This window comes from Coregonus lavaretus (genome assembly GCF_964263955.1).
Source record: "Coregonus lavaretus genome assembly, chromosome: 5".
In the NCBI taxonomy this organism is placed as follows: domain Eukaryota; kingdom Metazoa; phylum Chordata; class Actinopteri; order Salmoniformes; family Salmonidae; genus Coregonus; species Coregonus lavaretus.
The window spans coordinates 26373480-26434427 of NC_139992.1; the positions used below are offsets into that span (position 1 = coordinate 26373480).

General features: G+C 43.5%; 3 protein-coding genes across 3 annotated transcripts; 2 read left to right on the plus strand and 1 right to left on the minus strand.

The window, feature by feature from the left end:
* Window positions 1-6024: 6024 nt before the first annotated feature.
* On the plus strand, window positions 6025-10840 carry LOC311129170 (B- and T-lymphocyte attenuator-like). Its single transcript, XM_084161483.1, has 6 exons — window positions 6025-6184; window positions 8080-8406; window positions 8509-8550; window positions 8659-8790; window positions 9141-9178; window positions 9337-10840. The coding sequence occupies exons 1-6, from the start codon at window positions 6106-6108 to the stop codon at window positions 9652-9654; spliced, it is 936 nt and encodes a 311-aa protein (XP_084017609.1). The 5' UTR covers window positions 6025-6105; the 3' UTR covers window positions 9655-10840.
* A 22538-nt stretch (window positions 10841-33378) lies between these two features.
* On the plus strand, window positions 33379-38229 carry LOC311129415 (uncharacterized protein). Its single transcript, XM_084161699.1, has 6 exons — window positions 33379-33555; window positions 35451-35777; window positions 35880-35921; window positions 36030-36161; window positions 36512-36549; window positions 36708-38229. The coding sequence occupies exons 1-6, from the start codon at window positions 33477-33479 to the stop codon at window positions 37020-37022; spliced, it is 933 nt and encodes a 310-aa protein (XP_084017825.1). The 5' UTR covers window positions 33379-33476; the 3' UTR covers window positions 37023-38229.
* A 9775-nt stretch (window positions 38230-48004) lies between these two features.
* Window positions 48005-60627, minus strand: LOC311129209 (OX-2 membrane glycoprotein-like; the record flags this gene model as incomplete). The annotated part of the gene is made up of 6 exons (XM_084161513.1): window positions 48005-48060; window positions 48402-48506; window positions 51528-51812; window positions 55562-55891; window positions 60042-60362; window positions 60555-60627. The coding sequence occupies 6 exons, from the start codon at window positions 60625-60627 to the stop codon at window positions 48005-48007; spliced, it is 1170 nt and encodes a 389-aa protein (XP_084017639.1).
* Window positions 60628-60948: the final 321 nt, after the last annotated feature.

Sequence of the window (60948 nt, forward strand, 5' to 3'; positions counted from 1 at the left end):
GACAGAGCTTGAGAGGATCTACAGAGAAGAATGGGAGAAACTCCCCAAATACAGGTGTGCCAAGCTTGTTGCGTCATACCCAAGATGACTTGAGGCTTTAATCGCTGCCAAAGGTGCTTCAACAAAGTACTGAGTAAAGGGTCTGAATACTTATGTAAATGTTATATTTCCGTTTCTTATTTTTAATAAATTAGCTACAATTTCTAAAAACCTGTTTTGCTTTGTCATTATGGGATATTGTGTGTAGATTGATGAGGGAATGAAAAACAATTGAATCCATTTTAGAATAAGGCTGTAACCTAACAAAATTTGGAAAACTTTCCGAAGGCACTGTATATTATCACATGTAGCCTAAGAAACAAGATTCATGAAATTAATAACTTGCTAGTAACAGATGACATTCATATTTTGACTATCTCTGAAACCTCAATCCAATAAAAAATCTGTGGGCTGAGTTGAAGAGGGCAGTTGATAAGCGCAAACCCAAGAATGTGAAGGATCTTGAAAGGATCTGCATAGAGGAATGGTCAAAAATCCCTCCAAATGTGTTCCTTAACCTTGTCAAACATTACAGGAAAAGACTCCATGCTGTTATCCTTGCCAGAGGTGGTTGCACTAAGTACTAAATGAGGAGTGCCAATAATGATGAAACCTTGATTTTGATGACATTTATTTTGTATTCAATAATTGTATGATTTTGGTTGGTTCCATTGAAACATTAATAAAGTACAGTATTTCTCACATGTTGGTATTTTGAGTTTATCTCTATAATTATATTGTTTCTATTTTTTTAAGTATTGTTTGTGCATTGCCAGTCAGGGGTGCCAGTAATTTTGTAGCCCACTGTACGTCAGCTACTACAGAGAGTGACATTTCTGTAACACTTAACAAAGAGCTGCAGTCAGAATGAGTGGCAAGAAATAAGTTAGTCCTAAATATTTCAAAAACTAAAAGCATTGTATTTGGGACAAATCATTCACTAAAACCTCAACTAAATCTTGTAATGAATAATGTAGAAATTGAGCAAGTTGAGGTGACTAAACTGCTTGGAGTAACCCTGGATTGTAAACTATCATGGTCAAAACATATTGATTCAACAGTAACTAAGATTGGGAGAAGTCTGTCCATACTAAAGTGCTGCTATGCCTTCTTAACATCACTATCAACAAAGCAGGTCCTACAGGCCCTAGTTTTGTCGCACCTGGACTACTGCCAATCGTGTGGTCAGGTGCCACAAAGAGGGACTTAGGAAAATTACAATTGGCTCATAACAGTCAGCACAGCTAGCCCTTAAATGTACACATGTCAATCTCTCATGGATTAAAGTAGCGGAGAGTCACGCCCTGACATAGAGATGGTTTAGTCAGGGTGTGAATATCTATGTGTGGGAATTTCTATGTGGACATTCTATGTCATTGTATTTCTATGTTGGCCGGGTGTGGTTCCCAATCAGAGGCAGCTGTCGATCGTTGTCTCTGATTGGGGATCATACTTAGGCATCCATGATGCCTACCTTAGTTGTGGGATCTTGTTTGTGTTCCTGTTAGGCTTGTTGTGTGTATAGCCCATAGGACTTCACGTTTTCGTTGTTTTGGTATTTTGTCAAGTGTTTATTCGTCTTAATAAATATGTACGCATATCACGCTGCACCTTGGTCTGACCCGTCTCTCAACAACCGTGACAGAAGATCCCAACAAAGGACCAAGCAGCGTGCCCAGGAGGAGCAGAAATCATGGACTTGGGAGGAGATATTAAATGGTAAGGGATCATGGACATGGGAAGAGATCCAGGCGGGGATGGGTCGCCTTCCTTGGGAGCAGACAGAGGCAGCAAGGGAGGAGAAACAGTGACTTAAAAGGACTCGGCCACGAAGAACGCCCAAGAAGCAGCCCCAATACAATATTTTTTTTTGGGGGGGGGCACACAGGTGGACGACGTGGCAGCAGGAGGCCGTAAAAGGGCTGACTGTAGAGGAGGAGGCCGCTATTTTAGAGGTCCTCCAAGACCTGCAGATCTGCAGTTTAAGAGAGGAGGCCACCACATTACGGGGGCTGATAGCGAGAATAGAGCAGGAGAGCTCCATTCAAGAGGAGGCGCTGCGGGAGGCCCGTAGGGAGAAGGAAGTAGTGGATGCACGGAGAGAGGAGCTGGTCAGGCAACAAAAGGAGCGTGTGTTCATTGAGGAACCAAGGTATGCGGAGATACGCACTGTCGCCAGTGCTCATTCACAGCCCAGTGCGTCCTGTGCCAGCGCCCCGCACGTGCCGTGCGGAAGTGGGCATCCAGCCAGGACGGGTTGTGCCAGCTGTACACTCCAGACCTCCAGTACGCTTCCACGGTCCAGTATATCCTGCTCCGGTTCTACGCACTGTGTCACCAGTACACCTCCCCAGCCTGGTACGCCCCGTGCCTGCTCCTCGCACCAAACCAGTGGTGCCTGTCGCCAGCCCGGTACGCCCCGTACCTGCTCCCCGCACCAAACCAGTGGTGTGTGTATCCAGTCCAGTACGGCCCGTACCTGCTCCCCGCACCAAACCAGTGGTGCGTGTCTCCAGTCCGGCACGACCCGTGCCTGCTCCTCGCACCAGACCAGTGGTGCGTGTTCCCAGTCCAGCTCCGGTCAGCGGCTCCACTCCGGAGCCAGGGTAGTCCGCTCCACCGGTGCCTAGTCCAGCTCCGGTCAGCAGATCCACTCCGGAGCCAGAACAGTCCGCTCCACCGGTGCCTAGTCCAGCTCCGGTCAGCGGCTCCACTCCGGAGCCAGAGCAGTCCACTCCACCGGGGTCCAGTTCAGCTCCGGTCAGCGGCTCCACTCCAGGCCCAGACGTCAGCCCCTCTACAGGGTCGGGGCCTCCCACACCAGGGTCCAGACAGGGCTTGGTGCATCGCGGGAGGATTGCCGATCCAGGCCTAGACGTCAGCCCCTCTCCAGGTTCGTGGCCTCCCACACCAGGGTCCAGACAGGGCTTGGTGCATCGTGGGAGGAAGGAGAGGGGAAGCATCGCGCCGAGGTCCAGACCAAACCAGGGGTGCAACGGGGAGGCAGAGAAGGAGAGGTCGTCACGCCCGGAGCCGGAGCCGCCTCCGAGGCTGAATGCCCACCCGGAACCTCCCCTAATGTGTCAGGTTGGTGCGGCCGGAGTACGCACCTTTTTTTGGGGGGGGTACTGTCACACCCTGACATAGAGTTGGCTAGTTGGTTTAGTCAGGGTATGAATATCTATGTGTAGGAATTTCTATGTGGACATTCTATGTCATTGTATTTCTATGTTGGCCGGGTGTGGTTCCCAATCAGAGGCAGCTGTCGATCGTTGTCTCTGATTGGGGATCATACTTAGGCAGCCTGGTTGCCTACCTTAGTTGTGGGATCTTGTTTGTGTTCCTGTTAGGCTTGTTGTGTGTATAGCCCATAGGACTTCACATTTTCGTTGTTTTGTTATTTTGTCAAGTGTTTATTCATCTTAATAAATATGTACGCATATCACGCTGCACCTTGGTCTGACCCATCTCTCAACGACCGTGACACGGAGAGATTGACTTCATCACTACTTGTATTGACATGCTGAATGCATCGAGCTGTCTGTTTAAACTACTAGCACACAGCTCAGACAGCCATGCATACCCCATAAGACATGCCACCAGAGGTCTCTTCACAATCCCCAAGTCCAGAACAGACAATGGGAGTTGCACAGTACTACATAGAGCCATGGCTACATGGAACTCTATTCAACATCAGGTAACTGACGCAAGCAGTAGAATCAGATTTAAAAACCAGATAAAAATACACTTTATGGAACAGTTGGGATAAGTCTCTTTGGGTATGTCTCTATAAGCTTGGCACATCTAGCCAATGGGATTTTTGCCCATTCTTCAAGGCAAAACTGCTCCAGCTCCTTCAAGTTGGATGGGTTCTGCTGGTGTACAGCAATCTTTAAGTCATACCACAGATTCTCAATTGGATTGAGGTCTGGGCTTTGACTAGGCCATTCCAATACATTTAAATGTTTCCCCTTAAACCACTCAAGTGTTGCTTTAGCAGTATGCTTAGGGTCATTGTCCTGCTGGAAGGTGAACCTCCGTCCCTGTCTCAAATCTCTGGAAGACTGAAACAGGTTTCCCTCAAGAATTTTCCTGTATTTAGCACCATCAATCATTCCTTCAATTCTGACCAGTTTCCCAGTCCCTGCCGATGAAAAACATCCCCACAGCATGATGCTGCCACCACCATGCTTCACTGTGGGGATGGTGTTCTCGATGTGACGAGAGGTGTTGGGTTTGCGCCAGACATAACGTTTTCCTTGATGGCCAAAAAGCTCAATTGTAGTCTCATCTGACCAGAGTACCTTCTTCCATATGTTTGGGGAGTCTCCCACATGGCTTTTGGCGAACACCAAACGTGTTTGCTTATTTTTTTCTTAAGCAATGGCTTTTTTCTGGCCACTCTTCTGTAAAACCCAGCTCTGTGGAGTGTACGGCTTAAAGTGGTCCTATGGACAGATACTCCAATCTCCGCTGTGGAGCTTTGTAGCTCCTTCAGGGTTATCTTTGATCTCTTTGTTGCCTCTCTGATTAATGCCGTCCTTGCCTGGTCCGTGAATTTTGGTGGGTGGCCCTCTGTTGACAGTTTGGTTGTGGTGCCATATTCTTTCCATTTTTTAATAATGGATTTAATGGTGGTCCGTGGGATGTTCAAAGTTTCTGATATTTTTATAACCCAACCCTGATCTGTACTTCTCCACAACTTTGTCCCTGACCTGTTTGGAGAGCTCCTTGGTCTTCATGGTGCCGCTTGCTTGGTGGTGCCCCTTGCTTAGTGGTGTTGCAGACTCTGGGGCCTTTCAGAACAGGTGTATATATACTGAGATCATGTGACACTTAGATTGCACACAGGTGGACTTTATTTAACTAATGATTTGACTTCTGAAGGTAATTGGTTGCACCAGATCTTATTTAGGGGCTTCATAGCAAAGGGGATAAATACATATGCACCGACCACTTTTCCGTTATTTATTTTTTTGAATTATTTGAAACAAGTAATATTTTTAATTTCACTTCACAAATGTGGACTATTTTGTGTATGTCCATTACATGAAATCCAAATAAAAATTCATTTAAATGACAGGTTGTAATGCAACAAAATAGGAAACACGCCAAGGGGTATGAATACTTTTGCAAGGCACTGTACAACTCGGTTACTTCTGTAAATAAATACAGTCAAGAACAGAGAACTGCTTCAGTATTTATTTACCAGAAGATGGCGCCATTGTGACGCGCTGTAAGTATCTGACGAAAACGGTTGCAACTGTTAATGAACTCTGATAGTGACATAATGGAAAGCAGTAGTCATCAGGTGAATGTTTCTTACCACAGGTGGTGTAGGTGCTATACTAAGTTTGCTATACTAAGTTTGACCCAGTCCATTTCATTTTAAAGACATCCTCCAGAGATTTTTGAACTTTTCCTGTTAAAAAGTGATATTCCAAGTATCAATATAGTAAAGTACACACACCCAAGGGTAAAAAAGTTCTGAGCAAAATAGTGTTTTTTAGACACAACTGCAAACTTCAAGAATTACGGCATTCAAGGAGTTGGTCTGATGGTCAGCTTCCCCCTTGCTTGACGCACAGTAGAGGAGCAATAGAGAACCCAAGAGGAAAGCACGTGTGAGGGAGAGGAAACAGCTCAAAAGTAGAAGCAACAGACAAGAGAGCTATGGTAGGTAGGCTTATATGTAGGAGGGCAGGAAGTGGAAAAACCCTATAGATAGAGAGAGAGAGAGAGAGAGAGAGAGAGAGAGAGAGAGAGAGAGAGAGAGAGAGAGAGAGAGAGAGAGAGAGAGAGAGAGAGAGAGAGAGAGAGAGAGAGAGAGAGAGAGAGAGAGAGAGAGAGAGAGAGAGAGAGAGAGAGAGAGAGAGAGAGAGAGAGAGAGAGAGAGAGAGAGAGAGAGAGAGAGAGAGAGAGAGAGAGAGAGAGAGAGAGAGAGAGAGAACATATTGTCAATGTCACCACTCAACTCACATGTGTATACACAGACGGTTTGCTCTAACTGACTGACATGGGCATGACCTGTCTTGAGAGCTCATTAAACGTTGCATCTTTGCCCTGATGGACCCACCTTGTTCTGACCACATCCTCCTGGTCCTCTGTCTCCTCTTCCTGGTCTGCATCCATGGCAATGCTCAAGGTAAGATGTTTCACATCTTGTCACACATTAGTTTTGTGTTACATTTGAAAGGGATTGATATTTTTTAATTTTGGCAATTTACTTAAACTTTCCTTGAACAATATGCTACGTACAGTGCATTCGGAAAGTATTCAGACTGCTTGACTTTTTCCACATTTTGTTACATTACAGCCTTATTCTAAAATGGATTAAATAACAAATGTTTCTCATCAATACCCCATCATGACAAAGCGAAAACAGGTTTTTAGAATTTTTTGCAAATGTATTAAAAATAAAAAACATAAATAACTTATTTACATAAGTATTCAGACCCTTTGCTCTGAGACTCGAAATTGAGCACAGGTGCATCCTGTTTCCATTGATCATCCTTGAGATGTTTCTACAACTTGATTGGAGTCCACCTGTGGTAAATTCAATTTATTGAACATAATTTGGAAAAGCACACACCTGTCTATATAAGGTCCCACAGTTGACAGTGAATGTCAGAGCAAAAACCAAGACATGTAGTCGAAGGAATTGTCCGTCGAGCTCTGAAACAGGATTGTGTCGAGGCACAGATCTACGGAAGGGTACCAAAACCTGTCTGCAGCATTGAAGGTCCCCAAGAACACAGTGGCCTCCATCATTCTTAAATGGAAGAAGTTTGGAACCACCAAGACTCTTCCTTGAGCTGGCCGCCCGACCAAACTGAGCAATCGGGGGAGAAGGGCCTTGGTCAGGGAGTTGACCAAGAACCCAATGGTCACTCTGACAGAGCTCCATAGTTCCTCTGTGGAGATGAGAGAACCTTCCTGTAGGACAACCGTCTTTGCAGCACTCCACCAATCAGGCCTTTATGGTAGAGTGGCCAGACGGAAGCCACTCCTCAGCAAAAGGCACATGACAGCCCGCTTAGAGTTAGCCAAAAGGCACCTGAAGAACTCTCAGACCATGAGAAACAAGATTCTCTGGTTTGATGAAACCAAGATTGAACTCTTTGGCCTGAATGCCAAGTGTCACGTCTGGAAGAAACCTGGCACCATCCCTACGGTGAAGCATGGTGGTGGCAGCATCATGCTGTGGGGATGTTTTTCAGCGGAAGGACTGGGAGACTAGTCAGGATCGAGGGAAAGATGAACGGAGCAAATTACAGAGAGATCCTTGATGAAAACCTGCTCCAGAGCGCTCAGGACCTCAGACTGGGGCGAAGGTTCACCTTCCAACAGGACAACGACCCTAAGCACACAGCCAAGACAACGCAGGAGTGGCTTCGGGACAAGTCTCTGAATGTCCTTGAGTGGCCCAGCCAGAGCCCGGACTTGAACCTGATCGAACATCTCTGGAGAGACCTGAAAATAGCTGTGCAGCGATGCTCCCCATCCAACCTGACAGACCTTGAGAGGATCTGCAGAGAAGAATGGGAGGAACTCGCCAAATACAGATGTGCCAAGCTTGTAGCGTCTACCCAATTAGACACAAGGCTGTAATCACTGCCAAAGGTGCTTCAACAAAGTACTGAGTAAAGGGTCTGAATAATTATGTAAATGTGATATTTTAGTTTTTTATATTTTATAAATATGCAAACATTTCTAAAAAATAGTTTTTGCTTAGTCATTATGGGGTATTATGTGTAGATTAATGAGGGGAAAAAAACAATTTAATCAATTTTAGAATAAGGCTGTAACGTAACAAAATGTGGAGAAATTCAAGGGGTCTGAATACTTTCCGAACGCACTGTATATGATCAACAAAAGTCAGTCAGAGAGGGGTGATGGACAGTGTCAAAGTGTAACTTCTCAACCGCAATTTGAATATGACAGGTCTTCACGTTTTCATTTATGTTTTACCAGTGACCAGTATGATCCCTATCAGTAGTAATTTTGTAAATTGATTCCATGATCTTTTCTCACACCAAGGCCCATGTGAAATTGAGGTGCAAATCAAAAGAAACACTGTTTGGAATGCTGTCCCTCAGAAACGGCTGACAATCAACTGCCCTGTGAAACATTGTGGTGAAACCTTACGTGTCACCTGGTGTAAATTTGAGGACGCCAACTGCAAACAAATACATGAGACAGAGCAAGTCAAAATTGGATGGAAACCATTTGATAGATGGTCAGAAGATCGTATTGCATTTTTGGATTTTAAGAATATATCTATCAATGACAATGGTTCGTACAGATGTGGAATGGCTGGCAATAAATCATCAATTATTAGCCATGCTATCAATGTCTCTGTCTCAGGTAACCAAGCAAAGCTTATTTTTGTTCTCAATTAATTGTTTTAAAATGAATAAAATAGATACTCAGTTGAGTCATTGTTGTTTGACACACTTATTTCTATAGATAGCAACCTGAAAATGACAAGCACAACAGACCACAACACAAGTAGGACAATGTTTTATGAAATTACAGACATTCAATCACATTACATCAGCTAGTAGGCCTATATGACAACTGTGTATGGTGTAAAGACCTCTGTTTCTACTCTAACAGACGACTCACCAAATGCAAAGCTTGATGAGAAATATCTGAGCTGGAAACCGTATGTTTACATCTGTGTGGGAATAGTACTGCTGGTGGTCATGGTGACAGCAATCTCCTTCCTCTGTCTTTATGGATGTAAAGGTGAGTAATGCTGTTACCCATTTAAAACTGTAGAAACAAAGAGAGTCGCACACTCCATATGTATATTGGGTAAAAAAACCACCAACGTTTCGGCATCACTGTGTTTTTTTTACCCAATAAATGACTGGGAGGTTATAGATATGGAGTGTGCAACTCTCTTTGTTTTTATAGCTTATAGTTTATTCACCGTTAGTCAGCACCTCTACAGTACACTAAATCATTTTCTATGGATGTGCGTCAGCTCATGTTTTTTATTAGACCCATTTAATACTGAAAACTTTTATTTTGTACAAGGTTGAAATACAGCAAACATGTCACTTTAACTTTCTACAACATACACATTTTTTCAGGATCTACAAGGTCAACAAATAACAGGATAATGGAGCAGGTAAGGAAATCTTATAGCATCTTACTATTAACCAATGGGTAATTTGCTACCATGACAAAACTGGTCCTCAATACACTAAACTTGTACAAAATAGAAGCCTTGTTGTCCTGACTTTGTCGAACTGGTTTTCTCTGTGTTTAATGGAAATGTCCACACAGGCAGAACCATGTCCAGACCTCTCCTCCTGCTCTAAGGGAACCTTTCCATCATCACCTTCCACACCAAACCCTGCCCAATCCAACAATTTCTACAACAATGGTCCCTATGGCAAAAGCTTAAACAGGGAATCGCCACACAGCCTCCTGGTGACAAACGGAGCTTTGCCTTCCTCTGACCTCACAGCTGGAGGTCAAGGGTCAAACTACCTTGTGTACGCTGCCCTGAACCACCAGACCCCTAGAGGGTCCCCGAAACCCCCCCATATCCCAACCCCCCAGGATGAATGCTCAGAGTACGCAGCCATCCGGGTCTACTGAGCCGACAGGTTCTGAAAGAGACCTCAACCAGACCATAACGGCACAGTGCTGCTAACTGTTTTACTGTTTAAGTTGTCTTCTTTGATGGCTCTTCTTACTGAAAAAGAGGAAAGCTGAACATATTTTGTGGATGAAAATGTTACTCCTTGGGGGGGATTCATGTTTTTTATTTTATTTAACTCACACACACTCTATGACACACTCTTCCTGGTGTCATGGAAACGGTGAGCAGTGTGTTAACCGCAGTACAGCAGTGTTCCAGAGAATAAAATGTGATTTAAAGATGGGGGTGGTAGGGGGATAGGGGTGAGACATGTGAGCAAGGGTTAGAGCTAGAGAATATGTGCTTCTGAGTGTGAACCCTCCTTCACATCAGACCTCAGAGTTAGAATAGCAAAATAACGTCCGCTAGCAGTGTGAATCACAAAGGTGACAATAACTCTGTTTTCAAATGATCTCACACATAATGATGGTAAAGCATAATTTGTTATTGACTATCAAAATATATATGCTAATGAAGAAACCACTGAACCACTTTGGTGATTATTAGTGATGATTTTGGGATATAACAGGGAAAAATATCTCATACCGAACATTGAATGTCCCTGTGTGTGATTAAGTGTGTGTGCCTGTGTCTATATGTCTGCATATGACTCACTCAGTATGTATATGCACAAATGCACGTGTTTGTACGCATGCTGGCTACAGGTTGGGGGCTTTCCATGGTTTATGTAAAATGTTGAGCCCACCATATAGCCGAAACTGTGAGTCTCTGTAAATAGATGTTCTCCCTCTTGAGAGAGTATGGAAGTTCCATTTAAATGTAACATGAATGTAATGTGAAAGTGCATATGACTGTCTCTAAGTTTATATGAAGATAGAGGTAATAGTTTGCATAACTGCAAAATGATGTTGGTGTGGCATGATTGTAATAGTGACACATACAGTGACAAATTCCAGTCTCAGTTACTGTCAATTAATTTCAAACATGTTCGTTTGAAACCTCAAAATAAAAAATTCTGCACGTTTTTTACAATACAATTACAATACAGTATCCTTCACCAGAGAATAGTGCCAGAGAAATGTCCCTCATTTTATCAAGAAATTGCGACATAGACTATTATTACCATTTGAAGCAAGAGTGGCTAGTTTTTTAAAATGTGAAATAAAGCTTGGGTCTAATGTCTTTGGTTCCTACACTGCTTCTGCATGTGTTCTGGTAAAACCCTAAGCGAGTGGTTACTGTAAAGTACTGGGGTGTTCTTTCTGCCCCAGATACAGACCCTAACCTGCACAGGACTGGGTGTTTCTGGTTCAAAACACAGTGCACAGGAAGTGCAAGGAACAGACCACCACCACACCAAGATGGTAACTCACTACTCAGAGAAATGGTGTAGCTTACTTTCATGGAGCTGCCACATCTATTAGCCTAATCTCAGAATAGGTCCAATACAATACTTATCAGTGTAACGGCTTAAACAGTTTATTCATCTATAATATAATCATTTTTTGAGAGCAGACAACTGACTGATAGGTTTTACTGTAAGCCCTTGCCTGCCACCATGTGGACATATTGGTTATTACAGCATAAGGCTCCACAATCATAATTTAGTTAGATAAAAACAAGGACATTAGGACATGCTGAGACATGAGGACATACATTATACAATAAGGGGGTTTCTATTATAGTTTATCAAAAAGGCCATGATCAAAGGGTTAATGACTCTCCCTTTGGATTGGGCTAAATGGAATTTATCCTCCCACTGTGGGCGTATGTCAGTCACTGCCCAATGACCTTTGTCTTTGTAACACACGCACACATAAAATTGGCCCATGCTCTCATATCTGCCTGTTGGTCTTATCTGCAGGCCTGGACACACTAGTGGCTGTGTGTGTTTTATTTAGTGGACAAAGCCCTCGTTCAGCAACCAGAGGGATGGAGAGAGCGCGCCATCGGAGGGATGGAGGGAGGGGTGGTAGATGGGGGTGGTTGGAGAGACATGGCAGACTGGAACCGGACTGAAGTCATTCAGAACCTGTGTGACTTCATCCCACTACATTCTGAGAAATGGTATGACAGAGCAGAAAAGGTGCGTAGGAGCGGTATGACTGTGGGTTTGGTACAAAATCAACCCAAGCAGCACACTAGACTCAATCTCTTAGGATCAGGGAAACTGGTTGTGTCACTGGAGGCCAGTGCAGCATAATGAAGTTTGGGAGGAAAACATGAGAATCGTGGCAGATTCCAAACCTTATACTGGTGGAGCAAGTATCCAATCTTTTTGTGTCTACAATGAGCCTGTGAAAATTGTAACAGGTGATTTCTACTTTTTTAGTTTGATTTAGACACACAATCACATTCCCAGTCGTGCTAGAGGCTCTATTACAAACTGTGAAAGAAAATTGGGATCTGATCTCTGATAAAACATTTTCTGACAATAATCTGTTCTACTGCATCCCAAGCCCAGACAACACACAGAGGGCGCAGAACTAAGAAACACTCCAACCCGCCTTCGCTGTAGAACTGGCCTTACAGATTGATGCTGGATGATTTGTAGCTGTGTGTGTGTTCAAGAAAGCTCCGTGCCCCTCTCAAACCCCATGGCTCAGGATAAACAGACTTGGAACAAAGTGCATATGGAAGCCAGATCTGTACAAACAACAGCCAAGAGGAGAATACCTCCACCTTTTCCCCTTTCTCTAAGTTAATGCAGGTGTACAGAGACTGCACCCAGAATTCCATTCCTGAGGCGCACACTCAAAAACCTCCAGAAAATGTGTCAACCTTACATTTCCCATATAAAGTGCAAATATATTCAATAAGCAATAATACACTACACCTTTTTCTAATTTCTTTATTTTACATTTCATGACATCATACATTTTCAAGCGACAGCATTGTCCTTCATACAGGGGGCTGTGTTAACCTTTAATGTGGTTAGTGGCATTTCTGCATGTGAAGTGACTGACATTATGAAAAGCACGTTATCTGGTATGACAGCCCTCCACACACATATTCGGTGCTTACATCCCGGATCACAGCAGTCAATATACAGAGTAGAAATAAACATCTGATCAAGTAGTGATGTGTATAATGATGCAATCAGAGAAATACCAGACGATGCAATATGATAGCAAACCATGACAGTTTTTTCCTAAAAAGGCAATCAACCTTGACTGCTTTATGTCCTATGCTTATACAAATGAATAAAATAAGGTCAGCATTTAATGACAACCCCCCCCCCCACACACACACACACACACACATATAAAACACACACACACACACCCTAGCAGTAATGGCAGCCAACCAGCCAAACTCTCTTCATAATGAATTCCTCTGAAGGCGCCCACAGTATCTCACCATGGCATATTCTACTGGGAATCACATCAAACCATCTGACCATGGAATCTGAAAACACACACACATAGGCACGTACACACGCTGACATTGTTACTCATAACCACAATTATTCATCCTCAATGGCATCAATAAGATAATTTTATAAAATAATTATATCTGACCATAGAGTCAACCACACTCTCTCCAACCCTACTACAGTTCTGAGTAAGAGGTCTACAGTATGTCTGAGACCTGGGCCTGGATTCACAAAACCATCTTTAAAATAAAATCTATTCTTACGTGCAATTTTATCCTTAACTTTATACTTAAGAAACGTACGAAAAGTTGCTATTCCTCAATAAAGTTCTTGAAAATGCTCTTAAGTTTTTCCTATGTTTCTTCCTAAGAAAATTGTTTAAAAGAAATTAGAGTTGGAAATAAAGTTACTGGATTTCTTCTTGGAAATGTTCTTAATTCCAAGATAGCTAAACCCTTGTCTTAAACACATGGAAGTGAGAAAATAAGCTAATGAAAGAAATTGAACATTTAATTGACTCAAACTTCATCTAAATCAGTCAATTAAACATGTTCAATTTCTTTCATTAGCTTATTTTCTCACTTCCATGTGTTTAAGACAAGGGTTTAGCTATCTTGGAATTAAGAACATTTCCAAGAAGAAATCCAGTAACTTTATTTTCAACTCTAATTTTCTTAGGAAGAAACATAGGAAGAAACTTAAGAGCATTTTCAAGAACTTTATTGAGGAATAGCAACTTTTCGTATATTAAATGTTTCAGGGTTGATTGTTTTAAATCCCCCCCACCAAACAAATTGACCAGTAATCTCAGTAAGAAATATGCTAACTGGATTGCCCTTGCTAGCTAGATAGCGAGCTAGCTCAGCTGCTTAGTGACAATAATCTTAAAAAGGTAGTTACGTTTGTAAGAAGATATTTGAGAAGTTCGTAAGAAAAGCCTGAATTCTTAAGACATTTTTGAGGAATTGCACTTACTTACTATCTCATGAACTTATTTTTTTTCTGAAGATACTTCTTAAGTTTTTGCATAAGAAGTGTTTTGTGAATCTGGGCCCTGGGGTTGAACCCTTACAGATAGCTTTATCATAGCCTATGAGGTTCAGGACAGAAAGCACGCTTAGCTAAATACTGTCAGTTGTATATACACATTATGTACACAAAATCGTCAAATCAATTGGCAAAGCAGGTTGTCCCCTTTAACATTAAGAGTAGAATCAAAACAGAGTACATTCTGGGGGATTCAAACAGGGTATGTCTTCCACAGGAGCTGTGTTGCAGTGGTCTAAAGTGGGACTTTGAAGTGGAAAATCCCAAACAATAACTCTATTCATCTGCATTCAGTGTATCACAAGACATTAGGATCACTGAATACCATAGTAGACTAAGGTATTTTCACTTAATTCAGTTTTCCTACAACCTAGGTCCATTAGGTCATGAGAACCACATTAATCTTGGGAACATAGAATGGCACAAAGAAACCAAGGCAGTTACAAGAACAAAATTATCTGTCAGCATCACACTTCATAATATATATGAATGCCAATTGGGGTTACCAGAGGACAAGATTAGGTTCAGATCTGTTAGGATGTGTTGTGATCATACTGGCCAGTATTCACAAATAGTCTCAGAGTAGGTGTGCAGATCTAGGATCAGGTCTCCTCAGTCAATATAATCTTATTCATTATGATCTAAAAGGGAAATCTGATCGCATATCAGCACTCCTACTCTGAAACACTTCAAACTCGTGAATACGAGCCATTGTGACTAAACAAAAGATCTTGTGTTGATGGATTCAGTTTCTCTGGGACCCTGTGATGTTGGTCATGACAGATTGTATTCTGTGCCCTCTTGAGGTGGGCCTTGCTTCACTTCTGAAAGTGCAGTAGAATGTTGAGGAACAGTCTCTGATTGGCTGAGTTTCACTTCCTTCTTTTAGACTCCGTCTGTGCAGAGGAGAGAGAGAGGGTGAAAGAGAGAGAAAAAGAGACAGATACAATACACTAAAGCAAATAGACCAAAATGACATTCTATAATAACGGTTACTGTAATGAACAAGGTCAGATAGAAGTCAGCGCTGGGTCATAGGGTTCAGATGGTCAGTGTGTGATAGACGCTCCAGAATGCAGTGAGACCAACCAGGCATATAATGAAGTTTCCACTTCAGGGCTATGACTGCTTCTGAAAGTGCGTTAACCAGTATCTAGGAAACACACAGACAATCAAAACATAACGCAAATTCTCCCCTCTAATTTCCTGGCACTGTGTGAGGACTCCGGGAAGATTTCGGAGACTAAATCTGTCTCGTATTAGGATCAGAATATTGTGCTCTATTAAACTTGTTATACTGCGTTAAACCCATCTAAACCTGGCTGGCAGTCTGACCATGGTTCTCCACCACAAATGTCTGTCTTATACTTGTACCCACTGTTATTTGTTATTATCCCATACGATCCTTTGTGTATAATATCTCAATTCTCCATAGAGACATAGCAATGCTAAAACCAGTGATGAAACAGGAGGTTAATTTAGTTTACCCCATAGTCCACACAGAAAGAGGCCAAAGTTAGGGCAGCAAGTACAGTACAGGTGTTCTTTGGTATTTTATTAGGATCCCCATTAGCTGTTGCGAAAGCAGAAGCTACTCCTTCTGGGGTCCACACAAAACATGACATAATACAGAACATTGATTAACAAGAACAGCTCAAGGACAGACCTACATCAATAAAAAAATGGCACACAGCCTACATATCAACACATACACACAAAATACGTAGGTCAAATATGGGAGAGGCGTTGTGCCATGAGATGTTGTTTTATCTGTTTTTTTAACCAGGCCTGCTGTTCATTTGAGCAATATGAGATGGAAGGAGTTCCATGCAATAATGGCTCTATATAGTACTGTACACTTTGTTGAATTTGTTCTGGACTTGGGGACTGTGAAAAGACCCCTGGTGGGGTAAGTGTGTATGTCAGAGCTGTGTTTAAGTTTGGAATTTTCAACACATTAATGTTTCTTATAAAAATAAGAAGAGATGCAGTCAGTCTCTCCTCAACTCTTAGCCAAGATAGACTGGCATTCATAGTATTTATATTAGCCCTCTGATTACAATGAAGAGCAAGACGTGCCACTCTGTTCTGGGCCAGCTGCAGCTTAACTAGGTCTTTCTTTGCAGCACTTGACCACATGTCAGTACAATAATCAAGATACATCTAAACTAGAGCCTGCAGGACTTTTTGGAGTGTTGTGTCAAAAAAGCAGGATGTCTCTTTATTATTGGCATAAAGTGCATTCGGAAAGTATTCAGACCCCTTGATTTTTTCCACATTTTTTTTACTTATTCTAAAATGTATTGTGATGGAACGTTTTATGTTTGTGCTTTTCTATTTACCAATTTCTATGTTCTATGTTTGTGCATTTCTATAAACCAATTTCTGTGTTCATGCAAGTGACTGATTGAACGAATCCTCACTATCAGTATCTGCAATTTGGCAGTATGCCCACAACCTTGTTTAGAGAAAGGGATATCTCAGTTTCAAGGTCTCAGCTTAGAGAGAAGAAACCTCGTGAGGTATTGGTCTGTCACATGCCTGACCCAGTATTGGTCGTCACATGAATGAAGCAAACATTAATTATGAATGATGAATAAGCTAAATCATGCAAATATAACTTGTCAGTATATAAGGGAACTAACGGGACTGCCCCATTAGAGCTCCTAACAGAAGTTCACTATGGTGCGTCAAGTTTGTTGGTCACCTCTCCAGCGCTGACAATAAACAATGATTCATTTAAGATTTACTTCGAGTGTCCCTGTGTAAGAATTTCCACGACAGTATTAAATTATTTTCCCCCCCTCATCAATCTACACACAATACCCCATAATGACGAAGCAAAAACAGGTTTAGAAATCTTTGCAAATGCATTAAAAATAAAAAACAGAAAAACCTTATTTACATAATATTCAGACCCTTTGCTATGAGACTTGAAATTGAGCTCAGGTGCATCCTGTTTCCATTGATCATCCTTGACATGTTTCTACAACTTGATTGGAGTCCACCTGTGGTAAATTCAATTGATTGGACATGATTTGGAAAGGCACACACCTGTCTATATAAGGTCCCACATTTGACAGAGCATGTCAGAGCAAAAACCAAGCCATGAGGTCGAAGGCAACAATTTAATCCATTGTAGAATAAGGCTGTAACCTAACAAAATGTGGAAAAAGTCAAGGGGGCTGAATACTTTCCGAATGCACTGTACCTCTCCCCATCTTTACAACCATTTAACCTATATGTTTTGACCATGGCAGTTTACAATCTAAAGTAACACCAAGTAATTGAGTCTCCTCAACTTGTTTAACAGCCACACCATTTATTACAAGATTCAGCTGAGATCTAGAGCTTACGGAATGATTTGAACCAAATATAATGCTCTTAGTTTTAGAGATGTCCAAGACCAGTTTATTACTGGCCACCCATTCCAAAATTGAATGCAACTCCTTGTTAAGGGTTTCAGTGACTTCATTAGCTGTGGTTGCTGACAAGTATATGGTTGAGTCATCAGCATACATGAACACACAGGCTTTGTTTAATGCCAGTGGCAGGTCATTTGTAAAAATAGAAAAGAGTAGAGGGCCTAGAGAGCTGCCCTGCGGTACACCAAACCCTACATGTTTGACAGAGAGACTTCCATGAAAGAAAACCCTCTGAGTTATATTAGATTGATAGCTCTAAATCCACGATATGGCAGAGGTTGAAAAGCCATAAAACATACGTTTTCTCAACAACAGGTTATAGTAAATAATATCAAAGGCTGCTTTGAAATCTAACAGTACAGCTCCCACAATCTTCTTATCAATTTCTTTCAACCAATCATCAGTCATTTGTGTCAGTGCGGTACATATTGAGTGCCCTTCTCTATAAGCATGCTAAAAGTCTGTTGTCAATTTGTTTACAGAGAAATAGCATTGTATTTGGTCAAACACAATTTTTTCCAACAGTTTGCTAAGAGAAGGCAGCAAGCTGATAGGTCTGCTGTTATAATCAGTATAGGCCGCTTTACCAGTTTTGGGTAGCGGAATGACTTTGTCTTCCCTCCAGGCCTGAGGACAAACACCTTCCTCTAGACTCAGATTAAAGATACAGTATGACAGATAGGAGTGGCCAGAGAGTCAGCTACCATACTCAGTATTTTTCCAGGTCTAGTGCAGGTAATGGGCAAGTAGACTCAATTCCCCCCATGTGGAGTTGGGATGGTATATTCTTGTATTGGTTCTCTGCAGTGGTGGAAAAAGTACCCAATTGTCATACTTGAGTAAAAGTAAAGATACCTTAATAGAAAATGACTCAAGTAAAAGTAAAAGTCACCCAGTAAAATACTACTTGAGTAAAAGTATTTGGTTTTAAATATACTTAAGTATCAAAAGTAAATGTAGAAGTATAAATCATTGCAAATTGCTTATAATAAGCAAACCAGACGGCACACTTCTTTTTTCTTTTTTTACGGATAGCCAGGGGCACACTCCAACACTCAGACATAATTTACAAACAAAGCATTTCTGTTTCGTGAGTCCGCCAGATCAGACGCAGTAGGGTAGACCAATGATGGTCTCTTGATAAGTGCGTGAATTGGACCATTTTCCTGTCCTGCTAAGCATTCAAAATGTAACAAGTACTTTTGGGTGTCATGGAAAATGTATGGAGTAAAAAGTACATAATTTTCTTCAGGAATGTAGTGAAGTAAAAGTAAAAGTAGTCAAAAATATCAATAGTAAAGTAAAGTAAAGTACAGATACCCCAAAAAACTGCTTAAGTAGTACTTGAAAATATTTTTACTAAAGTACTTTACACCACTGGTCTCTGTACCATTTAGAAGAACTATAGCATCTAAAACAGATGAGTGAAAACAGCTCTATCTGGCCAGCTGCAATGTTTCGTGTTTGTCATTCTTCTGTAGTGACTGGAGACAGCTGTCAGCATAGGGACATGGATAGAGAGTTCAATTCCTCCAACTCACATAAGTCAGGAGCCAGGAATGGATGCACCTTTGTCCCTGAGGGTTTCTGGTTATATTTAGCAAACAACGGTCCTTTTGTCTTTAGAGCATCATAAATCATACAAATGCCAACCACAGGTTCGATATTTCCAAGGATGCATAATTCCATTACCCTTTTGTCTCCCGGTATCACTCTTCCTTTTTTTCCTCACTGAGACCAAGGCACACACACACACAAAATTGGGTCACTATTATATTCCAGTGTGTATCCATGCCTACTGTACCTGCTCAAACACACACAATTAATGAATGTGATAATGACCTCAGATCCATCCTCTATTGTACTATGAGGGTGTTTCCACACACACACCACTCACACACTGTGGCACCATAAACCTCTCATCCAAACAGTAGTATTGTACTATGAGGGTGGTTCCACAAGCACACACACACACACACACACACACACACACACACACACACACACACACACACACACACACACACACACACACACACACACACACACACACACACACACACACACACACACACACACACACACACACACACACACACACACAATAAACATCTCATCCAAACACTAGTATTGTACTATGAGGGTGGTCCCATCCACACACACTATGGCACAATAAACCTCTCATCCAAACAGCAAAGACCAGGTCATCCAAGATCAACTTCCTCTGAAATGAATGTCAAGGTGGTGAGGCAGTCAGGAAATCTTTAACACATGCCAGAACATACCAGGAAACTGAAGAAACAGGAACAATATACTGTAGGTCTCACACAAGAGACACACACAGGACAAACACACTGTAGTTACACAATTCCCATGACACACACAGAAACACACTCTGAATGATTCCTGGAGAAAAACCCTATCCCAGCTGCATGGAATCATGGTGGTGACAACTATTAGCCTGAGAGCTCAAAAATAGCCAGTCGAGATCAATGAGGTCAGAACATTTCTCATACAGAAACCGAGGAGGAAATTTCTCCTGCTTTCCTCTGGGCCAAAGTTTAAAATTAGGACTCTTATGGGGGAAGTGGACACCTCCATTGAGATCGGTCGATGGAGAGGGATACACTCACCGTCTTCCTTGCGCAGGAAACACTTCCAGAGGCAGAAGCAGAGACTTATGACCAGCAGAGCAGCTACAGTGGTCACCGAGATCAGGATGGTCAAAGCTGTCCCAACTAGACAGAAATAGAGGGAGGGAGGGAGAGAGAGCAGAGATATAAACAGAGAGACACAGATGAGATATAGAGAGGATATAGAGAGAGATAGATTGAGTGAGAGAGGATCAAGAGAGAGAGAGGATCGAGAGAGAGAGAGATTGATTGAGAGAGGATTGAGAGAGAGAGGACTGAGAGACCGAGAGAGGTTTGAGAGAAAGACAGGATTGAGAGAGAGAGAGAGGATCGAGAGAGAGCGGATTCGAGAGAGAGAGATTGAGTGAGAGAGGATCTAGAGAGAGAGGATTGAGAGAGAGAGAGCGATTGAGTGAGAGGATCTAGAGAGAGAGGATCTAGAGAGAGAGAGAGAGAGAGAGAGAGGATCGAGGGAGAGTCGAGAGAGAGGATCGAGAGAGAGAGAGCGTCGAGAGAGAGAGAGGATTGAGAGAGAGAGGATCGAGAGAGAGAGAGGATCGAGAGAGAGAGGATCGAGAGAGAGAGGATCGAGAGAGAGAGAGAGAGAGAGAGACGGAGAGAGAGAGAGAGGATCGAGAGAGAGAGGATCGAAAGAGAGAGAGGATTGAGAGAGAGAGGATCGAGAGAGAGAGAGAGAGAGGATCGAGAGAGAGAGAGGATCGAGAGAGAGAGAGGATCAAGAGAGAGAATCGAGAGAGAGAAGATCGAGAGAGAGGACCGAGAGAGAGAGAGGACCGAGAGAGAGAGGGCCGAGAGAGAGAGGATCGAGAGAGAGATTCAGTGAGAGTGGATCGAGAGAGAGACTGAATCAAGAGAGAGAGGATCGAGAGAGAGAGAGAGACGATTGAGATACCGAGAGGATCGGGAGACAGAGATTCAGTGAGAGAGATAGAGGATCGAGAGAGACAAAATCTGGCAACAAATAAAACTTGATAAAACTATAAAGAATGTTAATTGGTTTAAACCGCTTCAGATTAACGTAGTTTTCATTTCATTATGTACAGTCACCTCCAAAACTATTGGTACCATTGATAAAGATGGCGGGGGGACGACGTTACACCAAGAAACACTTACCTTGATAAAAGCCCCCAACCTAAAAACATTGAAAGTGTCTTTCTTCTGGAACCAAGTTACATGTTCCTCAGTACACAAATACGCACACAAAAAAATGAGCCATACCTTGCGGTGCTGGGCCCAGTCAGGTCTTTGACACATTCACCCACTCACCCACTGAAATATCAGCCACAAAATTTTGCCACCATTGTAACAGGCTGTAATAAAGCCCTGGTCTCCAGCTTGGGAACAGAAGAGGAATACCTGGTGCAGTAGTCTCAGGTTGGACTACTCCAAATCATCTTGGTTCTGACACACACACACACACACACACACACACACACACACACACACACACACACACACACACACACACACACACACACACACACTCACAAATGCAAGCTTTGCAGGACCATCAAGCCATTTAAATACCTCTCTCACCCTATAGTAACCTGTGGATCATGAGACAAACGTCATAAATAAGCAGAACGTTAATAACCTATTTATTGACACTTTATGTCATTTCCTGTAATACTTAGTTTGAAGTGAGACACCTTCGGTCATTCATAAGTCATCCATAAAGACTCTATATCGCATGACGCTGTACTTAATTTAAAGTCAGACCCCTTTGGTAATTCATAACACATACATAAAGGCTTAATGATGTAAACACAAATGTATTAACACTGTATATAAACATTAAAGACATGTTTAAACCATACATTTCCTTTTATTTGTACATTTCTAAAACAATACAAATACATGAAGTTTCAAAGAGTCCAGTAATGCAATTATATTGAACATTACACAGGGCTGTGAATAGTGTAGCTTGACCCTGAACTGGCGGACGAATGGTTCTTGCCTCTCTGCCTGCTGGAGGTACTGCATGTTTGTTCCAACCTTAAAAGTAACAACAAAGAAAGTTAGCAGGTCTGTTAGGAAATGCCTTTGTCTGGATAAGGGCATTTCTGTACTGCGCCAGAAACTCTGAATGGGAAGATGGGAAACTTCATTAAATTTATATTATTATATTCCTCTTTCATTTACAAATCTCATGACATGACTATGAGACATGGCTGTTTCTAGTTGGATTTGTATTTAGCTGAGCCTGCAAGCTAGCCACATTTCGGCTAGATAGCGATTGCTGTGAAGTCACTGAAATAATTTGAAATAACAATTGCGGTAGCTACAGTATGTAATCTAACGCAATATTTAACTACTACAAACTAATTTAAATTGCAATAAAAATAAAGGTTGACTTACTTGTTTTTTGCTGTCCAGTGGCAGCACAAGTGGGGCATTTGATTTGCAAACTCACCACAGGATCAGCGTCTAGTCAGCAACACTAAAAATGTACTTCCAGGTCACAGAATTTTGGACATTTTCAAAATAAAAGTCCCACATGTAACAGTAGAAAAGTGTCAATAACCATTCATGATACACTATATATTCAAAAGTATAAGGACACCCTTCAAATGAGTGGATTCGGCTATTTCAGCCACACCTGTTGCTGACAGGTGTATAAAATCGAGCACACAGCCATGCAATCTCCATCGACAAACATTGGCAGTAGAATGGCCTTACTGAAGAGCTCAGTGACTTTCAACGTGGCACCGTCATAGAATGCCACCTTTCCAACAAGTCAGTTTGTCAAAGTTCTGCCCTTTTAGAGCTGCCCCGGTCAACTGTGAGTGCTGTTATTGTGAAGTGGAAACGTCTAGGAGCAACAAGGGGTCAGCTGAAGTGATAGGCCACACAAGCTCACAAAACGGGACTGCTGAGTGCTGAAGCGCGTAGCGCGTAAAAATCGTCTGTCCTCGGTTGCAACACTCACTACTGAGTTCCAAACTGCCTCTTCGTGAAATGGGATTCCATGGCCGAGCAGCCGCACACAAGCCTAAGATCCCCATGCGCAATGCCAAGCGTCGTCTTGAGTTGTGTAAAGCTTGCCGCCATTGGACTCTCGAACAATGGAACTCTGGAGCGATGAATCATGCTTCACCATCTGGCAGTCCGACGGACAAATCTGGGTTTGGCGGATGCCAGGAGAGCACCACCTGCCCAATGCATAGTGCCAACTGTAAAGTTTGGTGGAGGAGGAATAGTGGTCTGGGGCTGTTTTTCATGGTTCGGGCTAGGACCCTTAGTTCCAGTGAAGGGAAATCTTAACTCTACAGCATACAATGACATTCTAGACGATTATGTGCTTCCAACTTTGTGGCAACAGTTTGGGGAAGGCCCTTTCATGTTTCAGGATGACAATGCTCCCGTGCACAAAGCGAGGTCCATACAGAAATGGTTTGTCGAGATTAGTGTGGAAGAACTTGACTGGCCTGCAGAGCCCTGACCTCAACCCCATCAAACACCTTTGGGATGAAGTGGAACGCCGACTCCGAGCCAGACCGAATCGTCCAACATCAGTGCCCGACCTCACTAATGCTCTAGTCCCCGCAGCAATGTTCCAACATCTAATGGAAAGCCTTCCCAGAAGAGTGGAGGCTGTTATAGCAGCAAATGGGGGACCAACTCCATATTAATGCCCATGATTTTGGAATGAGATGTTTGACGAGCAGGTGTCCACATACTTTTTAAAATATTTTTAATAAATCATATATACGGTAGAAAGAGTATGTGGCCTTTTCTGTAGCCTGCAGGCTGGAGATAAAATGTATGACAACGTAATGAGACAGACACTTTTTACATCATGCAGGTCTCTCTGATCAAATAGCTTAACCTAAATGGTGCTCAATCAAACAGAAAATGAGCTTTCATGTTAACAAACAACATATCCTAAAAACAGGACAGGTCAAAGTAAAATGGACAATATGGAATGGACAATCACAACTTGTCCAGGAGTTTCACCCCATTGTCATGATCAGTGGTTTCAAGTTTATATCTATACATTTTCGACTAGCTGATCATATCGAAAAATTAAATACTTCTGCATTTCCGGCTGTGTAAACACATTGCAAATAGGCTCAGGATAACTGATAAAGTTCGGTAGCTGATATTCAGAGCTTAAATAGCTGTAATTGATTACTCACAGGAATCAGGACTAATACACATAATGCAATGGCCTGTTTTACAAACGGTGGGCCTACCACATGGATGGGCATTCATAAAATTCAATTGCAGGCTGAGATGGTAGGCTACACCCCAGTAAGCAGATCCAACGTCTTTTGGATATCTTTTTTTGGTCCTGTCCGGATGTCGTTCTTTGGTGTTTTACAAATTGTAGGCTTACCACATAGATGGGCATTCATAAAATTCAATTTCAGACAACTGTCACGCCCTGACTCAGGGGACTCTTATATGTTGAGTCAGGGTGTGAATATTCTATGTTGTGTATATCTATGTGTATGATCTAGTATGTGTAGATCTATGTTGTCGTGTGTTTATCAGTTAAATAAACACGTACACATTTCATGCTGCGCCTTGGTCTGACCCGTCCTTAAACGAACGTGACAGAAGATCCCACCAAACACGGACCAAGCAGCATAACCAGGAGGACCGAACACCCTGGACACAGGTGGGGAAGATGTGGTCGTGGGAGGAGATATTTGCGGGAAAAGGACCCTGGGCGAAGAAGGAAGCCCAGGCAGGAGAGGAGCAACGGCAACACAGAAGCCGGCCGAGGAGGAAGCCCGAGAAGCAGCCCCAATAACATTTTTGGGGGGGCTAAAGGAGTGGTCGGGAGCGAGAGAGAAGAGCCCCGACCACTGCACCCGGTGGGTTTCCAGATTGAGTCCCTACGTCCATGGGAGGAAGAGTGGGAACAGTTCTATATTGAGGAGTCGGAGGATGATGACGACGATGAGTGTCTGTTAACTCGTGGGGCCTCCCGGAGGAGTCCTCACTGGAGGAGGAGTGCAGAGAGAGAGAGAAGGATCAGATCTGCAGGGTAAGAGAGGAGGCCACCACATTACGGGGGCTGATAGCTAGAATAGAGCGGGAGAGATCCATTCAAGAGGAGGCACTGCAGGAGGCTCGTAGGGAGAAGGAGGAAGTAGAGGCACGGAGAGAGGAGCAGGTTAGGCAATATAAGGAGCAGGGGTTAATAGAGGAACCCAGGTATGCAGAGAAACGCACTGTATCGGCAGTGCGCATGCACAGCCCAGTGCTTTCTGTGCCAGCACCCCGCACGTGTCGTGCGAAAGTGGGCAGCCAGCCAGGAGCCGGTCCGGTCCGTTCCGGTTCCTCGCACCAAGCCAGTTGTGCATGTTCCCAGTCCGGCCCGGCCTGTTCCTGCTCCGGCCTGTTCCAGTGGTGCGTGTTCCCAGTCCGGCCCGGCCCGTTCCTGCTCCTCGCACCAAGCCAATGGTGCGTGTTGCCAGTCCGGCCCGGCCCGTTCCTGCTCCTCGCACCAAGCCAGTGGTGCGTGTTCCCAGTCTGGTCCGGCCTGTTCCTGCTCCTCGCACCAAGCCAGTGGTGCGTGTTCCCAGTCCGGCCCAGCCTGTTCCTGCTCCTTGCACCAAGCCAGTGGTGCGTGTCGCCAGTCCGGCCCGTTCCTGCTCCTCGCACCAGGCCTGTGGTGTGTGTTCCCAGTCCGGCCCGTTCCTGCTCCTCGCACCAAGCCAGTGGTGCGTGTCGCAAGTCCGGCCCGGCTTGTTCCTGCTCCGGCCTGTTCCAGTGGTGCGTGTTCCCAGTCCGGCCCGGCCCGTTCCTGCTCCTCGCACCAAGCCAATGGTGCGTGTTGCCAGTCCGGCCCGGCCCGTTCCTGCTCCTCGCACCAGGCCAGTGGTGTGTGTTCCCAGTCCGGCCCGTTCCTGCTCCTCGCACCAAGCCAGTGGTGCGTGTTCCCAGTCCGGCCCGGCCTGTTCCTGATCCGGCCTGTTCCAGTGATGCGTGTTCCCAGTCCGGCCCGGCCCGTTCCTGCTCCTCGCACCAAGCTAATGGTGCGTGTTGCCAGTCCGACCCGGCCCGTTCCTGCTCCTCGCACCAAGCCAGTGGTGCGTGTTCCCAGTCTGGTCCGGCCTGGTCCTGCTCCACGCACCAAGCCAGTGGTGCGTGTTCCCAGTCCGGCCCAGCCTGTTCCTGCTCCTCGCACCAAGCCAGTGGTGCGTGTCGCCAGTCCGGCCCGGCCCGTTCCTGCTCCTCACACCAAGCCAGTGTTGCGTGTTCCCAGTCTCGTCCGGCCTGTTCCTGCTCCTCGCACCAAGCCAGTAGTGCGTGTCGCCAGTCCGGCCCGGCCCGTTTCTGCTCCTCGCACCAAGCCAGTGGTGCGTGTTCCCAGTCCGGCCCAGCCTGTTCCTGCTCCTCGCACCAAGCCAGTGGTGCAGTCCAGCTCCGGTCAGTGGCTCCACTCCGGAGCCAGAGCAGTCCGCTCCACCGGGGTGTAGTCCAGTTCCGGTCAGCTGCTCCACTCCGGAGCCAGAGCAGTCCGCTCCACCGGTGCCCGGTCCAGCACCGGTCAGCGGCTCCAGTCCTGACCCAGACGTCAGCCCCTCTCCAGGTTCGGGGTCTCCCACGCCAGGGTCCAGACAGGGCTTGGAGTATCGCGGGAGGAAGGAGAGGGGAAGCAGCGCACTTAGGTCCAGACCAGACCAGGGGCGCAACAGGGAGGCGGAGAGTATGTGGTCGTCACGCCCATACCCAAGATGACTTGAGGCTTTAATCGCTGCCAAAGGTGCTTCAACAAAGTACTGAGTAAAGGGTCTGAATACTTATGTAAATGTTATATTTCCGTTTCTTATTTTTAATACATTAGCTACAATTTCTAAAAACCTGTTTTTGCTTTGTCATTATGGTGTATTGTGTGTATATTGATGAGGGAATGAAAAACAATTGAATCAATTTTAGAATAAGGCTGTAACCTAACAAAATTTGGAAAACTTTCCGAAGGCACTGTATATTATCACATGTAGCCTAAGAAACAAGATTCATGAAATTAATAACTTGCTAGTAACAGATGACATTCATATTTTGACTATCTCTGAAACTCACTTAAATAATACCTGTGAAATGACTGAGGATAATAGCGGACGATATTTACACTCCTATTTGACATATCTTCAATCTAAGCCTACAAGAAAGTTCTGCCATGGCCATATCAGTCGACGGACTTCAATCCAATAAAAAATCTGTGGGCTGAGTTGAAGAGGGCAGTTGATAAGCGCAAACCCAAGAATGTGAAGGATCTTGAAAGGATCTGCATAGAGGAATGGTCAAAAATCCCTCCAAATGTGTTCCTTAACCTTGTCAAACATTACAGGAAAAGACTCCATGCTGTTATCCTTGCCAGAGGTGGTTGCACTAAGTACTAAATGAGGAGTGCCAATAATTATGAAACCTTGATTTTGATGACATTTATTTTGTATTCAATAATTGTATGATTTTGGTTGGTTCCATTGAAACATTAATAAAGTACAGTATTTCTCACATGTTGGTATTTTGAGTTTATCTCTATAATTATATTGTTTCTATTTTTTAAAGTATTGTTTGTGCATTGCCAGTCAGGGGTGCCAGTAATTTTGTAGCCCACTGTACGTCAGCTACTACAGAGAGTGACATTTCTGTAACACTTAACAAAGAGCTGCAGTCAGAACGAGTGGCAAGAAATAAGTTAGTCCTAAATATTTCAAAAACTAAAAGCATTGTATTTGGGACAAATCATTCACTAAAACCTAAACCTCAACTAAATCTTGTAATGAATAATGTAGAAATTGAGCAAGTTGAGGTGACTAAACTGCTTGGAGTAACCCTGGATTGTAAACTATCATGGTCAAAACATATTGATTCAACAGTAACTAAGATTGGGAGAAGTCTGTCCATACTAAAGTGCTGCTATGCCTTCTTAACATCACTATCAACAAAGCAGGTCCTACAGGCCCTAGTTTTGTCGCACCTGGACTACTGCCAATCGTGTGGTCAGGTGCCACAAAGAGGGACTTAGGAAAATTACAATTGGCTCATAACAGTCAGCACAGCTAGCCCTTAAATGTACACATGTCAATCTCTCATGGATTAAAGTAGCGGAGTGTCACGCCCTGACATAGAGATGGTTTAGTCAGGGTGTGAATATCTATGTGTTGGAATTTCTATGTGGACATTCTATGTCATTGTATTTCTATGTTGGCCGGGTGTGGTTCCCAATCAGAGGCAGCTGTCGATCGTTGTCTCTGATTGGGGATCATACTTAGGCATCCATGATGCCTACCTTAGTTGTGGGATCTTGTTTGTGTTCCTGTTAGGCTTGTTGTGTGTATAGCCCATAGGACTTCACGTTTTCGTTGTTTTGTTATTTTGTCAAGTGTTTATTCGTCTTAATAAATATGTACGCATATCACGCTGCACCTTGGTCTGACCCATCTCTCAACGACCGTGACAGAAGATCCCAACAAACAAGGACCAAGCAGCGTGCCCAGGAGGAGCAGAAATCATGGACTTGGGAGGAGATATTAAATGGTAAGGGATCATGGACATGGGAAGAGATCTAGGCGGGGATGGATCGCCTTCCTTGGGAGCAGACAGAGGCAGCAAGGGAGGAGAAACGGCGACTTAAAAGGACTCGGTCACGAAGAACGCCCGAGAAGCAGCCCCAATACAATTTTTTTTTTTTGGGGGGGGGGGGGGGGGGGGGGGCACACAGGTGGACGATGTGGCAGCAGGAGGCCGTGAAAGGGCTGACTGTAGAGGAGGAGGCCGCTATTTTAGAGGTCCTCCAAGACCTGCAGATCTGCAGTTTAAGAGAGGAGGCCACCACATTACGGGGGCTGATAGCGAGAATAGATCAGGAGAGCTCCATTCAAGAGGAGGCGCTGCAGGAGGCCCGTAGGGAGAAGGAAGTAGTGGATGCACGGAGAGAGGAGCTGGTCAGGCAACAAAAGGAGCGTGTGTTCATTGAGGAACCAAGGTATGCGGAGATACGCACTGTCGCCAGTGCTCATTCACAGCCCAGTGCGTCCTGTGCCAGCGCCCCGCACGTGCCGTGCGAAAGTGGGCATCCAGCCAGGACGGGTTGTGCCAGCTGTACACTCCAGACCTCCAGTACGCTTCCACGGTCCAGTATATCCTGCTCCGGTTCTACGCACTGTGTCACCAGTACGCCTCCCCAGCCTGGTACGCCCATTGCCTGCTCCTCGCACCAAACCAGTGGTGCCTGTCGCCAGCCCGGTACGCCCCGTACCTGCTCCCCGCACCAAACCAGTGGTGTGTGTATCCAGTCCAGTACGGCCCGTACCTGCTCCCCATACCAAACCAGCGGTGCGTGTCGCCAGCCCGGTACGCCCCGTACCTGCTCCCCGCACCAAACCAGTGGTGCGTGTCGCCAGCCCGGTACGCCCCGTACCAGCTCCCCGCACCAAACCAGTGGTGCGTGTATCCAGTCCGGCACGGCCCGTGCCTGCTCCTCGCACCAAACCAGTGGTGCGTGTCTCCAGTCCGGCACGACCCGTGCCTGCTCCTCGCACCAGACCAGTGGTGCGTGTTCCCAGTCCTGCTCCGGTCATCGGCTCCACTCCGGAGCCAGGGTAGTCCGCTCCACCGGTGCCTAGTCCAGCTCCGGTCAGCGGCTCCACTCCGGAGCCAGAGCAGTCCGCTCCACCGGGGTCCAGTTCAGCTCCGGTCAGCGGCTCCACTCCAGGCCCAGACGTCAGCCCCTCTACAGGGTCGGGGCCTCCCACACCAGGGTCCAGACAGGGATTGGTGCATCGCGGGAGGATTGCCGATCCAGGCCCAGACGTCAGCCCCTCTCCAAGTTCGGGGCCTCCCACACCAGGGTCCAGACAGGGCTTGGTGTATCGTGGGAGGAAGGAGAGGGGAAGCATCGCGCCGAGGTCCAGACCAGACCAGGGGTGCAACGGGGAGGCAGAGAGGGAGAGGTCGTCACGCCCGGAGCCGGAGCCGCCTCCGAGGCTGAATGCCCACCCGGACCCTCCCCTAATGTGTCAGGTTGGTGCGGCCGGAGTACGCACCTTTTTTGGGGGGGGGGTACTGTCACGCCCTGACATAGAGTTGGCTAGTTGGTTTAGTCAGGGTATGAATATCTATGTGTGGGAATTTCTATGTGGACATTCTATGTCATTGTATTTCTATGTTGGTCGGGTGTGGTTCCCAATCAGAGGCAGCTGTCGATCGTTGTCTCTGATTGGGGATCATACTTAGGCAGCCTGGTTGCCTACCTTAGTTGTGGGATCTTGTTTGTGTTCCTGTTAGGCTTGTTGTGTGTATAGCCCATAGGGCTTCACATTTTCGTTGTTTTGTTATTTTGTCGAGTGTTTATTCATCTTAATAAATATGTACGCATATCACGCTGCACCTTGGTCTGCCCCGTCTCTCAACGACCGTGACACGGAGAGATTGACTTCATCACTACTTGTATTGACATGCTGAATGCATCGAGCTGTCTGTTTAAACTACTAGCACACAGCTCAGACAGCCATGCATACCCCATAAGACATGCCACCAGAGGTCTCTTCACAATCCCCAAGTCCAGAACAGACAATGGGAGTTGCACAGTACTACATAGAGCCATGGCTACATGGAACTCTATTCAACATCAGGTAACTGACGCAAGCAGTAGAATCAGATTTAAAAACCAGATAAAAATACACTTTATGGAACAGTTGGGACAAGTCTCTTTGGGTATGTCTCTATAAGCTTGGCACATCTAGCCACTGGGATTTTTTCCCATTCTTCAAGGCAAAACTGCTCCAGCTCCTTCAAGTTGGATGGGTTCTGCTGGTGTACAGCAATTTTTAAGTCATACCACATATTCTCAATTGGATTGAGGTCTGGGCTTTGACTAGGCCATTCCAATACATTTAAATATTTCCCCTTAAACCACTCAAGTGTTCCTTTAGCAGTATGCTTAGGGTCATTGTCCTGCTGGAAGGTGAACCTCCGTCCCTGTCTCAAATCTCTGGAAGACTGAAACAGGTTTCCCTCAAGACTTTTCCTGTATTTAGCACCATCAATCATTCCTTCAATTCTGACCAGTTTCCCAGTCCCTGTCGATGAAAATCATCCCCACAGCATGATGCTGCCACCACCATGCTTCACTGTGGGGATGGTGTTCTCGATGTGACGAGAGGTGTTGGGTTTGCGCCAGACATAACGTTTTCCTTGATGGCCAAAAAGCTCAAATGTAGTCTCATCTGACCAGAGTACCTTCCATATGTTTGGGGAGTCTCCCACATGGCTTTTGGCGAACACCAAACGTGTTTGCTTATTTTGTTCTTTAAGCAATGGCTTTTTTCTGGCCACTCTTCCGTAAAACCCAGCTCTGTGGAGTGTACGGCTTAAAGTGGTCCTATGGACAGATACTCCAATCTCCGCTGTGGAGCTTTGTAGCTCCTTCAGGGTTATCTTTGATCTCTTTGTTGCCTCTCTGATTAATGCCCTCCTTGCCTGGTCCGTGAATTTTGGTGGGCGGCCCTCTGTTGACAGTTTAGTTGTGGTGCCATATTCTTTCCATTTTTTTAATAATGGATTTAATGGTGGTTAGTGGGATGTTCAAAGTTTCTGATATTTTTATAACCCAACCCTGATCTGTACTTCTCCACAACTTTGTCCCTGACCTGTTTGGAGAGCTCCTTGGTCTTCAGGGTGCCGCTTGCTTGGTGGTGCCCCTTGCTTAGTGGTGTTGCAGACTCTGGGGCCTTTCAGAACAGGTGTATATATACTGAGATCATGTGACACTTAGATTGCACACAGGTGGACTTTATTTAACTAATGATTTGACTTCTGAAGGTAATTGGTTGCACCAGATCTTATTTAGGGGCTTCATAGCAAAGGGGATAAATACATATGCACCGACCACTTTTCCGTTATTTATTTTTTTGAATTATTTGAAACAAGTAATATTTTTAATTTCACTTCACAAATGTGGACTATTTTGTGTATGTCCATTACATGAAATCCAAATAAAAATTCATTTAAATTACAGGTTGTAATGCAACAAAATAGGAAACACGCCAAGGGGTATGAATACTTTTGTAAGGCACTGTACAACTCGGTTACTTCTGTAAATATATACAGTCAAGAACAGAAAACTGCTTCAGTACTTTATTTACCAGAAGATGGCGCTATTGTGACGCACTGTAAGTATCTGAAGAAAACGGTTGCAACTGTTAATGAACTCTGATAGTGACATAATGGAAAGCAGTAGTCATCAGGTGAATGTTTCTTACCACAGGTGGTGTAGGTGCTATACTAAGTTTGCTATACTAAGTTTGACCCAGTCCATTTCATTTTAAAGACATCCTCCAGAGATTTTTTGAACTTTTCCTGTTAAAAAGTGATATTCCAAGTATCAATATAGTAAAGTACACACACCCAAGGGTAAAAAAGTTCTGAGCAAAATAGTGTTTTTTAGACACAACTGCAAACTTCAAGAATTACGGCATTCAAGGAGTTGGTCTGATGGTCAGCTTCCCCCTTGCTTGACGCACAGTAGAGGAGCAATAGAGAACCCAAGAGGAAAGCCCCCCCCCTCCCCCTCCCCCTCCCCCTCCCCCTCCCCCTCCCCCTCCCCCTCCCCCTCCCCCTCCCCCTCCCCTCCCACCCACACAACTCAGAATGGATTACAATACAACTGTTAAGTGTAGCTCAGTTGGCAGAGCATGGCGCTTGCAACGCCAGGGTTGTGGGTTTAATTCCCATAGGGGGACAAGTATGAAAATATATGCACTTGATAAGAGTGTCTGCTACATGACTAAAATGTAAAAGTGTGAGAAGTTACATTTTTAACTGAACATAAATTTGAAGCTCATTACAGCACCTATAGCTATAATATACTGTAACCCACTAGCCCTCATCATGAGTCTCAGATAACAGATATGAATAAATCAATTGAATGAGCAGAGTCCTCCAATGGTACCCCTTGCAGAGACACAGAATAAAAAGACATACACGTGTGTTGGCCTATGATGTGTGAGGGAGAGGAAACAGCTCAAAAGTAGAAGCAACAGACAAGAGAGCTATGGTAGGTAGGCTTATATGTAGGAGGGCAGGAAGTGGAAAAACCCTATAGATGCAGAGAGAGAGAGAGAGAGAGAGAGAGAGAGAGAGAGAGAGAGAGAGAGAGAGAGAGAGAGAGAGAGAGAGAGAGAGAGAGAGAGAGAGAGAGAGAGAGAGAGAGAGAGAGAGAGAGAGAGAGAGAGAGAACATATTGTCAATGTCACCACTCAACTCACATGTGTATACACAGACGGTTTGCTCTAACTGAGTGACATGGGCATGACCTGTCTTGAGAGCTCATTAAACATTGCATCTTTGCCCTGATGGACCCACCTTGTTCTGACCACATCCTCCTGGTCCTCTGTCTCCTCTTCCTGGTCTGCATCCATGGCAACGCTCAAGGTAAGATGTTTCACATTTTGTCACACATTAGTTTTGTGTTACATTTGAAAGGGATTGATATTTTTAATTTTGGCAATTTACTTAAACTTTCCTTGAACAATATGCTACGTACAGTGCATTCGGAAAGTATTCAGACTGCTTGACTTTTTCCACATTTTGTTACATTACAGCCTTATTCTAAAAATGATTAAATAACAACTGTTTCTCATCAATACCCCATCATGACAAAGCGAAAACAGGTTTTTAGAATTTTTTGCAAATGTATTAAAAATAATAAACATAAATAACTTATTTACATAAGTATTCAGACCCTTTGCTCTGAGACTCGAAATTGAGCACAGGTGCATCCTGTTTCCATTGATCATCCTTGAGATGTTTCTACAACTTGATTGGAGTCCACCTGTGGTAAATTCAATTTATTGAACATAATTTGGAAAAGCACACACCTGTCTATATAAGGTCCCACAGTTGACAGTGAATGTCAGAGCAAAAACCAAGCCATGAAGTCGAAGGAATTGTCCGTAGAGCTCTGAAACAGGATTGTGTCGAGGCACAGATCTACGGAAGGGTACCAAAACCTGTCTGCAGCATTGAAGGTCCCCAAGAACACAGTGGCCTCCATCATTCTTAAATGGAAGAAGTTTGGAACCACCAAGACTCTTCCTTGAGCTGGCCTCCCGACCAAACTGAGCAATCGGGGGAGAAGGGCCTTGGTCAGGGAGTTGACCAAGAACCCAATGGTCACTCTGACAGAGCTCCATAGTTCCTCTGTGGAGATGAGAGAACCTTCCAGTAGGACAACCGTCTTTGCAGCACTCCACCAATCAGGCCTTTATGGTAGAGTGGCCAGACGGAAGCCACTCCTCAGTAAAAGGCAAATGACAGCCCGCTTAGAGTTAGCCAAAAGGCACCTGCAGAACGCTCAGACCATGAGAAACAAGATTCTCTGGTTTGATGAAACCAAGATTGAACTCTTTGGCCTGAATGCCAAGTGTCACGTCTGGAGGAAACCTGGCACCATCCCTACGGTGAAGCATGGTGGTGGCAGCATCATGCTGTGGGGATGTTTTTCAGCGGCAGGGACTGGGAGACTAGTCAGGATCGAGGGAAAGATGAACGGAGCAAATTACAGAGAGATCCTTGATGAAAACCTGCTCCAGAGCGCTCAGGACCTCAGACTGGGGCGAAGGTTCACCTTCCAACAGGACAACGACCCTAAGCACACAGCCAAGACAACGCAGGAGTGGCTTCGGGACAAGTCTCTGAATGTCCTTGAGTGGCCCAGCCAGAGCCCGGACTTGAACCTGATCGAACATCTCTGGAGAGACCTGAAAATAGCTGTGCAGTGATGCTCCCCATCCAACCTGACAGACCTTGAGAGGATCTGCAGAGAAGAATGGGAGGAACTCGCCAAATACCGATGTGCCAAGCTTGTAGCGTCATACCCAATTAGACACAAGGCTGTAATCACTGCCAAAGGTGCTTCAACAAAGTACTGAGTAAAGGGTCTGAATACTTATGTAAATGTGATATTTCAGTTTTTTATATTTTATAAATATGCAAACATTTCTAAAAAGTAGTTTTTGCTTAGTCATTATGGGGTATTATGTGTAGATTAATGAGGAAAAAAAACAATTTAATCAATTTTAGAATAAGGCTGTAACGTAACAAAATGTGGAGAAATTCAAGGGGTCTGAATACTTTCCGAACGCACTGTATATGATCAACAAAAGTCAGTCAGAGAGGGGTGATGGACAGTGTCAAAGTGTAACTTCTCAACCGCAATTTGAATATGACAGGTCTTCACGTTTTCATTTATGTTTTACCAGTGACCAGTATGATCCCTATCAGTAGTAATTTTGTAAATTGATTCCATGATCTTTTCTCACACCAAGGCCCATGTGAAATTGAGGTGCAAATCAAAAGATACACTGTTTGGAATGCTGTCCCTCAGAAACGGCTGACAATCAACTGCCCTGTGAAACATTGTGGTGAAACCTTACGTGTCACCTGGTGTAAATTTGAGGACGCCAACTGCAAACAAATACATGAGACAGAGCAAGTCAAAATTGGATGGAAACCATTTGATAGATGGTCAGAAGATCGTGTTGCATTTTTGGATTTTAAGAATATATCTATCAATGACAATGGTTCGTACAGATGTGGAATGGCTGGCAATAAATCATCAATTATTAGCCATGCTATCAATGTCTCTGTCTCAGGTAACCAAGCAAAGCTTATTTTTGTTCTCAATTAATTGTTTTAAAATGAATAAAATAGATACTCAGTTGAGTCATTGTTGTTTGACACACTTATTTCTATAGATAGCAACCTGAAAATGACAAGCACAACAGACCACAACACAAGTAGGACAATGTTTTATGAAATTACAGACATTCAATCACATTACATCAGCTAGTAGGCCTATATGACAACTGTGTATGGTGTTAAGACCTCTGTTTCTACTCTAACAGACGACTCACCAAATGCAAAGCTTGATGAGAAATATCTGAGCAGGAAACCGTATGTTTACATCTGTGTGGGAATAGTACTGCTGGTGGTCATGGTGACAGCAATCTCCTTCCTCTGTCTTTATGGATGTAAAGGTGAGTAATGCTGTTACCCATTTAAAACTGTAGAAACAAAGAGAGTCGCACACTCCATATGTATATTGGGTAAAAAAACCACCAACGTTTCGGCATCACTGTGTTTTTTTTACCCAATAAATGACTGGGAGGTTATAGATATGGAGTGTGCGACTCTCTTTGTTTTTATAGCTTATAGTTTATTCACCGTTAGTCAGCACCTCTACAGTACACTAAATCATTTTCTCTGGATGTGCGTCAGCTCATGTTTTTTATTAGACCCATTTAATACTGAAAACTTTTATTTTGTACAAGGTTGAAATACAGCAAACATGTCACTTTAACTTTCTACAACATACACATTTTTTCAGGATCTACAAGGTCAACAAATAACAGGATAATGGAGCAGGTAAGGAAATCTTATAGCATCTTACTATTAACCAATGGGTAATTTGCTACCATGACAAAACTGGTCCTCAATACACTAAACTTGTACAAAATAGAAGCCTTGTTGTCCTGACTTTGTCGAACTGTTTTTCTCTGTGTTTATTGGAAATGTCCACACAGGCAGAACCATGTCCAGACCTCTCCTCCTGCTCTAAGGGAATCTTTCCATCATCACCTTCCACACCAAACCCTGCCCAGTCCAACAATTTCTACAACAATGGTCCCTATGGCAAAAGCTTAAACAGGGAATCGCCACACAGCCTCCTGGTGACAAACGGAGCTTTGCCTTCCTCTGACCTCACAGCTGGAGGTCAAGGGTCAAACTACCTTGTGTACGCTGTGTACCACCAGACCCCTAGATGGTCCCCGAACCCCCCCCATATCCCAACCCCCCAGGATGAATGCTCAGAGTACGCAGCCATCCGGGTCTACTGAGCCGACAGGTTCTGAAAGAGACCTCAACCAGACCATAACGGCACAGTGCTGTTAACTGTTTTACTGTTTAAGTTGTCTTCTTTGATGGCTCTTCTCACTAAAAAAGAGGAAAGCTGAACATATTTTGTGGATGAAAATGTTACTCCTTGGGGGGGATTCATGTTTTTTATTTTATTTAACTCACACACACTCTATGACACACTCTTCCTGGTGTCATGGAAACGGTGAGCAGTGTGTTAACCGCAGTACAGCAGTGTTCCAGAGAATAAAATGTGTTTTAAGATGGGGTGGTAGGAGGATAGGGGTGAGACATGTGAGCAAGCGTTAGAGCTAGAGAATATGTGTTTCTGAGTGTGAACCCTCCTTCACATCACACCTCAGAGTTAGAATAGCAAAATAACGTCCGCTAGCAGTGTGAATCACAAAGGTGACAATAACTCTGTTTTCAAATGATCTCACACATGATGGTAAAGCATAATTTGTTATTGACTTTCAAAATATATATGCTAATGAAGAAACCACTGAACCACTTTGGTGATTATTAGTGATGATTTTGGGATATAACAGGGAAAAATATCTCATACCGAACATTTAATGTCCCTGTGTGTGATTAAGTGTGTGTGCCTGTGTCTATATGTCTGCATATGACTCACTCAGTATGAGTGAGTGAGTGTGTGTTGGTGTATGTATATGCACAAATGCACGTGTTTGTACGCATGCTGGCTACAGGTTGGGGGCTCTCCATGGTTTATGTAAAATGTTGAGCCCACCATATAGCCGAAACAGTGAGTCTCTGTAAATAGATGTTCTCCCTCTTGAGAGAGTATGGAAGTTCCATTTAAATGTAACATGAATATTATGTGAAAGTGCATATGACTGTCTCTAAGTTTATATGAAGATAGAGGTAATAGTTTGCATAACTGCAAAATGATGTTGGTGTGGCATGATTGTAATAGTGACACATACAGTGACAAATTCCAGTCTCAGTTACTGTCAATTAATTTCAAACATGTTCGTTTGAAACCTCAAAATAAAAAATTCTGCACGTTTTTTACAATACAATTACAATACAGTATCCTTCACCAGAGAATAGTGCCAGAGAAATGTCCCTCATTTTATCAAGAAATTGCGACATAGACCATTATTACCATTTGAAGCAAGAGTGGCTAGTTTTTTAAAATGTGAAATAAAGCTTGGGTCTAATGTCTTTGGTTCCTACACTGCTTCTGCATGTGTTCTGGTAAAACCCTAAACGAGTGGTTACTGTAAAGTACTGGGGTGTTCTTTCTGCCCCAGATACAGACCCTAACCTGCACAGGACTGGGTGTTTCTGGTTCAAAACACAGTGCACAGGAAGTGCAAGGAACAGACCACCACCACACCAAGATGGTAACTCACTACTCAGAGAAATGGTGTAGCTTACTTTCATGGAGCTGCCACATCTATTAGCCTAATCTCAGAATAGGTCCAATACAATACTTATCAGTGTAACGGCTTAAACAGTTTATTAATCTATAATATAATCATTTTTTGAGAGCAGACAACTGACTGATAGGTTTTACTGTAAGCCATTGCCTGCCACCATGTGGACATATTGGTTATTACAGCATAATGCTCCACAATCATAATTTAGTCAGATAAAAACAAGGACATTAGGACATGCTGAGACATGAGGACATACATTATACAATAAGGGGGTTTCTATTATAGTGTATCAAAAAGGCCATGATCAAAGGGTTAATGACTCTCCCTTTAGATTGGGCTAAATGGAATTTATCCTCCCACTGTGGGCGTATGTCAGTCACTGCCCTCTGACCTTTGTCCTTGTAACACACGCACACATAAAATTGGCCCATGCTCTCATATCTGCCTGTTGGTCTTATCTGCAGGCCTGGACACACTAGTGGCTGTGTGTGTTTTATTTAGTGGACAAAGCCCTCGTTCAGCAACCAGAGGGATGGAGAGAGCGCGCCATCGGAGGGATGGAGGGAGGGGTGGTAGATGGGGGTGGTTGGAGAGACATGGCAGACTGGAACCGGACTGAAGTCATTCAGAACCTGTGTGACTTCATCCCACTACATTCTGAGAAACGGTATGACAGAGCAGAAAAGGTGCGTAGGAGCGGTATGACTGTGGGTTTGGTACAAAATCAACCCAAGCAGCACACTAGACTCAATCTCTTAGGATCAGGGAAACTGGTTGTGTCACTGGAGGCCAGTGCAGCATAATGAAGTTTGGGAGGAAAACATGAGAATCGTGGCAGATTCCAAACCTTATACTGGTGGAGCAAGTATCCAATCTTTTTGTGTCTACAATGAGCCTGTGAAAATTGTAACAGGTGATTTCTACTTTTTTAGTTTGATTTAGACACACAATCACATTCCCAGTCGTGCTAGAGGCTCTATTACAAACTGTGAAAGAAAATTGGGATCTGATCTCTGATAAAACATTTTCTGACAATAATCTGTTCTACTGCATCCCAAGCCCAGACAACACACAGAGGGCGCAGAACTAAGAAACACTCCAACCCGCCTTCGCTGTAGAACTGGCCTTACAGATTGATGCTGGATGATTTGTAGCTGTGTGTGTGTTCAAGAAAGCTCCGTGCCCCTCTCAAACCCCATGGCTCAGGATAAACAGACTTGGAACAAAGTGCATATGGAAGCCAGATCTGTACAAACAACAGCCAAGAGGAGAATACCTCCACCTTTTCCCCTTTCTCTAAAGTTAATGCAGGTGTACAGAGACTGCACCCAGAATTCCATTCCTGAGGCGCAAACTCAAAAACCTCCAGAAAATGTGTCAACCTTACATTTTCCATATAAAGTGCAAATATATTCAATAAGCAATAATACACTACACCTTTTTCTAATTTCTTTATTTTACATTTCATGACATCATACATTTTCAAGCGACAGCATTGTCCTTCATACAGGGGGCTGTGTTAACCTTTAATGTGGTTAGTGGCATTTCTGCATGTGAAGTGACTGACATTATGAAAAGCACGTTATCTGGTATGACAGCCCTCCACACACATATTCGGTGCTTACATCCCGGATCACAGCAGTCAATATACAGAGTAGAAATAAACATCTGATCAAGTAGTGATGTGTATAATGATGCAATCAGAGAAATACCAGACGATGCAATATGATAGCAAACCATGACAGTTTTTTCCTAAAAAGGCAATCAACCTTGACTGCTTTATGTCCTATGCTTATACAAATGAATAAAATAAGGTCAGCATTTAATGACAACCCCCCCCCCCCCCCCCCCCCCCACACACACACACACATATAAAACACACACACACACACCCTAGCAGTAATGGCAGCCAACCAGCCAAACTCTCTTCATAATGAATTCCTCTGAAGGCGCCCACAGTATCTCACCATGGCATATTCTACTGGGAATCACATCAAACCATCTGACCATGGAATCTGAAAACACACACACATAGGCACGTACACACGCTGACATTGTTACTCATAACCACAATTAATCATCCTCAATGGCATCAATAAGATAATTTTATAAAATAATTATATCTGACCATAGAGTCAACCACACTCTCTCCAACCCTACTACAGTTCTGAGTAAGAGGTCTACAGTATGTCTGAGACCTGGGCCTGGATTCACAAAACCATCTTTAAAATAAAATCTATTCTTACGTGCAATTTTATCCTTAACTTTATACTTAAGAAACGTACGAAAAGTTGCTATTCCTCAATAAAGTTCTTGAAAATGCTCTTAAGTTTCTTCCTATGTTTCTTCCTAAGAAAATTGTTTAAAAGAAATTAGAGTTGAAAATAAAGTTACTGGATTTCTTCTTGGAAATGTTCTTAATTCCAAGATAGCTAAACCCTTGTCTTAAACACATGGAAGTGATAAAATAAGCTAATGAAAGAAATTGAACATGTTTAATTGACTCAAACTTCATCTAAATGTTTCAGGGTTGATTGTTTTAAATCCCCCCCACCAAACAAATTGACCAGTAATCTCAGTAAGAAATATGCTAACAGGATTGCCCTTGCTAGCTAGATAGCTAGCTAGCTCAGCTGCTTAGTGACAATAATCTTTAAAAGGTAGTTACGTTTGTAAGAAGATATTTGAGAAGTTCGTAAGAAAAGCCTGAATTCTTAAGACATTTTTGAGGAATTGCACTTACTTACTATCTCATGAACTTATTTTTCTTCTGAAGATACTTCTTAAGTTTTTGCATAAGAAGTGTTTTGTGAATCTGGGCCCTGGGGTTGAACCCTTACAGATAGCTTTATCATAGCCTATGAGGTTCAGGAAAGAAAGCACGCTTAGCTAAATACTGTCAGTTGTATATACACATTATGTACACAAAATCGTCAAATCAATTGGCAAAGCAGGTTGTCCCCTTCAACATTAAGAGTAGAATCAAAACAGAGTGCATTCTGGGGGATTCAAACAGGGTAGGTCTTCCACAGGAGCTGTGTTGCAGTGGTCTAAAGTGGGACTTTGAAGTGGAAAATCCCAAACAATAACTCTATTCATCTGCATTCAGTGTATCACAAGACATTAGGATCACTGAATACCATAGTAGACTAAGGTATTTTCACTTAATTCAGTTTTCCTACAACCTAGGTCCATTAGGTCATGAGAACCACATTAATCCTGGGAACATACTTTAGAATGGCACAAAGAAACCAAGGCAGTTACAAGAACAAAATTCTCTGTCAGCATCACACTTCATAATATATATGAATGCCAATTGGGGTTACCAGAGGACAAGATTAGGTTCAGATCTGTTAGGATGTGTTGTGATCATACTGGCCAGTATTCACAAATAGTCTCAGAGTAGGTGTGCAGATCTAGGATCAGGTCTCCTCAGTCAATATAATCTTATTCATTATGATCTAAAAGGGAAATCTGATCGCATATCAGCACTCCTACTCTGAAACACTTCAAACTCGTGAATACGAGCCATTGTGACTAAACAAAAGATATTGTGTTGATGGATTCAGTTTCTCTGGGACCCTGTGATGTTGGTCATGACAGATTGTATTCTGTGCCCTCTTGAGGTGGGCCTTGCTTCACTTCTGAAAGTGCAGTAGAATGTTGAGGAACAGTCTCTGATTGGCTGAGTTTCACTTCCTTCTTTTAGACTCCGTCTGTGCAGAGGAGAGAGAGAGGGTGAAAGAGAGAGAAAAAGAGACAGATACAATAAACTAAAGCAAATAGACCAAAATGACATTCTATAATAACGGTTACTGTAATGAACAAGGTCAGATAGAAGTCAGCGCTGGGTCATAGGGTTCAGATGGTCAGTGTGTGATAGACGCTCCAGAATGCAGTGAGACCAACCAGGCATATAATGAAGTTTCCACTTCAGGGCTATGACTGCCTCTGAAAGTGCGTTAACCAGTATCTAGGAAACACACAGACAATCAAAACATAACGCAAATTCTCCCCTCTAATTTCCTGGCACTGTGTGAGGACTCCGGGAAGATTTCGGAGACTAAATCTGTCTTGTTTTAGGATCAGAATATTGTGCTCTATTAAACTTGTTATACTGCGTTAAACCCATCTAAACCTGGCTGGCAGTCTGACCATGGTTCTCCACCACAAATGTCTGTCTTATACTTGTACCCACTGTTATTTGTTATTATCCCATTCGATCCTTTGTGTATAATATCTCAATTCTCCATAGAGACATAGCAATACTAAAACCAGTGATGAAACAGGAGGTTAATTTAGTTTACACCATAGTCCACACAGAAAGAGGCCAAAGTTAGGGCAGCAAGTACAGTACAGGTGTTCTTTGGTATTTTATTAGGATCCCCATTAGCTGTTGCGAAAGCAGAAGCTACTCCTTCTGGGGTCCACACAAAACATGACATAATACAGAACATTGATTAACAAGAACAGCTCAAGGACAGACCTACATCAATAAAAAAATGGCACACAGCCTACATATCAACACATACACACAAAATATGTAGGTCAAATATGGGAGAGGCGTTGTGCCATGAGATGTTGTTTTATCTGTTTTTTTTAACCAGGCCTGCTGTTCATTTGAGCAATATGAGATGGAAGGAGTTCCATGCAATAATGGCTCTATATAGTACTGTACACTTTGTTGAATTTGTTCTGGACTTGGGGACTGTGAAAAGACCCCTGGTGGGGTAAGTGTGTATGTCAGAGCTGTGTTTAAGTTTGGAATTTTCAACACATTAATGTTTCTTATAAAAATAAGAAGAGATGCAGTCAGTCTCTCCTCAACTCTTAGCCAAGATAGACTGGCATTCATAGTATTTATATTAGCCCTCTGATTACAATGAAGAGCAAGACGTGCCACTCTGTTCTGGGCCAGCTGCAGCTTAACTAGGTCTTTCTTTGCAGCACTTGACCACATGTCAGTACAATAATCAAGATACATCTAAACTAGAGCCTGCAGGACTTTTTGGAGTGTTGTGTCAAAAAAGCAGGATGTCTCTTTATTATTGGCATAAAGTGCATTCGGAAAGTATTCAGACCCCTTGATTTTTTCCACATTTTTTTTACTTATTCTAAAATGTATTGTGATGGAACGTTTTATGTTTGTGCTTTTCTATTTACCAATTTCTATGTTCTATGTTTGTGCATTACTATAAACCAATTTCTGTGTTCATGCAAGTGACTGATTGAACGAATCCTCACTATCAGTATCTGCAATTTGGCAGTATGCCCATAACCTTGTTTAGAGAAAGGGATATCTCAGTTTCAAGGTCTCAGCTTAGAGAGAAGAAACCTTGTGAGGTATTGGTCTGTCACATGCCTGACCCAGTATTGGTCGTCACATGAATGATGCAAACATTAATTATGAATGATGAATAAGCTAAATCATGCAAATATAACTTGTCAGTATATAAGGGAACTAACGGGACTGCCCCATTAGAGCTCCTAACAGAAGTTCACTATGAGTGCATCAAGTTTGTTGGTCACCTCTCCAGCACTGACAATAAACAATGATTCATTTAAGATTTACTTCGAGTGTCCCTGTGTAAGAATTTCCACGACAGTATTAAATTATTTTTCCCCCCTCATCAATCTACACACAATACCCCATAATGACGAAGCAAAAACAGGTTTAGAAATCTTTGCAAATGTATTAAAAATAAAAAACAGAAAAACCTTATTTACATAATATTCAGACCCTTTGCTATGAGACTCGAAATTGAGCTCAGGTGCATCCTGTTTCCATTGATCATCCTTGACATGTTTCTACAACTTGATTGGAGTCCACCTGTGGTAAATTAAATTGATTGGACATGATTCTGAAAGGCACACACCTGTCTATATAAGGTCCCACATTTGACAGAGCATGTCCGAGCAAAAACCAAGCCATGAGGTCGAAGGAATTGTCCGTAGAGCTCAGAGACAGGATTGTGTGGAGGCACAGATCTGGGGAAGTGTACCAAAACATTTCTGCAGCATTGAAGGTCCCCAAGAACACAGTGGCCTCAATCATTCTTAAATGGAAGAAGTTTGGATCCACCAAGACTCTTCCTAGAGCTGACCACCCAGCTAAACTGAGCAATCGGGGGAGAAGAGCCTTGGTCAGGGAATTGACCAAGAACCTGATGGTCACTCTGACAGAGCTCCAGAGTTCCTCTGTGGAGATGGGAGAACCTTCCAGAAGGACAACCATCTCTGCAGCACTCCACCAAATCAGGCCTTTATGGTAGAGTGGCCCGACGGAAGCCACTCCTCAGTAAAAGGCACATGACAGCCCGCTTGGAGTTTGCCAAAAGACACCTAAAAGACTCTCAGACCATGAGAAACAAGATTGAACTCTTTAGCCTGAATGCTAAGCGTCACGTCTGGCAGGGACCGCGAGACTAGTCAGGATCGAGGCAAAGGGGAACTGAGCAAAGTACAGCGATATCCTTGATGAAAACCTGCTCCAGAGCACTCAGGAACTTAGACTGAGGCGAAGGTTCACCTTCCAACAGGACACCGATCCTAAGCACATGGCTTTGGGACAAGTCTCTAAATGTCCTTGAGTGGCCCAGCCAGAGCCCAGACTTGAACCCGATCGAACATCTCCGGAGAGAGCTAAAAATAGCTGTGTGGCGACGCTCCCCATCCAACCTGACAGAGCTTGAGAGGATCTGCAGAGAAGAATGGGAAAAACTCCCCAAATACAGGTGGGCCAAGCTTGTAGCGTCATACACAAGAAGACTCGAGGCTGTAATCGCTGCCAAATGTGCTTCAATAAAGTACTGAGTAAAGCGTCTGAATACTTATGTAAATGTGATATTTCAGTTTTTTATTTGTAAGAAATTTGCAAAAAAATATAAAAACCTGTTTTTGCTTTGTCATTATGCGTTCTGAAGGTAATTGTTTGCATCAGATCTTATTTAGGGGCTTCATAGCAAAGGGGGTGAATACATATGCATGCACCACTTTTCCGTTATTTATTTTTTAGAATTTTTTGAAACAAGTTATTTTTGTTCATGCGGTAATGTTTGTATATTGATGGGGGGGGGGGGGGGGGACAATTTAATCCATTGTAGAATAAGGCTGTAACCTAACAAAATGTGGAAAAAGTCAAGGGGGCTGAATACTTTCCCAATGCACTGTACCTCTCCCCATCTTTACAACCATTTAACCTATATGTTTTGACCATGGCAGTTTACAATCTAAAGTAACACCAAGTAATTGAGTCTCCTCAACTTGTTTAACAGCCACACCATTTATTACAAGATTCAGCTGAGGTCTAGAGCTTACGGAATGACTTGAACCAAATATAATGCTCTTAGTTTTAGAGATGTCAAGGACCAGTTTATTACTGGCCACCCATTCCAAAACTGAATGCAACTCCTTGTTAAGGGTTTCAGTGACTTCATTAGCTGTGGTTGCTGACAAGTATATGGTTGAGTCATCAGCATACATGAACACACAGGCTTTGTTTAATGCCAGTGGCAGGTCATTTGTAAAAATAGAAAAGAGTAGAGGGCCTAGAGAGCTGCCCTGCGGTACACCAAACCCTACATGTTTGACAGAGAGACTTCCATGAAAGAAAACCCTCTGAGTTATATTAGATTGATAGCTCTAAATCCACGATATGGCAGAGGTTGAAAAGCCATAAAACATAAGTTTTCTCAACAACAGGTTATAGTCAATAATATCAAAGGCTGCTTTGAAATCTAACAGTACAGCTCCCACAATCTTCTTATCAATTTCTTTCAACCAATCATCAGTCATTTGTGTCAGTGCAGTACATATTGAGTGCCCTTCTCTATAAGCATGCTGAAAGTCTGTTGTCAATTTGTTTACAGAGAAATAGCATTGTATTTGGTCAAACACAATTTTTTCCAACAGTTTGCTAAGAGCAGGCAGCAAGCTGATAGGTCTGCTGTTATAATCAGTATAGGCCGCTTTACCACTTTTGGGTAGCGGAATGACTTTGGCTTCCCTCCTGGCCTGAGGACAAACACCTTCCTCTAGACTCAGATTAAAGATACAGTATGACAGATAGGAGTGGCCAGAGAGTCAGCTACCATACTCAGTATTTTTCCAGGTCTCGTGCAGGTAATGGGCAAGCAGACTCAATTCCCCCCATGTGGAGTTGGGATGGTATCTTCTTGTATTGGTTCTCTGCAGTGGTGGAAAAAGTACCCAATTGTCATACTTGAGTAAAAGTAAAGATACCTTAATAGAAAATGACTCAAGTAAAAGTAAAAGTCACCCAGTAAAATACTACTTGAGTAAAAGTATTTGGTTTTAAATATACTTAAGTATCAAAAGTAAATGTAGAAGTATAAATCATTGCAAATTGCTTATATTAAGCAAACCAGACGGCACACTTCTTTTTTCTTTTTTTACGGATAGCCAGGGGCACACTCCAACACTCAGACATAATTTACAAACGAAGCATTTCTGTTTGGTGAGTCCGCCAGATCAGACGCAGTAGGGTAGACCAAGGATGGTCTCTTGATAAGTGCGTGAATTGGACCATTTTCCTGTCCTGCTAATCATTCAAAATGTAACAAGTACTTTTGGGAGTCAGGGAAAATGTATGGAGTAAAAAGTACATAATTTTCTTCAGGAATGTAGTGAAGTAAAAGTAAAAGTAGTCAAAAATATAAATAGTAAAGTAAAGTACAGTACAGATACCCCAAAAAACTGCTTAAGTAGTATTTGAAAATATTTTTACTAAAGTACTTTACACCACTGGTTCTCTGTACCATTTAGAAGAACTATAGCATCTAAAACAGATGAGTGAAAACAGCTCTATCTGGCCAGCTGCAATGTTTCGTGTTTGTCATTCTTCTGTAGATACTGGAGACAGCTGTCAGCATAGGGACATGGATAGAGAGTTCAATTCCTCCAACTCACATAAGTCAGGAGCCAGGAATGGATGCACCTTTGTCCCTGAGGGTTTCTGGTTATATTTAGCAAACAATGGTCCTTTTGTCTTTAGAGCATCATAAATCATACAAATGCCAACCACAGGTTCGATATTTCCAAGGATGCATAATTCCATAACCCTTTTGTCTCCCGGTATCACACTTCCTTTTTTTAGTCACTGAGACCAAGGCACACACACACACAAAATTGGGTCACTATTATATTCCATTGTGTATCCATGCCTACTGTACCTGCTCAAACACACACAATTAATGAATGTGATAATGACCTCAGATCCATCCTCTATTGTACTATGAGGGTGTTTCCACATACACACCACTCACACACTGTGGCACCATAAACCTCTCATCCAAACAGTAGTATTGTACTATGAGGGTGGTTCCACAAGCACACACACACACACACACACACACACACACACACACACACACACACACACACACACACACACACACACACACACAATAAACCTCTCATCCAAACACTAGTATTGTACTATGAGGGTGGTCCCATCCACACACACTATGGCACAATAAACCTCTCATCCAAACAGCAAAGACCAGGTCATCCAAGATCAACTTCCTCTGAAATGAATGTCAAGGTGGTGAGGCAGTCAGGAAATCTTTAACACATGCCAGAACATACCAGGAAACTGAAGAAACAGGAACAATATACTGTAGGTCTCACACAAGAGACACACACAGGACAAACACACTGTAGTTACACAATTCCCATGACACACACAGAAACACACTCTGAATGATTCCTGGAGAAAAACCCTATCCCAGCTGCATGGAATCATGGTGGTGACAACTATTAGCCTGAGAGCTCAAAAATAGCCAGTCGAGATCAATGAGGTCAGAACATTTCTCATACAGAAACCGAGGAGGAAATTTCTCCTGCTTTCCTCTGGGCCAAAGTTTAAAAGTAGGACTCTTATGGGGGAAGTGGACACCTCCATTGAGATCGGTCGATGGAGAGGGATACACTCACCATCTTCCTTGCGCAGGAAACACTTCCAGAGGCAGAAGCAGAGACTTATGACCAGCAGAGCAGCTACAGTGGTCACCGAGATCAGGATGGTCAAAGCTGTCCCAACTAGACATAAATAGAGGGAGGGAGGGAGAGAGAGCAGAGATAGAAACAGAGAGAAACAGATGAGATATAGAGAGGATATAGAGAGAGATAGATTGAGTGAGAGAGGATCAAGAGAGAGAGAGGATCGAGAGAGAGAGATTGAGTGAGAGAGGATTGAGAGAGAGAGAGGACTGAGAGAGCGAGAGAGGATTGAGAGAAAGAGAGGATTGAGAGAGAGAGAGAGAGAGAGAGGATCGAGAGAGAGCGGATTCGAGAGAGAGAGATTGAGTGAGAGAGGATCTAGAGAGAGAGGATTGAGAGAGAGAGATTGAGTGAGAGGATCTAGAGAGAGAGGATCTAGAGAGAGAGAGAGAGAGAGAGAGAGGATCGAGGGAGAGTCGAGAGAGAGGATCGAGAGAGAGAGAGCGTCGAGAGAGAGAGGATTGAGAGAGAGAGGATCGAGAGAGAGAGAGGATCGAGAGAAAGAGAGAGGATCGAGAGAGAGGATCGAGAGAGAGAGGATCGAGAGAGAGAGGATCGAGAGAGAGAGAGAGAGAGAGAGAGACAGAGAGACAGAGAGACAGAGAGAGAGAGAGAGGATCGAGAGAGAGAGGATCGAGAGAGAGAGAGGATTGAGAGAGAGAGGCTCGAGAGAGAGAGGATCGAGAGAGAGAGGATCGAGAGAGAGAGGATCGAGAGAGAGAGGATCAAGAGAGAGAATCGAGAGAGAGAAGATCGAGAGAGAGGACCGAGAGAGAGAGAGAGGACCGAGAGAGAGAGGGCCGAGGGAGAGAGGATCGAGAGAGAGATTCAGTGAGAGTGGATCGAGAGAGAGACTGAATCAAGAGAGAGAGGTTCGAGAGAGAGAGAGAGAGAGACGATTGAGATACCGAGAGGATCGGGAGACAGAGATTCAGTGAGAGAGATAGAGGATCGAGAGAGACAAAATCTGGCAACAAATCAAACTTGATAAAACTACAAAGAATGTTAATTGGTTTAAACCGCTTCAGATTAACGTAGTTTTCATTTCATTATGTACAGTCACCTCCAAAACTATTGGTACCATTGATAAAGATGGAGCAAAAAATACTAAAATAAACAAAACAAATACTGAGCTACAGTATATTGTATATATTGTATGCAAAAAAAGGGAAATTATATTATTTTACACTAATACAATTAATTGAGAAAAATATTTTAATAAAGTAATACAACTAATCTCAAAAAGATAATTGTCAAGATTATCGGCACCCCTAAAGATACGTATAAATAAAATCAACCAAAATCTAATCTGCATTAACATTCTACTTTTTTTCAGTTTATCTCAGTTTAAGGAACTGTAGAATTGTGGCCTTCCATGGCTTCCCGTTTAACTGGGGTATAAAAATGAGCTAACACTCATGTAAAAACCCTTTGTCATCCCTTACCATGGGCCTCCTGTAGCTCAGTTGGTAGAGCATGGGGCTTGCAACGCCAGGGTTGTGGGTTCGATTCCCACGGGGGGCCAGTATGAAAATGTATGCACTCACTAACTGTAAGTCGCTCTGGATAAGAGCGTCTGGTAAAATGAAAGGCAAAGAACTAAAAAATGAAGAGACATTTACATTACATTTAAGTAATTTTGCAGACGCTCTTATCCAGAACGACTTACAGGAGCAATTAGGGTTAAGTGCCTTGCTCAAAGGCACATTAACAGATTCTTCACCTAGTCGGCTCGGGGATTCTAACCAGCAATCTTTCGATTACTGGCCAGACACTCTTAACAACTAGGTTAACTGGCCTTCATAAATCCAACAATGGGTAAATAAATAGTTTTTTATAAATAAATATACAACTCACCATTATTAGGGCAATAATTAAGAAGTTTCAAACCACTGGAACAGTGATAAACTTGCTGGAAAAGGACGCATATGTACAGTATCTTGTCCCCACGCACAGTGAGGAAGATGGTTCAGGACGCAAAGGAAATCCAAGGGCCACAGATTGAGAATTACAGAACTTCGTCGCATCTTGGGGTCTTCAAATCTACAATTAGACGCCACCTCCATGCCAATAGGTTTTTTGGAAGGGTTGTCAGAAAAAAAGGCTTAATTGAGAGAAACCAAGAATGTAAACGCCTTGAGTTTGCTAAACAGCATTGGCACTAGGATGGGAACCGGGTGCTATGGTCAGATTAGTTGAAAATATAGTTTTTTGGCCACGTACACCAGCAGTGGGTTTGGCATCGAAAAGGATGCCTATGCAGAAAATAACCTCATATCTACTGTAAAATATGGTGATGATTGTTTATCTTATTGGGCTGGTTGCCTCTGCCAGGAAGCTAAAACTTGGCCGCAAGTGGATCTTCCAGCAAGACAATGACCCCAAGCACACATCAAAATCCACAAAGAAATTGTTATTTGACCACAAAATCAACATTTTGCAATGGACATCTCAGTTTCGAGACTTAAATCCTTGGGAAACCTGTGGTTTGATTTGAAGAGGGCAGGCAGCGGAGACCAAAGGATTTCAAGGGTTTGGAAAGATTTTGTATGGAGGAATGGTCTAAGATCCTTCCCAATGTGTTCTCCAATCTCATAAAACATTATAGAAAAAGGCTCAGTGCCATTATCCTCACAAGGGGAGTTGCACAAAGTATTGAAAACAGGGGTGCCAATCATTTTGACCCCTATCTTTTTGAGAAAACAAATATTACTTGTTAAACGAGAAAGCAATATAGCTCAGTATTTGTATTATTTATTTTATACAGTCTTTTTTGCTCATCTTTATCAAGGGAGACAATCATTTTGGAGGTGTAAACTAAACCTGCTTGGCAATGACTTCAACAAAAACAGATCTAAACTCTTACACACTGTTTAGGATCAGTCATTATTGTTTGGCAGACATTGTTCATCCCATCCCTCAGGGATCAGTATTCTTGGCTTTAGTCTGGTTTGGTCAGGCTACTTTTCCCAAAAGCAGCTAATTTAAAAACAAGTGTAAACTCTGAGCCAAGATGTGTGTGTGTGTCTGTATCTGTGTGTGTTTGTGTGTCTCACTCACTCTTGGTGTTCATAGAAACAGCGATGGGTGATTCCAGACCCTTATGGTGGACCAGGCATTTGACGGACACGTCCTTCAGCAGCCCTGATTGGACGGTGAGGGTGCTGATGACCAGGGTGGTTCCGTCCCCCTGCTGGAGCTGTGATGTCACAGGGGGTCCCATAGTTCGGTTGTCCCTCTCCACGTTCCACACTATCTCCGCCGGGGGCCGGGACACAGCTGTACAGTTGGCCTCGATGACCCCTGGAGACGTGTTCTTGTAGCTCACCTGGGGTTTAGGCAGTACTGGGGAAGACACAGATACAACCAAAAATCAATATTGGGTTTACTGAATCAGTGTTTTTCAGGTGGGTTGACCTACTGTAACTACAACTAGTTCCTGGCTATAGACTATTTTTGATTACTTGGAACACAAAATAAATTCTAAAAGCTTTAGGTGGGTTACACCAAGTTAACCACTGAGATGTGTCTAGTTTTGTGATTCTGACATCAATAACTGAGTGTGGGCTTAAGAAAGATAAACAGAGGAGGGAGTACAAATTATCCAAACTTATTTGGGCAGAGAATCAATGTCACAGATAACATCAATGTGTGAATACACCAAGCTTGTGAATAAAGTGCATTCGGAAAGTATTCAGACCCCTTTACTTTTTCCACATTCTGTTACGTTACAGCCTCATTCAAAAAAAATAAACCCTCATCAATCTACACACAATACCCCATAATGACAAAGCAAAAACAGGTTTAGACATTTTTGCAAATGTTTAAAAATAAAAAACTGAAATATGACATTTACATAAGTATTCAGACCCTTTACTCAGTACTTTGTTGAAGCACCTTTGGCAGCGATTACAGCCTCAAGTCTTCTTGGGTATGACGCTACAAGCTTGGCACACCTGTATTTGGGGAGTTTCTCCCATTCTCCTCTGCAGATCCTCTCAAGCTCTGTCAGGTTGGATGGGGAGCGTCACTGCACAGCTATTTTCAGGTCTCTCCAGAGATGTTTGATCGGGTTCAAGTCCGGGCTCTGGCTGGGCCACTCAAGGACATTCAGAGACTTGTCCCGAAGCCACTCCTGCATTGTCTTGGCTGTGTGCTTAGGGTTATTGTCCTGTTGGAAGGTGAACCTTCGCCCCAGTCTGAGGTCCTGAGCGCTCTGGAGCAGGTTTTAATCAAGGATCTCTCTGTACTTTACTCTGTTCATCTTTCCCTCGATCCTGACTAGGATGCCGCTGAAAAACATCCCCACAGCATGATGCTGCCACAGCATGCTTCACTGTAGGGATAGTGCCAGGTTTCCTCCAGGCGTGATGCTTGGCATTCAGGCCAAAGAGTTCTATCTTGGTTTCATCAGACCAGAGAATCTTGTTTCTCATGGTCTGAGAGTCCTTAAGGTGCCTTTTCGCAAACTGCAAGAGGGCTGTCATGTGCCTTTTACTGAGGAGTGGCTTCCATCTGGCCACTCTACCATAAAGGCCTGATTGGTGGAGTGCTGCAGAGATGGTTGTCCTACTGGAAGGTTCTCCCATCTCCATAGAGGAACTCTGAAGCTCTGTCAGAGTGACCATTGGGTTCTTGGTCACCTCCCTGACCAAGGCCCTTCTCCCCCAGTTGCTCAGTTTGGCTGGGCGGCCAGCTCTAGGAAGAGTCTTGGTGGTTCCAAACTTCTTCCATTCAAGAATGATGGAGGCCACTGTGTTCTGTGGGACCTTCAATGCTGCAGACATTTTTTGGTACCCTTCCCTAGATCTGTGCCTCCACACAATCCTGTCTCTGAGCTCTACGGACAATTCCTTCGACCTCATGGCTTGGTTTTTGCTCTGACGTGCACTGTCAACTGTAGGACCTTATACAGACAAGTGTGTACCTTTCCAAATCATGTCCAATCAATTGAACTTACCACAGCTGGACTCCAATCAAGTTGTAGAAACATCTCAAGGATGCTCAATGGAAACAGGATGCACCGGAGCTCAATTTCGAGTATCATAGCAAAGGCTCTGAATACTTATAGAAATAAGGTTATTTCTGAGGGAATTTTTTTGATTTTTTATTTATTTAATCCATTTTCGAATAAGGCTGTAACGTAACAAGATGTGGAAAAAGTGAAGGGGTCTAAATACTTTCCAAATGCACTGTACATGTGTACTTGAGCTCCATAAACAACACATCGCCTCTGTTTAAAATGTTTTGTTCTCAGAGCTGTGGAAGGAATGTTATTCATTGGAATTGAGACAGATATTTGGCCCTGACAGCAGCAGTGTCTTCACAGTTGTTTCTACAGTGAACCATATGAACCACCAATCTGGAGAAGATCTGTGGTAGAGGTGGGGCAAACCATGGAGGAACTTGCACTGTGATATCATACAGTACATTAATGAGAGAGAGAGAGAGAGAGAGAGAGAGAGAGAGAGAGAGAGAGAGAGAGAGAGAGAGAGAGAGAGAGAGAGAGAGAGAGAGAGAGAGAGAGAGAGAGAGAGAGAGAGAGAGAGAGACAGAGACAGAGACAGAGAGCGATAGAAGTAGAGAGACAGAAGTAGAAGTAGAGAGAGTGTGAGAGAGAAAGTGAGAGAGTGAGATGGCAGTGGTGAAGAAAGCGCGAGAAAAATGCTATCTCCGGCATCTCTCACGCTTTTCTGCTGGAATCGTTGGCAGTTCCATTTGAGACAAAAGCCTTGCTGTTTGACTGACAGGGAAAAGACGGAGAGAGCGAGGGAGAGCGAGAATGAGAGAAGAAGGAAAGAGAGTTAGAAAGAGAAAGCGCGAGAGAGGGTGGGTTGATGAGACAGTAGGGAGCACTGTCTGCGTGAAACAGTAATACAGTCATGACTTTCGGTGTCACACTTTCCTCCCCCATCTCCCTTTAATAGATCCATTCTTCAGTGCCAATGTAAACTCTCTGGCCGTGCTACCTCAGCCAGACACACCACCAGCCTGGGTTTGTGTTTCACTTAATCACACAAACACCACAACTTCAAACAGCCGGAAAACTAATGATAATCAAACACTGATTTGACACAGATTTGAAATGAACGATGTGTGTGTGTACTGTATTTGCATGCATGCGTGTGTGCGTGCGCATGAGTCTCATGCATTTTACAGTAAATCAGGGAGATAATCCACCTGGAAGTAATCCCACCTGAACCTCATTCCTGAAGAGCCCTTACCAGCAACATCCATTAATTACACAGCCCTACAGACTGTACCTCTCCATCTCAGCCATAACCATGTCAGGAAAAGCACAATATGTAGAGACACTCCTTTCCACCTCGATCCCTTTAGAGCTGACTGCATGTGCAGGACTCCTGACCTGCCCAGTCCCAGCCCACATGTAATATATTGCTGTTCAGGGAGAACCTCTGTGCTATAGCATACTGTAGCAGCAGTAGTCAAACCAGGAGGAGCTGCATATTGTTATACTGCCTCTTTCATTGTCACTACTACAATTTCCATCATTTAAGACTGTCAATGCTGCCAGTGGACACAGAGGTCAGAGCGCATGCATGCACGCACAAACACACATACACACACATTCACACCCACACAAACGTCAAATTATCTCCCCCTCTTCACTAGATGAAACTATGCAGAAGCAAACAAAAACGTCCCACTGCTGTAACCTAATATTTCAGAATACATTGACCACCATCAGCCAAACACAATAACAGCATATAATATTATTCCTCACCTTAGGGTCTGCACTGTATATTACTGTACCAGAGGAGTAATAACTCTTCTCTATGGAGTGAAAGAGAGCATTCACCAGTCTGGTTCGTTCAGCACAGTCAGGTCTGTATCATATTAACTGTCATGCTGGGGATTCAAACATCATGCACTACTCAGGCTCACACCCTACTGTGAGTTACACACACACAGCACAGTGTAAAACACAAGCACCTGAAGGTGGGTATGCTGGCATTATAATCAATCATCATTACTATAGATGACACTCATTACTATAGACAGTGAGGAGGATGTTTAACTTATAACCCTATCAAAGACAGTGAGGAAGGAATATGTAGAGTAACCCTTCCTACCAAAGATAGTGAGGCAGACGGTAGCGCTCTTGGTGCCCTCTGGGTAGGTGTGGTACTCGCAGGTGTAGCAGCCCTCATCCTGGACGCTGACCGGTCTGATGGACAGCTTGCTGTGGGAGAGGGAGGGGGTCAGCCAGGCCCTCTCCTGGTAGGGCGGCTCGATCATGGGGTCGCTGCGTTTAGCATAGGAGGCTACTTCGCTTGAGTCCCGCTGCTCTGCTGTATGTCTCCACAGCACCTGTTGTACCTTCTCTGGCAGCCCATAGGAGCAAGACAGGGATGCTGCCTTACCACTCACCGCTGTCTTGTTACCCTCTGCAGTCACACGTGCTGTAGGAGAGGGGAAAGAATATGCTAACACAGGCTGAAAAGAGTAGAAACACAGACACAGACAGAGACAGAGAGACAGGCAGGCAGAGTACACACACAAACTATGGTATACAATCTGTGCATCTAGCTTTCTGTCTGCAACAGCTGTTTCTGATTGTCAATATGAGCATCCCCTCCCCTCCCCTCCTCAGCCAGCGGTCAGTAACCACACAGGACCCATCAATAACACATGAGTATGCTCCCACAGCTTCAATTTAACATGCTGATATCAGAACATAAAACAAAAACATATGGGGATGGGAGTCATGACATCTCTATACATCCATCAGAGAAAATCTCTATAGTATAGAACAGGGATCATCAACTACACTGAAAAAAATATAAACGCAACATGTAAAGTGTTGGTCCCATGTTTCATGAGCTGAAATAAAAGATAGCAGAAATGTCCCAAATGCATCAAAAGCTTATTTCTCTCAAATTTGTTTTCATCCCTGTTAGTGAGCATTTCTCCTTTGCCAAGATAAACCATCCACCTCACAGGTGTGGCATAACAAGAAGATGATTAAACAGCATGATCATTACACAGGTGCACCTTGTGCTGGGGACAATAAAAGGCCACTAAAATGTGCAGATGTTACACAACAAAATGCCACAGATGTCTCAAGTATTGAGGGAGTGTGCAATTGGCATGCTGAATGCAGGAATGTCCACCAAAGCTGTTGCCAGAGAATTGAATGTTCATTTCTCTACCATAAGCCGCCTCCAACGTTGTTTTAGAGAATTTGTCAGTACAGCCAACCGGCCTCAAAACCGCAAACCACGTGTAACCATGCCAGCCCATGACCTCCTCATCCGGCTTCTTCACCTGCGGGATCGTCTGAGACCAGCCACCCGGACAGCTGATGAAACTGTGGCTTTGCAAAACCGAAGAATTTCAGCACAAACTGTCAGAAACCATCTCAGGGGAGCTCATCTGCATGCTCGTCGTCCTCGCCAGGGTCTTGACAAATGCTCACCTTCGATGGCCACTGGCACGCTGGAGAAGTGTGCTCTTCACGGATGAATCCCGGTTTCAACTATATCGGGCAGATGTCAGACAGTGTGTATGGTGTCGTGTGGGTGAGCGGTTTACTGATGTCAACATTGTGAACAGAGTCCCCATGGTGGCGGTGGGGTTATGGTATGGGCAGGCATAAGCTACGGACAGTGAACACAATTGCATTTTATCGATGGCAATTTGATGATTTGAGATACCATGATGAGATCCTAAGGCCCATTGTCATGCCATTCACCCGCCACCATTACCCCATGTTTCAGCATGATAATGCACGGACCCATGTTGCAAATGATCTGTACACAATTCCTGGAAGCTGAAAATGTCCCAGTTCTTCCATGGCCTGCAAACTCAGACATATCACCCATTGAGCATGTTTGGGATGCTCTGGATCGACAATATGCCACAGGACACAATCAACAGCTTGATCAACTCTATGTGAAGGAGATGTGAGAAGCAAATGATGGTCACACCAGATACTGACTGGTTTTCTGATCCACACCCATACCTTTTTTAAGGTATCTGTGTCCAACAGATGCATATCTGTATTCCCAGTCATGTGAAATCCACAGATTAGGACCTAATTAATATATTTCAACTGACAGATTTCCTTATATGAACTCTAACTCAGTAAAGTCTTTTGAATTTGTTGCGTGTGTATTTTTGTTCAGTGTAGATTCAGCCTCAGGACAATTATTTTCTTGAGAGGGTGGTCACGGGTCGAAACATAATTACAAATATTTAGTAGACTGAAAATTGACCGCAAGAAGCCCAAACATATATAATATTTCACTAAAACAATAGTTTAAAACCTTGCTTACATTTGTATACGATCACATATACAGTTGAAGTCGGAAGTTTACATACACCTTAGCCAAATACATTTAAACTCAGTTTTTCACAATTCCTGACATTTAATCCTTGTAAAAATTCCCTGTTTTAGGTCAGTTAGGATCACCACTTTATTTTAAGAATGTGAAATGTCAGAATAATAGTAGAGAGAATGATTTATTTCAGCTTTTATTTCTTTCATCACATTCCCAGTGGGTCAGAAGTTTACATGCACTCAATTAGTGTTTGGTAGCATTGCCTTTAAATTGTTTAACTTGGGTCAAACGTTTCAGGTAGCCTTCCACAAGCTTCCCACAATAGGTTGGGTGAATTTTGGCCCATTCCTCCAGACAGAGCTGGTGTAACTGAGTCAGGTTTGTAGGCCTCCTTGCTCGCACACACATTTTCAGTTCTGCCCACAAATTTTCGATAGGATAGAGGTCAGGGCTTTGTGATGGCCACTCCAATACCTTGACTTTGTTGTCCTTAAGCCATTTTGCCACAACTTTGGAAGTATGCTTGGGGTCATTGTCCATTTGGAAGACCCATTTGCGACCAAGCTTTAACTTCCTGACTGATGTCTTGAGATGTTGCTTCAATATATCCACATCATTTTCCTTCCTCATGATGCCATCTATTTTGTGAAGTGCACCAGTCTCTCCTGCAGCAAAGCACCGCCACAGCATGATGCTGCCACCTCCGTGCTTCACGGTTGGGATGGTGTTCTTCGGCTTGCAAGTACCCCCTTTTTCCTCCAAACATAACGATGGTCATTATGGCCAAACAGTTCTATTTTTGTTTCATCAGACCAGAGGACATTTCTCCAAAAAGTACGATCTTTGTCCCCATGTGCAGTTGCAAACCGTAGTCTGGCTTTTATATGGTGGTTTTGGAGCAGTGGCTTCTTCCTTGCTGAGCGGCCTTTCAGGTTATGTCGATATAGGACTCGTTGTACTGTGGATATAGATAATTTTGTACCCGTTTCCTCCAGCATCTTCACAAGGTCCTTTGCTGTTGTTCTGGGATTGATTTGCACTTTTCGCACCAAAGTATGTTCATCTCTAGGAGACAGCACGTGTCTCCTTCCTGAGCGGTATGACAGCTGCGTGGTCCCATGGTGTTTATACTTGCGTACTATTGTTTGTACAGATGAACGGGGTACCTTCAGGCGTTTGGAAATTGCTCCCATGGATGAACCAGACTTGTGGAGGTCTACATTTTTTTTTCTGAGGTCTTGGCTGATTTCTTTTGATTTTCCCATGATGTCAAGCAAAGAGGCACTGAGTTTGAAGGTAGGCCTTGAAATACATCCACAGGTACACCTCCAATTGACTCAAATGATGTCAATTAGCCTATCAGAACCTTCTAAAGCCATGACATCATTTTCTGGAATTTTCCAAGCTGTTTGAAGGCACAGTCAACTTCTGACCCATTGGAATTGTGATACAGTGAATTATAAGTGAAATAATCTGTCTGTAAACAATTGTTGGAAAAATTACTTGTGTCATGCAGAAAGTAGATGTCCTAACCGACTTGCCAAAACTATAGTTTGTTAACAAGTAATTTGTGGAGTGGTTGAAAAACTAGTTTTAATGACTCCAACCTAAGCGTATGTAAACTTCCGACTTCAACTGTATCTCTATTATGCATGGTAATACTTTGGAACAGATTTCCAAAATTAAAAACACTTGGTGTTTTTAGTCTTTTATGTCTAACAATAAAATAAATAAAATCACCCGCCAGTTTGGGAACCCTGGTATAGAGGTTTAACAAAAGAGGAGTGAATAGGGAAAGGTGTGTGATTCTATTTTGTGGTCTCCAGAAAGGTAGCATGCACTGAGAGTCCACTGAGAACAACATAGGGCACCAAACAAAAGGATGGGCAGAAAATAGAGTAGACATTTTTATTCAGAAAACTTTATCGGAGTGCCCATGCTGCTGACCAGAACATTTTCAGTCCAGCCCTTTCTTTCTGTTCCTCTCTTTTTTCTTTCTCAAATTGGGTTTCTCCCGTTAATGCCTCCAGCCACTGGATCTGAATACAGAAAACCTCTGTCCCCTTCCTTCATCTCTCAGTTGCCATATTAACTCCTCTAATATCACCAATTCAGGAGAGGGGAGGGAAGGAAAGAGACACACAGGAAAGTGAAAATGATTCAACAATGTTTGGTACATGCTCATGTACTCAGGTGTGACACTTCGACTACTATCAAAGAGTGACACCGCAATGGCACAGAGTAAATCTGAACGGTCTCCTCTACTTACATGTGACAGTGAGGCAGGTGTGTCCCTCCTGCGATCCCGAGGGGTACAGGTCAAAAATGCATGTGTAGCAGCCCTCGTCTCTGAAGCCCACCCTGCGGATGGTGATGGCTGAGGTATCCTTGGGGGAGGCGGCCAGCTCTACATGCTGCTGGCCACTCACGCTGTCCTTCTGGCTGGGCTCGTAGGTCAACAGGGTCTTGTTCTGGACATCCAGCCAGCGCACCTGTTTCAGGCTGTCCCCACGCCCCTTAGACACCATGCAGGACAGAGTGAAGGGGAGCTCCACTGGGGCCTCCACGCGCTCAGGGGCCGTTACCTTGCCTGGGACACGGATAGGGGAGTGGTCAACAAGGATCACAGATCAGTCAAACAACTCATGCACTTGTGGCATGTAAATGTCTAGCACTGTATACAACATATTGGTTGGTGGAAACATGTGCATTGCCACAACATTTGTGAACTTCCTAATAAAAAGACAAATGTATCAATATGTCTAGTGCTATGTCCACTCACACTGCAGTCTGACCACCATCAGTAAGGACACACACAGCTGCAGGCATCGCATCAGGGAGGACTCACACATCATAGTCTGCATTGGGCAGAGTAGAGCGGCATTGGACTGGGGTCAAAGTTCAAAGCTCTCCAGAACCAGGGTAAGTCACTCATGAACAAGGATAGTTCCAAATAACCCCTCTGTCTGTGCCATCATCCAAAAGATTTTAACTTACGGTCTGAACACGCTTCTTGAGTGGTTTATAGGAGTCTCATCTTACATTCTGTCTCCTAGGAAAGATAACACACATCTATGAATTTGGGTTAAGCCAGTGTTGAAATCTGCCTCTGAAATGCAGATATAGGATCAGTTACCTAAACTTAGAATTTTGAAGGCAAAATGCAGGGCATCATT

Coding starts and splice junctions, on each gene's coding strand:
- LOC311129170 (XM_084161483.1), top strand. CDS start 6,106: ATGGACCCACCTTGTTCTGACCACATCCTCCTGGTCCTCTGTCTCCTC. Junction 6,185..8,079: donor CATCCATGGCAATGCTCAAG/GTAAGATGTTTC, acceptor TCTCACACCAAG/GCCCATGTGAAATTGAGGTG. Junction 8,407..8,508: donor TATCAATGTCTCTGTCTCAG/GTAACCAAGCAA, acceptor TTATTTCTATAG/ATAGCAACCTGAAAATGACA.
- LOC311129415 (XM_084161699.1), top strand. CDS start 33,477: ATGGACCCACCTTGTTCTGACCACATCCTCCTGGTCCTCTGTCTCCTC. Junction 35,778..35,879: donor TATCAATGTCTCTGTCTCAG/GTAACCAAGCAA, acceptor TTATTTCTATAG/ATAGCAACCTGAAAATGACA. Junction 36,550..36,707: donor ATAACAGGATAATGGAGCAG/GTAAGGAAATCT, acceptor ATGTCCACACAG/GCAGAACCATGTCCAGACCT.